A 70255-nucleotide genomic window follows, 5' to 3' on the forward strand; every position below is an offset into this window, starting at 1 on the left:
TATAAGGGCTTTATTTTTACATTAATTTTCTTCATTGTTTTTGTCAAGATACAGAGAGAAAAAGGGAGGTAGTCGAGATGTTGTTGAGACAGTATGGTAACGACATACGTATACGTGTGACTACAAATCATCCACCGTCAGAAGTCACGTGGTTTAAACACGGAAAGACAATTAGATGTTCTGATAATCCAAACAAATACCTCTCTGTAGTAGGAAAAGACGAAGATGATAAACATTTCTTTCTTTACATTTTGGAATCTGATCAGAATGACTCTGGTTCCTACAAAGCCTCCTGGACGGAAGTCGAAGATGGAATCACCTTAAGGTGTGAAAGCTCCGAGGTCAAAATTAGTGAGTAAACGATTTCACGCCAGAGCAAAATTTTCTCAATAAGCATGATCACATCGAGCATATTGGTTAGCCTTAACTTAACGACAATTTATTTTTATATTCTCCGCAAATGCAACATTCTTATCCTTAATGATTATAAAATCATATTGAATTAAATGACAATCGGTATGTTTATTATCTAAGAACTGAACAGAAATGTTCTTTTCTGCCTTTCGTTGTCTAAAGATGTATATATTAAAATTAAGTTCAAAAAGATACATTGTACTTCAGATTTTAGCTTTATATGACCTTTAGCATGAATTTTAATATATAAGGCATGTTAGAATACTCAGTATGCATTACATTGTAAACATTCCTCAGATTTAGGAATTCTGTTTGAAAAACATACACTGGATGTTGGAATGTACAAGGGGTGATCAAAAAATTCGCGAACTAATTGGATAACTTCCATAAAAGAAACAATATTTGATTTCAGTGTTGATTATATTTTAAATTAGTCCTCTCCGATTTTAATGCACATTTGCCACCGTTCTACTCATGCGCGAATCACGTGATATAGGCGGTCACGTGACCCCCTCCGTAGCGTTCTGTCACAAAAGCTGAAATATTTTTCGGAGTTTTATATTTCTCTCCATGTAAGTTAATTTTATTTCAAGAACGGTTCATTTGTCAGAAATAGGCAAATCTCGGCAAACAGATTGGGTGGATAAGAATATCCTTTCCAAAAATAAGCATGGCGACCATCAAAACCCAAATATTCTGTCTCGGGAGAAACGTTTATTCAAGGTGGATAGAGAATGGGTGCCTCCTTTTTATCATATCTAATATGTTTAAAATCTAAAGTAAACAATATCTTAGGTATTCAATAACTATATTATTGTTCAAATATTCAGCTATTGTTCAAAGTGTAAATTGGACGTCTTTGATAGCTAATTGCTTAATTAAAAACACATCTCTTTTCAATTTTGCTTTCACTGGACAACATAACAAGTATCATTTCTAATCATATGTCTTCCTTCACTAAAACGATCAATCCAATTATTGATTGAATTTATAGGAAGTCATTTGCCTAAATGAACTGTGTACAAATTATTATACGCAGCTTCAAATGGATTTTTAAGATATACCATTAATTTTTACAGTCGTTCGTTGAACGAGCACGACTGAGACGATCATTTTTCGTCACAAGTGACCTACATAGTGACGTTATTTTCACATTGTGACTTCACAAACAGGGAGCAAACTTTATTCAGCATATGCTATTTATAGAACTTGTGTATGGCTATGTGTGTACTTATTATTTTTCCAATCTAAATTGTGGTTTTTTAAATATATAGTTTGCGAATTTTTTGATCACCCCTCGTAGTTTTGGTTTGTTGTCCCTTTTTATTAATTCTCCATAGGTTTAGAAGTTCTTAAACTCATTGGACCAAACATCAAAGTTGAAAAAGACAAGACCATATCACAAAGAGTTGACAAAATGAAAAACATAATTTTCCCCATTTTTCCCAAAGACAGAACTTACCACCTTGTGATAACAAAGTGTGAAGCCTCTACAAAAAATTGTACACTGGGTACGTTTTGGACGAGTAATTGTTTAAATTTATTTGGAAAGCAGAAAGTGCATCAAAAAAATCAATTAAACACTGATTTAAGTATTTCAATCTCAAAAGAAATGAAATTGCTATGTTTTTATTTTCATATGATGATTTTTTAGTTGCACAGGCCTGTGAAAGTCTTTTTCTGTCAATTTTAGACACATTCAGCAATTTTGAAGATAACGACATCCGACGTCTTTTGCTCTTCGGTGTCCTTTTAAGTGAAGGCCAGAGGATAAAATGGAAAAACGAGGCTCACCTGAAATTATTAGATGACATAAAGAAGCTAATGAAACATAAACAACCAATATCAATCCCTGATTTTAAGGATGCTGCTGATAAATTTTCTAGCTCAAGTTTACTAGTCGATGAAGAAGGAGTATCTTTTCTAAACGAAGAAATAGAATTGCAAACAATGTGGGCTCTCATGCAAAATCACAATACAAAAGGAACAATTATTTGGTTGTTTGACCATGAGAAAAGAGACATTGTTCTAAAGTATCTGAGAACATCTGATTATGAAATACAAAATGATGAGACCTGCGTTGTTCTACCTAAAATGCTTTGTGACGAGTTCAGAGAATTTCTGATTCAGCAATTTATTGAAGACTCTGGAGTAGGACAGATGTCTGAAAAACACAGATTAGACCTCCTGGAAATGAAAAAAGAAGGATGTGAGTTTTTTATTTAAGGTTTTATATTTGCATTTGAAATCCTGTCAATAGTAAAGCACTTTGGATTTCTACGAATTTTTAACTGTTCTTCATCCGCTCAATGGCTCTGAGTGCCTAGTACAGGACAATATGTGCAGCTCTCCATCGGCAAGTGGTGACGTCTCCATATGAGTGAAAATTCTCGAGAAGGACGTTAAACAATATACAATTAATCAATCAATTCTTTACCTGACATTTTTGCACAAAAATGAATAGATTTATTTAATTACTTCAGATCCAATTTGTCATGAGACTTAATAAAACGTTTTTTTTTCTCACTACAAGATTTCACAATATCAGCTAAAACAGTACCTTTTCCTGTTAATTTAATTTTTTTTCAGATGTATTCAGTCAAAGACAGAGCACCCTAGCAGAGTGTGTCATGTATTATACGTTTATTGCTGGAGACAAGGCTCCTGACTGTTTAGGGAAGTATTTCAGAACATCGGGATATGAACCCCAGGAAAAGGAACTGTGCATTTGCGTCCCACCAGAGTATAATGCAGATCTAATCAAAAGAATGGATATAGATATTCTAACTCATAAAACTATGAGTGATACAAAAAACCATACAGACATTAGTAACATGTGTATGTATAAACATAGAGTTTTTAGGTCACCTGAGTAACTCAGGTGACCTATTGCTATCCGTTTTCGTCCGTCGTCGTGCGTCGTGTGTCGTGCGTCGTGCGTCGTGTGTCGTGTGTTAACATTTGAACATTTTCAGCTTCTTTTCTGAAACCACTGAACCAATTTCAACCAAATTTGGTATACAGCATCTATGGGTAAAGGAGAACAAAAATTGTGAATTTCATGGTCCCCGCCCCCCTGGGGCCTAAGGGGTGGGGCCAAAACCACTAAAATTATTGCAATCTTTAAAAATCTTCTTCTTTACTCATGGACATTGAGCAGGCAAACTGTTAGCATGAATGTAATAAGCATTGAGTCCTCTACCAAAATTGTGAAATTCATGGCCCCAGGGTCAGGGGTTCTAGTGCTAGGGCGGGGCTATATAGATTGTATAGTGAAAATGCATTATTTCTTTGAAAATCTTCTTCTCTGCTCCTGGGTATTAAATAAACTATCTAAGTACATAGTTATGATTAGCAAGAGTGCCTCTTCCAGATTTTTGAATTTTATGGCCCCAGGGTCAGGGGTTCTGGTGTTAGGGCGGGGCTCTATAGATTATATAGTGAAAATGCATTTATTCTTTGAAAATCTTCTTCTCTGCTTCTGGGTATTAAATAAACTAACTAAGTACATAGTTATGATGAGCAAGAGTGCCTCTTCCAGATTTGTGAATTTTATGGCCCCAGGGTCAGGGGTTCTGGTGTTAGGGCGGGGCTCTATAGATTATATAGTGAAAATGCATTTATTCTTTGAAAATCTTCTTCTCTGCTTCTGGGTATTAAATAAACTAACTAAGTACATGGTTATGATGAGCAAGAGTGCCTCTTTCAGATTTGTGAATTTTAGTGCCCCAGGGTCAGGGGTTCTGGTGTTAGGGCGGGGCTCTATAGATAATAGTGAAAATGCATTTATTCTTTGAAAATCTTCTTATCTGCTTCTGGGTATTAAATAAACTAACTAAGTACATAGTTATGATGAGCAAGAGTGCCTCTTCCAGATTTGTGAATTTTATGGCCCCAGGGTCAGGGGTTCTGGTGTTAAGGCGGGGCTCTATAGATTATATAGTGAAATTGCATTTATTCTTTGAAAATCTTCTTCTCTGCTACTGGGTATTAAATTAACTAACTAAGTACATAGTTATGATGAGCAAGAGTGCCTCTTCCAGATTTGTGAATTTTATGGCCCCAGGGTCAGGGGTTCTGGTGTTAAGGCGGGGCTCTATAGATTATATAGTGAAATTGCATTTATTCTTTGAAAATCTTCTTCTCTGCTCCTGGGTATTAAATTAACTAACTAAGTACATAGTTATGATGAGCAAGAGTGCCTCTTTCAGATTTGTGAATTTTATGGCCCCAGGGTCAGGGGTTCTGGTGTTAGGGTGGGGCTCTATAGATTATATAGTGAAAATGCATTTATTCTTTGAAAATTTTCTTCTCTGCTCCTGGGTATTAAATAAACTAACTGAGCACATATTTATGATGAGCAAGAGTGCCTTTTCCAAAATTGCGAAATTTATGCCAATGATCCAAGTATATATATTTATGATGAAGAAAGGTGCATCTAGCAAAATGTTATTTTTATGCCCTGAGGAGAGGGGGGGGGGTACATAGTCTGAAAATAAATTAATGCCTCGAAACCTGCTCTTTGGTATTAATCAACCATTTTATGATAAAATTTGCAAAATTTTGAAATATGTGGCCCCAGGGTCAGTGGTTCTTTTGGGGTGAGGTGCACAACTGGTTATAAAGTGGAAGAACATTTTCTCTTTGTAACTCTGATCTACCACTGGGTATTGAATAAGTAGTCTAGAGTATTTTAATTATGATAAGCAATGGTGCCTCTTTCAAAATTGTGAATTGTGAATTTCATAGCCTCTGGTTTAAAACACGAACCAAATTTAATTGTTTGAAAGTTGTTACACAATACTCAGGTGACCTATAAGGCCCGTGGGCCTCTTGTTGTATTATATAATTAAAATCAAAATACCTACATTAATCTTGGAATGAATAGCAAGAAGAGTAAAATTATAAATTCTGGTAAAATTACATCTTAATAAGAAACAGTCTGCAAAAATGTATGCTATATCTTTTAAATTGGTTCTTGACGAATGACTCTGAACATTCTGATTCCTTGTATTTTTCACACGTTTTGTAGTGCAAATTCCAGAGGAAGTGTTGTCATGGAACCTTGATCAAAGGCAAAGATTCGTTAAACATTTTAAAGACGGTAACATTGAAATGTACCGAGCTCGTGGAATGATCGTAGGATGTGCGGGGGCAGGAAAGACAACTTTGCTCAGACGTTTACAACGCCGGGACAGAAACGACCTTCAGAGAGAAACGAAAACCACCATAGGGCTTGAAGTTCATGACAATATATTCCTGATAGACTCAGATACACTTGAAGGTAAAGATTTGTGTAGAAATTAGGCTGCTTATTTAAATTGGAACGTAATATTTAAAAAGTAGGTCAAGTTAATAATAAAATAATGATAATTAATTGACGTATTGTATTGTGTATTAAGATTACGTTCCCGACGATGCTCAGCATAAAAGCGACAAGGAAAGTCCTCCCGTCAATTTGCACGTGGACAGGAAACTCCTAAGTATGACGGACTTTGCTGGACAAGTCGCCTACTATGCCTGTCATCAGATTTACCTCTCTAGAAGAGCCTTCTACATACTGGTTGTCGACATGTCCAAGGACTTAAGGGATGTTGCTTACCAAAAAGATCGCCATGACCCGATGGGATCTTTATTTGAAAACTGGACATACGAAGGTTTGAGAAATTACTCATATTAAAAGCCATATTAACCCAATTGAATTCTGTATCCCTATTTCCATTTACAAGAAAGAACTTTGGTTATATTCAACTGAATAACCCTCATATCGTTGTTGAGAGGAAAAATTAAATTAAATTCTTATTTTTGTTGCGATGTTTTGATCACTACTAAGGACTCTAAGTGGATGTGTCCATCGAGAGGGGATGTCTAGACACCCCATTCCACCTAGGAGGGCCACGTTTTATGCAATATTCACAGATTTTTGTATTTTCGTTCAGATTGATTTTTGTTCGTTATTTTCAATAGTTCGTTATTTTTTTTGATTACAGTTACTTTCAAGAGGAGAGATTTCAATTCCAGATTCTGTGAAAGGATCTATTTTGAGTTTTTTTTTCTTGGCAAACACATTATCTTTAAGGACATTTATAAGTTGGAAACATGCATAGATAGTGTATATATCTGATAACAATTACAAAAAGGAATATAACAATGTATTTTATCATGTTCCGATATTTACACGCAGCGAGCAATTGAAGCGATTACATGCTTTTCAAACACTCTTACCTATGTAACTCTTGCTCTAGGCCAAATGCATGTATTAAACTATTCAGAGATTTCAGCCCTATTCTTAAAGTATCACGTTCATATCTTCTAACAAAAATAATAACCTGATTAACTTACAGGAAAATGTATATTTTTATAGTTATTTTTTTATAGTTATTTTTCCGAGAACTACAGAAAATGTTTTCTCTATTGACAGATTATTTCGTGTTCTGGCTTCGATCCATTAAGACATACTGTGACGACGAGAGGATGGAAGAGAAATACGGAGACAAAGCTGAGCCAAATCCTGTCATCCTTATAGCCTCTCATCACGACCGATTAAAGGTGAAACTAAACGTTAAAAACAAATAACTCAGTTTATAGCTTATCCCCTGAAAGCAGTATGAGGAAATATGTGGAGATAACGAACAGTATTCAAGCTAAAAAGTCCATTAAACAATACAAAATAGGAACAGAGCAAACACGGACCTCCAAAACATCAGAGGTGTGATCGGGTGCTATCAAGGAGTAGGCATCCTTACCGAACGGTTACACTCACAGCGTGCTCCTTGTCATGTTCGGAAGGACAACGAATGATCTGTGGACAACTCAGAGTGTAAATGATGGCCTAACAATCAGTATGAAAAAAGTCAGTCAATATTTGACTAAATAAAAAATTGTTTGCTGACAAGGTCATTGTTTCGACCATAGAACTTAAGAACTTACGAACCATAAGCGAGACTGCTGAAATTCTTGCTTCATCAACTTGTTAGTCAATAACTTACCTTGTTTTAGAAATTGTTTATACGTAGAACATGCCCTTCCGTATCGAATCAACTGCGATATCCGTTGTGAGTGGGTAGTCATCAATGAGACAAAAAAGGATAAACAAACTAAGCATTTATATTTACCATGAATTACCTTTAAGACTGAGTAAATTTTTTAATGTTGACCAATCATCAGAAAAAAAGAGCCCTTGATATTTAAAAATGTAAAGGTGATAATAAAGATAGTGATTGATCTTCATGAATCTATTATTTTCAGCAGAGAGAGCATAAAAATTCTGATGATGAATCATACAATTCATTCTACGACAAACTCGAAAGTTGCTTGCCAAAGGAACACACGTTAAAAGACCATATCTCTAATGAGCGTTATTTCGAAATTGAGTGTCCAGAGGGGAGTCTGCATGAAGAGCAAGCAAAGGCAATAGAAGACGTAAGAAAATGCATCGTTCAAACTGCAAAAAGTCTACCACATTGGGGTGAAAAAATACCAGTTCAATGGTCAATATTTGAGCATTATGCCCGATCAAATAAAGAAAAGAAAATTGTGGCTATGGAGGAATTAAAATCTATGGATGAATTCAAGTCAATGGGTGAAAACGACATTGATGATATGCTTAGATTTTACCAAGAGATTGGACAGATTATATATTTCTCAGATCATGGTCTGAGAGAAAATGTTATACTGGATGTTCAGTGGTTTGTTGATGCATTCAAAAATATTATTACAGACCCAACACATGCTCGCCCATTCTGCAGAAAGGTAAAGGAATGGAATGTATTCATGAAAACCGGCAGAATTTCCGATTCGACGCTTCACAAAGTTTGGACGAAACATAACAGTGAATCCTATATTATTCAAAGAGACAAAATTATGCCATACATGGAAAAACTTGGCATTCTTGCAAAAATTCGAACACAAACTGTCGAGAAAATAGAACATGGAAAGGTCCCATCTGATCATCAAACAGAATCAGTTTATTATATTCCTAGTATAAACAAAACCGACATTACAGAAATATGCAAAGAGGTAATTAGGAAAGGAAGCAAGACTCCTATTTTAGTTTTTTCTTTCAAAACGTACCTCCCGCATTTCTTCTTTTACAGACTTGTGGTTACGTGTTTTTCCAAATGGGAGTCTTTAAGTGATGACCTTTTCTGTAAAAATCTTGCTTTTTATAAAGAAAAAGGAGGGGATCGGAACATAGCTATTGGTGTGAACAAAACCTCTATTCACCTTCAAGTATTTACGCCTGGTTGCGACATTGAGCTTAGGGCAGACAAAACCAGGGCAATCAGAATGCACATAGAAACCATGATTCAGCGACTTGCCACGACCTTTCATCAGAAAGCTTTGTACGAAGTTGGTTATGTGTGTAAGGATATGAGGATTACTGAAGAGGATGAAGATTGTTTCCTATTAGAGGAAGACGTTAAAGAACTTGAAACTAATGAAAGATTATGCCCACGATATTATGAATTAAATCACGGGGAACACAACATAGTGCGCGATAACCTATTACACTACTGGTATCAGGTATGAGTAAATGAATTTAAATATTCTTTTAGGAAAATACGTATCGAAGGGATATATGAATTCATTGAATTAGGTTTCTCTGGATGGTTCTGTATATTTTACTTTTAAATGCAAAGCACTTCTATACAAACGTTCTTCTCATTATTAAGTCCTCTTTTTTCAGGCTAGTGATGCCACAAACGAGGAGTTACCTTGATGCAATTCACGTAAACAGTACCCTAATATCGGAAGAAGAAATTACACTAACATCTTCTTAAATGTACTGGATGAAATATGTAGATATGAAAATAAAACTTTACAAGAGTGTTTCTTAGGAAGTAAAACTTTTTTTTTTGATTTTTTTTTTTTAATTTCTTCATTATACGTATGACTCAGTATTATGTGTATTCAAAATCTTAAACTTGTCTTAACCTGATAGTCATAATACAAATATTTACATAATTAAATCTTTTTATACAAATGCAATGTAGTTTTAGAATAGGTCCATCTAGTCTCATTGAGTCCTATATATTTTTTTTTGAAAATTATATTCTTTATTTATTTATTTTTTTCATTTAAACAAAATTGAATAAAGCAATAATTGATGAATATAGGAGAACAAATGTTAATAATTAGTTTTATTTAAATCCATGGTAATACTTTTTGTTGATAGGACATCATTTTTAAATTTGAAGAGGTATAAGTGTTTTTTAGACATTTTTAGACAATTTTCATTGCACAAAGTAGATAACTATTTCCGAATTGCTAGCATAGCATAGCACCGCAAAGCATTGCGTGGAATGATTTTCTTTTTCAAATAACACGTATCTGTGAAATAATTGTGCAGTTGATATATGTGTAGTTACATATTTTGAAAATACTCTTTGTCTGTATATATTTAGACAACAAATTTCTAGTAATGCAAGGTTTTGGTTCAATTCTGCAACTGATGACAGTTTTCAACCCTTTTTTGCTGTACTGTGATTAGTGATGTATTTGTAAAGTATAACCCTAGACAAAAAAATTGAGTTTAGTTATGAGATTGAGATAAATATTTTTAACAAACTTTTTATTGCAGCATTTCCGGTGAGATTTGTAAAGGATGAATATTGATCTCATTAAAAGACATTTTGAATCTCAATGTAATAAATGGCAGCCAGTGAGATTAATAAAAGTAAACTGTATTGTTGTTTCTTTCGTTATTACTATTTAAATCTTCATAAGTTCCTAACAAAAAAATTAAAATAGGTTTTATGGAGTTTAAAAGACATGAAAATAGCGATATAATAAAAAGCGATTTGCTGATACTTACTTATATGACATTTGGAGATATCGAACAGTATTCAAACTCTACAGTCCATTGAACAATATAAATCAGAAGCAGAAAAAACACGGACCTCCAAAACAGTAAGCATCTTCCTGTGTGTTTTATGTCAAATGTCGATAAACATTCGACTTAATAATAAATTGCGTCGACAATACAAATTGCAATACGACGACTTTAAACAAGACTACTTCTTAGGTCAACTTGTTTGTTGCTACATCGCCTCGTTTTGGAAGTTTTGAATTTTGCATACAGCAATGAACGTCGCCGGTCATCCTGAATCAATTGAGATGATGCACATTATAATACCAACAAATCAAGCATATTTTTGGAAGCCAGAGGTTAAATATCAAAATCAGTGGGTCTTTTGACTTTGAAGTTTAAAATGTACAAATAGCGATAGATGACCAAGAGAAGGATAATTATTCATTGGTAAGAAAATGATCGACAATTGCTTCCAAATTTTGATTAAAAGGCACTCTACAATACCTAAATATCTGTTTTCTGAAACATAATCCTCGAATGTGTTTATGTACTACTTTACCCTAAAACTACATGTACAAGGGATGTCCATTAAAATCGTAGAGAAGGTTCTTTTCTCGGAAAATAATGGGCGCAGTAAGCTTTAATTTTCAGCAAATAATTATTTATCATATTTAAATGAATCTTTATTTTCTTTTCATAAAATACAGACAAAAATAGAACTTTTATAATGCATGAATGTGCAGAGGGTAAGGTTATACGACGTACGATCAAAATACCAGGTTTTCACTGGGGAAAACACGAGCATTATTTCGAAATAACAGTATTAAAATGGATAAGATTAGGGCAAAAATTGTACCTTTTAATACCATCAATGGGGTCGTCTTTTTTTTTAGATTAAAGGCGTTTGCATAATTTAATGGCAGATTCCCGAGCATTCTAAATTGGATAATGGTAAACACAATATACAAAAATAGTGACGCTTGATGACGTTGAGTCACACTGGAGAGCAATTCAGTTTGATTTATAGTAGTAAAGCAGTAAGAGACCTCAGATACTGTGAAAACATCAGATATTTAGTATACGAGTAAAATTGAAATGGGAGCTTTCTTAGCAAAATCCTTCTGGTCGAGTACCCCGGTAGAACAAAACATACGGGCAAACAGCTATGGTAATAGCGAAAGACGCTCTCATTGTAGACTGTCGATATGAAATGCTGTCCATAACTTGCTAATTAATCTTCAGAAGGTCCCATATGTGTGTGATATTGGTTCCTCGACTGTTTGTGGAGAAATTAAGGGAAACTCAGTTATGTGCACCAATGAAGCTCCTAACTTTAAGTGGGACTTATCCAGCCTTTTCGCAATGAAGAAACATGACGGTGTTTCAGAAACTTTGACGTTAACATCCGCATGCCGTGAGAAGATACAACACCATACAATTAATAACATCTCATAATTTGTTTATTTATGCATATATTTATGCATATATCTTTTGAAATTTGTTATATATATTGACGAAAAAGCATTAAAGAGTAGTAAATATTTTAGAACGGAGTGATGATTATTTTTTCAATTTTGACAAATTGACCACGATTTTACTGGAATTTACTTGATAGCTCTATAAATATTATTAATTATCAGGAAATTTACGCCAAGGCGATGGGTCATTAAAGAAAAAAAGTGTAATATTTAATCAGAATTGATTGAAGGTATCAGATGGATGATGAAATCTCACATCACGTCATTGAGGGATATCTATCTATCTTCCTTTTTAAACTTCAGAATATGAAAACAGAATTAGATATCTATTAGATGAACAAAATTTGAGATGATTCCAAAGCAGATAACTACTTTGTCTTTTTATATTTTAAAAGTGTATTCAGATGAATTTGGACTTACCCCCTGCTCGTGGCAATTCAGCGTATATTTCCCTAAGGAGGACTTACTTCGATGACTTAAGTTGAAAATAAAAGAATTTTTTTTTTAAATCGTTTTAAGCCTGCAAATTTTTGATTTCATGACCTGATCCTTGTTAGTATATTTAACCTTTCATTAGGTAGTATTATAAACAATCTTTTATTCGCAAGTGAGAAGTATCCGCAAATTTCGCCAACTTCTTTTATTCTCGAATATTCTCGTCAGCAACTAATTATTCACCCATGTATATTTGTGTAGAACGTGGCGTCAGTCGCGAATGTAAGTATTCACAGATGAATTCTATAGTGAAGTACCGCGGAAAATACTTGGTTTACAGTTTGATTTTAAGGCATTTATACAGAATTTGACTACGGAATGTCCCTTCTACCTGATCTATATATAGGACTCACAGCGGGAGTGACCTGTCAACAAGGGATTCTTTCTCCTCAAATGACCCTGATCCCATCTGTAGATTTCCAATGGTCCTTGTTTTATGCTTTCTTCACATATTTGTATTGCTTCTAGATTTTTGAGGTCCATCATTGTCCCCCGCTTTCGCGAAAGCGAGGGGACATTAAATCTCATTCGTCTGTCCGTCAGTCTGTCCGTCACAAAAACTTTAACCTTGCCCATAACTTTTGATTTAGTGGAGCTATGACTTTCATATTTCACATGTGTATTCCTTGTGACAAGACCTTTCTTTGGGTACCACCAAATTTGACCTTTGACTTTCATATTTCACATATATATTGTTTGTGGCAAGACCTTTCATTGGATACCAACAATCTTGACCTTTTGACCTTGACCTTGGAGATTTACGTACTTATGAAAAAACTTTAACCTTGACCATTACTTTTGAACGGTGAGGACTTAGGCTTTCGTACTTCACATATGTAATCCTTGTAAGAAGACCTTTCATTGGATACCAATAACTTTTACCCTTTGACCTTGACCCTGGAGTTTTAACTACTTTTAAAAACTTTAACTCTGGTCACAACCTTTTAACAGTAGATACTAGGACTTTTATATTTCACAAATTTATTTCTTGTGGCAAGATATATCATTGGATACCAACAACCTCGACGTTTTGACCTTGACCTTGGAGATTTACGTACTTATAAAAAACTTTAACCTTGACCATAACTTTCGAACAGTGAGGGCTAGGGCTTTCGTACTTCCAATATGTAATCCTTTTGAGAAGACCTTTCATTGGATACCAACAACTTTTACCCTTTGACCTTGACATTGGAGTTTTAACTACTTTTTAAAAAAACTTTAACTTTTGTCACAACTTTTCTTTTGAACGGTAGATACTAGGACTTTTACATTTCATATATGTATTCTTTGTGGCAAGTCCTTTCATTGGATATCAACAACTTTGACCTTCTGACCTTGACCTTAAAGATTTACGTACTTATGAAAAAACTTTAACCTTGACCATAACTTTTGAATAGTAAGAGCTAGGGCTTTCATACTTCAAATATGTAATCCTTGTGAGAAAACCTTTCATTGGATATCAACGACTTTGACCCTTTGATCTTGACCTTGGAGTTGACCTACTTTTAAAAAACTTTTTACTTAGACCAAAACTTTTTAACGTTCAGGATAAGGGTTTTCATCCTTAAAAAAGTCAACTTCGATGTTACTTTCTGAATAAATGACATATGATAGGATGTTCATATTACACACAATATGTCTTAAAAAAAATAACATCTCACCCACAAAGACACCGAAAGCGGGGGACCACAATTCTTTGAATTTGATTGTTGTATGTTATCTTCACCTCTTTCAATCCAAATTATTTTTCTATTTTAAATGTTTTGAATGTTCCTAACAATAAAACTGAATTTGAATTACCATAGATATACATGTACTAGATTCCTGAAATACATTAAAATCTTTGCAAACAGATTCATAGTGGGTTCGAGTGACGCAGTGGTTCCAGCGCCTGCTCTGGAGTCATGAAGTTTATGAGTTGAACCTTATGTCGCGGGTTCGATGCCACTGTGGGATATGGAGAACAGTCTTTCGGATGAGACTGTATAAATCGATCGAGGTCCCGTCTCGCAGTAGGTCATTGACCGAAAAAGATCCCACACTGCTCTATGGCCATAAGTGTCAAATATAGGACAAAATTTTCTGCCAATAATTTGTCTGCTTGACATCGAAGAGGTTTTTTTTTCCAAGATTGCAATAATTTTGAGGTTTTTACCCAACCCCTCAAGCCCCAGACTGATATAAACCATGAAATTCAAAACTTTTATTCCCTTTTATTTTTAGTACTTATACTAAATTGTTTAAATGTTGAAAATGGATTAGTGCTTCCAGAAAAGACGTTTAAAATGTTCAAATGGTTAAGCAAACATTTTGCACACAGCACAGACGAAAATGACTGGTATTGATTTTTTATAATCATCAAAACGTTATTTACGAGCTTTTTTCCCACATTAAACTTTAATGGTAAACTCCTCTTTTTTCAGAATATAAAACTACTAATAAGGTAGAACAGAATTTCCGTTCGTTAATCGACATAAAGCTTAATTGTCGTTGACTACCTCGTTATTGAAAGCTGTAGACCGGTTTATTTCTGAGGCTTTTAGGTGTCGACACTTAATTAATTTACTTGTTTTCAATGACTTCTTACAAGTAAAGAGCATTGTATCTGAAGTTTTTGATTTTCTTATTGGTATTCGAAAAATACCGATTTGAAAATATGAAACATCCAAATCAATACATAGGTTTTGGCCTGCAAAGAACAAGATAATTTTTATTCCAAATACATTTTTTACAATTTGAATTTGTCTGATCCGGTTAAAAGATAAGAAAACTAGAGACACAGGGGCTACACCGCTCACCTGAGCACATCGGCTAGGAAAAAGCACAAATCAGATCGAATTGAAATGTTTTCGGGGGGGGTGTTGAGGTGGGGCTTGGATTTTAATACTAATTAAGAATGCCTCTATATCAATACAGCATATATATAACTTTGCAATTTGATTCCCCGTTGTTTCCCTCCCTATACCAAAGAATCATGATTTTAACAAATATAAATCTTCAATACACGAAGATGCTTACCTGTCAATATGACTTAACATAGCTTTTATGTTCTTTGGATTTTTCCGATTATTTTCCTATTGTAAAACATTAATCCACCATTAAGACTCCACCCTACCCTTGTGGATTATGACTTGAACAAATTTAACTCTACACTAGTGTAGGATGCTTCTATAAAAACATCACTAATCATGGTTTTGCTATTCTTGAGAAGAACATTTTTTAAATATATTTTAATGTAAAACTTGGATCTCCCATTGTGGCCCCACCCTACCCCTTGGGATTATGATTTGAACAAACTAAAATGTACACTACCTGAGGATGCTTTCATATAGATATCACTAATCATGGTTTTGCAGTACTTGAGAAAAAGATTTTAAAAGATTTCCCTACGCAAGTGAGTTAAGGCTACATATGGAGGTTTCTATGCAAAATATCCCATTAAATTCCATAACTGCTCTACGTACGCACAGAAAATGTTAAGACTTGTTTTCTTATACATTCTTGGTACCCACGACATGCGATAGCCAGTACACTTTATGACGTCATATTATGACGTCATCGACCTCTACTACACAAGTTTATAAGAAACATCAACAAAATCGCTTCGGCGCAAGGGCATACCTTACTTTGTTTTACAGAAACAAGGTAATCTCAGCGAGATGTGAACTAAAAAACGACAAGGTGCCATACCTGCCGCTTGTTTTCAATTTCATCTGCTCGCTTCAATGAACATCCCTTTAAGTTCTATCACAATAAAACTTTCCTTACCTAAAATGTTTAAATCCAACAAAATATAAAGTTGGTAATGTCCTATTCTTGAAGAAGAAGATTTTTGAATAATTCGTACTATATTTATTCCTATAGGAAATAGTAGTAGAACGAATAATTCTGAGCAGACTATTATGGAATCTTCAAAATCGGAGGTTTAAATGAATAGGACATTACAAAGGAAAAATAAACAACTTTATATTTTGTTGGATTTAAACATTTTAAAGGTAAGAGTTTTATTGTGATAGAGACTTAAAGGGATGTTCAAAGGAAAAAGTTGAAGCGAGCAGATAATTCATTTCAGACCATATTGATTGAAACAAGCGGCCGAAATCTTAGCAAAAAATCCCTAATCACTTTGTATGGCACCTGTCTGAGATGTCGTAGTGGACCGGCCATCCCTACGTCGCTGAGATTAAGAAACAAGGTGGATATTCCAAGGATTTAAGATATTGCTGCACTCAAGACTGCCTATTCGTGCAGTTTTAAGTTTAAACAGGGTAAAAATTCACAGTCCAGTGAAAGTTTCCTAAAATTTTTATCGATTAAGAAAGTTAATAGGATTTGTGCAGCAATTTTATTACTTTTAACAATATTCTCCTTAATATTATACATTGTTTATTTTAAATTAGATAGGATATGCCCTTGCGCCGACGTGATTTTGTTGATGTGATTCATTACCTTGAATGGGAGAAATTAATGACGTCATAATATGACGTCATAATGTGCACTTGCTTTAATAAACTGTGGGTACTTAGAATGTATTAGGAAATCAAATTGACCTTTCTCTGTACATGAACTATACAACTTATGAATTTTTATTAGCTCATTTGCATAGAAATATCCATATTTAGCCTTAACTCACTTGCGTACATATTCCTATCTTTAACTTTGATCGGTCATTGTGGCATCACCCTACCCCGGGGGTCATGATTTGAACAAATTTGAATCTACACTACCTGCAGATGATTTCACATGAGTTTCATCTTTCCTGTCTAAATGGTTCTTGAGAAGAAGATTTTGAAAGATTGTTCCTATATATTCCTATGTAAGATTTTGATCGGCCATTGTGCACGTGGCCCCATCCTATCCCCTGCGGTCATGATATGAACAAATGTTAATCTACACTACCTGAGGATAAGTTTTATCTTTCCTGTCTCAATGGTTTTTGAGAGGAAGATTTTTAAAGATTTTTCCAATATATTCCTATGTAAAACTTTGATCGGCCAATGTGGACCGAGCCTACCCCTGGTGGTCCTGATTTGAACAAACTTGAATCTATATACACAACCTTAGGATGATTCCACATGAATTTCCTGGACAAGTGGTTCTTGAGAAGATTTTTTTTTTATAAATGCCATTAATTTTACACAAATTTATAATTATCTCGCCTTGGAAGAGGGCTTGGCCCTTCATTTGAACAAATTTGAATCCCCTTTACCTAGGGCTACTTTGTGGCAAGTTTGGTTGAAATTGGCCTGGGGTTTCTTGAGAAGAAGATGAAAATGTGAAAAGTTTACGACAACAACGACAACGACGACAACGATGATTACGAAGAAAACGACTACATACAACAGACAAATTTTGATCAGAAAAGCTCACTTGAACATTCGGCTCAGGTGAGCTAAAAGCCGCTGAGGAAGTGTGTATGTGTAGTCATATCAGTTAACGTTAAACTTTAAACTATTATTTTACATTTTTAAACTTATGGTATTTTCTCTCAGACAAAAAAGGGTACCTTCCTTATTCGTTATGAAATATCTTGAAATAATACCTACCGGGGGTAACTTTATTTTAATTTTATTTTTTACAAAATCTTGTACAAACAAATTTTGTTATGGCATCACTGGCGTTTTATGAAGTGACTTACTTTTACAATTTACGACTGACTTCTACAACTGAAACAGAGACTTACTCCATATACTAAAATGTCAAAGTCAGCCGTCGAATCTAAAAGTAAGTCTCTTCATAAAACTCCACTATTCACATTGCATGAATATGAAATTACTTATGATTTTATATTAAACACTGATATGGCATTGCAAAAAATTTAATTACAGTGGATGACCCGAATACTTTCAGTTTCTGTTCGCAGTTCGAACTCGCCATTATGAACTGAATGTATGCTCGTTGCATCGGGTGTTCTTATAGACAACCTGGAACTAGAGGGTGGTATTGAAGAAGTTATTGTAAAACATTCCTGTTCTCTCTGCCATTTTAGTTGACTATTTATTGCTTCAATGTTCAACCCACTGCGAGTTTGCACATTGATGGTATTATTTGGTATAAGTTCATGGTCAGTAGATCTTTTCCTTTGTGGTGGGCAACTTTCTGACGAGATGTTAATGTTCGAGACCTTTGTAAGAAGAGACTCTGAAAATGCTGGGGGTGAATTCAAAGGTCCAGTCATGGATATTCCGGAGTCTACATCACATTGAAACTGAAGTAGTTTCATATCAGCGTATTTGAATGCGTTAAGAATCGATCGGATATCAGTAACCACACAGGCAAAATTAATCTTTCCGATTGCTAGACCCACAGCACCTATCTCCTCTCCATTTTTTTGAAAAACAATTGCGCCAGAGTCCCCATGAGTGAAAAAATCTGGGCCACACTGATGTCTTGGAAAAATATGCAGTTGTCCGTTTAAAACCACAGGATCTTTATCCATTAACGAAAACCCAAGATTACTCGTGCGACAAACTGCTGCATCAAAACTTATGTCTCCTAATGTTAAACCTGAAGAAGCACCAAATTTGAAAACTGACGTTGTTGTATAGTTACCAGAATCATCTTTAAGTACTTCCTGCGCATTGCAGAAACATGGAGGAGATATCTCTGAAAATCCTTAAAAAAAAATATTATTAAAACACAGATATCTAATCTGGTAAATAATAACATTTAGGAAAGAAATTAGATACACTAAGAATTGTTCTTTAGGAATTATTTTTAAGAATTTAAAAAAGATTGATTTCGGTAAATGCATGGCATTAACAAATTCTGAAAGAAAAGAAAATAAAGAGTTATCTAAAATACCTATTTCCTTCAAGAAATTGTCTTTGTCCTTAACGACCTGGCCATACTGGGGTAGAAATACTTCATCGATTTTAACCAGTGCTGCATCTATACCAACTTTCTGTGAAGGTTGAAATTTGGCTTCACAAACTTCTCCTATGCTTGTAAGCTTATGTTTGTCGATGACTTGCAAGTTGCGGCATGGCAGATCCACATTTTGAAGCAATTCTTCCTTAGAAAACGCAACATGTGCACATGTAAGAATTCCTTTTACTGTCTCTCCATTATGTGTAAATGTTACAAACGTACCAGCAGTACAAGAGAGTCTAGTTTTTTCAACTGTTATTTCTTTACCAATGGCCATCATCAGATGTTGGTAGACGATCATTGGATTTATGGAAACTGCTAAAAGAAAACACACCTTCCCTAACATCCACTGGAATCCCTTGACGTGATGAGGGAAATTCTTTCTCTCCGAGAGGAATGTATCCTTTACAACAACAGTAGAGGACTATGCACCACTTTTGGATTAGGTTACCTCCTTCTATTTTAAATGGACATGCACTAATTGCAGACAGATTAACATGACATTTAAACAGAGTCTGTGAATGTTCCTTGATCATGGTTTTAATGGAGCAAATTTTTTCACTTTTAAACTTTATAGTTTGGTATGTTCTGTTAATAGTTTCAGATATATTATACTCTTCATTCTTCAGTGAAGTATCACAAATTATTTTATAGCCATCTATAGAGTTTTCTGTGATCGTGACATTATTTTCATTATATATAATTATGACATGTTCCTTTTCTGCAGAATACAAATTCACAGCATTCCAAAGCTGTTCAACTTTTGGATATTTTTCTTTGAATTTCAAGGTTGCTATATGAATAGCGAAAAGACGATCTTCCTCAGTGCATTCTACAATCAAAGAATATAACTCTAATACCTCTTTGAACAGAAAAACATCGAAACGTGAAACAGAAAAGGATAAAAATACTCCTTAGCACATTTGTTTTAAGCATGGGTACTTAATGGATTACTTGATTTTAGATGAGTTGTTATTGCTTGAGAGTTTTTAAGTACTAGGAAGTAAGGCTTTTGTTTTTATACTAAATGTAACTACGTCTACCTATCACTACATAGGGTTCACAGCAGGTATGATTGGCCATTATGGGATGCTTACTCCTCTTAGGCACCTAATTCAATCTCTAGAATTATCAGATGTCCATATTTTCGGAGATTTTTATAGTTTGTCGATTCCTTTTTATGCGCCCGGATCGATAGATCCGGGGCGTATATTGTTTTATTCCTGTCTGTCTGTCTGTTTATCTGTTTGTCTGCTAAATTTTTCATTCACTATAACTTTTGAACCATGAAAGTTAGAGACGTCATATTTGGTATGAATATTCCCCTTAATTCAACTCTTTCAAATGATACCAAGGTCAATGACCTTGTGACCTGACTGTGACCTATATGCTAAAATATCTTTTTTGTCTGCAAACTTTAACCTGAAAGATAGAAACTTCATATTTGGTATTCATTCTCCAAAAATTACGCTCTTTCAAACAACACCGCGGTTAATGACCTTGTGAACTTAACTGTGACCTGTCTTCAATTTTTAACCTTCGCCATAACTTTTGAATCAGAAAAGATAGAGACTTCATATTAGGTAGGCGTACTCCACTAATTAAGCTCTTTCAAATAACAACAAAGTCAATGACATTGTTATTTTGACTGTGACCTATATGCAAAAAAGTTGCTTTTTCGTACCTTTTTTCCGTAACTTTTGAACCATATGAGATAGTGTCTTCATATTTGGTATACATACTCCATTAATAAAGTTCTTTCAAATGGCACCAATGTCAATGACCTTGTGAGCTTGACTATGATTTATGCTAAAAATAGCTTTTTTCCAACTTTGTTGCCGCCGGGCGCATAGTGTTTCACAAACACATCTTGTCTAGATCTACCACTGTACGATATTCGTACCTTTTCATTGTTCTGTTTTAGGAACTATCTTCAAGATATATTTCTGCACATTTAAAATAATTTTTAAACCAAAGCAGACAATAAAAATGAAATGAAATACGATGGAATGAATAATCCTGTGTATAGTCAATATTTTGAAACTGAAGGACTGTTTCAATGGCCATGTTCGCACATGAAATGTAGTAATGTCGAATGTTGACCCAAAAAGCGGTTACATTAGGGAATATACAAGCAAAAGACGACTGTACCTCCTTGGAAACTTTCACGGGAAGACCTTTCTTCTAAAGAATCTAAAAATATATCCAGGGAAATATATTTTACGATCAAAGTGTACGAATGTATATTGTATGTCAAAAGAGTGAGATTCTCTTTTACAGACTTTATAATCAAATACCTACATCCGTGAACATGAAGATACCCAGAGTGTGCGGATTTCGGATAGGTTTCACAACTTCCTTCAATTAAAAAATGAGTCCGAATTTGTTCTAATTCAGAAATCCCCTTGATAAATACACAGAAATACTTACATCCATTTAAAAATTATTCAATAATAGTACTATATATGTGAATCGGTATTTATATTTACTTTCACGCAAAACACATTGTGAAGTCACAGCAGTTGAATATGCTTGCTTGTTTGTTGTTTAACGTCCCTCTTAAGACTTTTCACTTATATGGAGACGTTAACACTTGCCAGTGGAGAACTGCAAAGTTTGACTTATTCTCGTTTTGTATTAAATAAAATTTAGAAAAATTCCATCTTAGTGAACAAGGGAAAAGTTGAAGTCATCACGTTATATTAATAATACAGTTTTATTGCTACACTACCATTTATCTCTAATCATAAAAGTTTTGTTGCTAAGTTACCATTATATGGGAATTTAAAATGTATTTTTTGTAAAACAGATTTTTCTGGGTTTTACTCACACCTTCTAGTATCTTTCAATATATTACTGAGCTTTAAGTCGTAAAATTTCATATTTGTGTCAGAATGGTAAAATTCATAGAGAAATATCAAAAAGTTTAGGAAACAATAAAAATATTTTTAGAAGAGAAAATGTAGCAACTAGTTAATATCGCAGAAACTTCAAAGAAATAAGATTTTCAACAAAGATTTTACATACCAGGAGGCAGTGGTAAATAACCTGGACAGATACATTCTGTAAAATATGAAATAAAAATATGAGAAAGGCATTATCTTAAATACCGTAATTTTAATAAGATCCTTATCTAGATATTAATTTTTTTTATTATAAAATTTTATTCATAAACATTCTTTGTTTAAGTGCACGAGGGTTGTCCAAAAAGTTCGTGAACAATGACGTTTTTGTTAAAATAAATGGTTTTATATATATCATTTGTATATCAAAATATTATATCGTATTTTAGTATTTATTGTGTCAAAGACTTTGTTGTTCATCGTAAGCCCCCTTTAATGGACTTAAATGCCACAATATTCCTTCTTCAGATGTTCAGTTTTTACTTCAGGTGTTTGGATTTTTTTTTTGAATATTTCTATTTGATTTGATTCAATTCTTGTCAAAATAATTTTATAATTTTATTTAGCAATGTTTTTTTTAAATATATTTTCCCTTTTTAATTTCTAAGTAACGTCCTAAGGATCTACTCCTTATTCCGCAGCTCTAGGATCAGGTGCCATGGAGGTGTGAGCATCCCATGCTGACCGGTCACACCCGCTGTGTGCTCCTTGTCATGATCGGGAAATAACGGGACAATCCGTCGTCATTTTAGTGTATAAATAATGGAATAACAATAAGTATAATAAAATCAGCCAGCATTTGACTCAATGATAAATTGTATTTGCTGACGGGTCATTGTATCGACCATAGAACTTACGAAATGATGACTTTAAACGAGACTGCTGATATTTGTGTTTCATCAACTTGTTTTTCAATAATTTACCTCGTTTCAGAAATTGTTCATACTTAGAGAATATTTTTGCGTATCGAATCAACTGGGATTTATACACCTGGGTGATGAAGGTATATTGCTGCATAAGTAAGGGAGGTTGATGATTGAAAAGTTAAACTCATCACGTTTATCATAGAGATTGGTTGTTAGATTACCATTAACGTCTTTTTCAATTAAAATATCCAGTTATGAAACAGATGTGGCAGACTCTGTGGTATCCTTATCTAAAGCACACCAGGATATATCGTATCGACATAAGAATGGAAATTACCATTGTTAATTGTTTTCTTCTTTTCACGCATAAGATTTTGAGGATGTATCATAGAAATTTGACTAATTTATCCTTTGCTGTTCCTAAGAACAAGAATTTTAAAAGTATTTTAATATGCATACTTTCGTAAAACTTTACAAATTACTCATCGTGACCCCCACCGTACCCCCTGGGGTATGATTTGTACAAAACTTGAATCTATATTACCTAAGTAAAATTACGGACAATCCTGGAACATGCTTTACGTAAATGAATTACCGTCTATTCATTGAATAGTTTACTTATTATAAACTTCAGACCATAGCAACATGTACATTTTCTATTACTGTCTTTTTAAAGAACGGTTTGTGTAGTAGATATTTAAGATAAAAATATTATTTAGTACAACCTGTGAAATTTAATGTTCAATTTTACTTCTAAAGGAGTCATAATTTGAACAAAATTGAATCTACACTACAATGGAATGCTTCAACATAACTATGACCAGTCTTGGCTTTGCTGTTCTTTAGAAGAAAATCTTTACCCCATTGTGGCCCCACCCAATCCCTTAGGGTCATGATTTGAACAAACTTGAACACTACCAGAGGATGCTTTCATATAACTATGACCAATCATGGATTTGGTGTTTTTGAGATTTTTTTAAAGATTTTTCCTGTGTATTCCTATGTAAAACTTTGATCCCCATTGTGGCATCATCCTACCCTCGGGATCATGATTTGAGCAATTTTGAATCTACACTACCTGAGGATGCTTCCATATAACTATGACCAAGCATGGCTTTGCTGTTCTTGATAAAAAGATTTTTAAGGTTTTCCCTATGTATTCATGGAAAGATATGGAGATAACGAACAGTATTCAGTCTCAAAGTCAATAAAACAATACAAAATAAGAGCAGAGCAAACAGGAACCCCCGAAACATCAGAGGTGGGATCAGGTGCCATGGAGGAGTGAGCATCCCCTGCCGACCGGTCACACCCGCCGTGTGCTCCTTGTCATGATCAGGAAAAAACGGGGGGAAAAATCCGTCGTCAATTCAGTGTATAAATAATGGACTAACAATTGGTATGAAAAACGTCAGTTAGCATTTGACTCAGTGATAAATTGTATTTGCTGACAAGGTCATTGTATCGACCATAGAACTTACGAAATGATGACTTTAAACGCGACTGCTGATATTCTTGTTTCATCAACTTGCTTGTCAATAATTTACCTCGTTTTAGAAATTGTTCATACGTAGAGCATGCTCTTGCGTATCGAATCAAATGAGATATATATACTCCGTATACAGGTGATGAAGGTATATTGCTGCATAAGTAAGGGAAATCGACGATAGAAAAGTTAAAGTCATCACGTTTATCATATAGCATGGTTGTTAGATTACCATTAGTGTCTTTTTCAAGTAAAATATCCAAGTATGAAACAGAAGTTTCGGACTCTGCAGTATCTTTTATCTCAAGCTCACCAGGATACATCGTATCGACAAAGGAATGGAAACTACCATTATTAATTGACAATACGTCGTCGACATATCTAAATGTCGAGTTGAAGGCCACAGCAAGTGTTTTCTTCTTTTCACGCATAAGATTTTGCATAACTTCTGCTTCATATGAATATAAAAATAAGTCTGCTAATGACGGAGCGCAATTTGTACCCATGGGAATTCCAATAGATTGTTGGAATACCTGGTCTCCAAAACCCACATAGATATTGTCAATCAGAAACTCAAGTCTCTTCTTGATGTCAACTTCAGAGTACTTATGTGTGCAATCAGAATCTGTTTTAACAAAATAATTTTGCAAATGACCAATGACGAGGTAAGTAAATTTACGAGTTCCATTTTTATTGAAGAAGCAGCTGTCAATGATATCAAAAAGCCTGGATTTTAATTTGTCGTGAGGAATTGTTGTGAATAAAGTTGAAAAGTCGTAAGTTTTTAAGCTGTTGATTTTTGTAATGTCTTGTGATTTCAAATTGTCAAAAAGTTCTTTAGAATTTTTTAGTATCCACATCTGATTCACACCACTTCTTGAATATATAGTTGCACAGTACTCTTGAAGTTTTCCTTTCACTACTGTCAATATCTTAGTGAGGAGTAACAAAAGAATCTTGGTTGAACATTTACTGGAACCTGCAAGTATCTTTGTTTGTAAGGATTCTTATGAAGTTTCGGAATCCAATATATATAAGGTAGTTCAAATTCATTTTGGCTCTGTGGAATATTAAAAGTATTCAAAACTGACAGGTGATTTTGAAGAATTTCTTCCTTGGAAAGGGAAGTATAAGTAGGATTACCACTTGTAGAATTAAATCCTCGTTCTTCTAGAATGCAATTTACATAATGAGCCTTACAAACGAAGACAATGTTGTTACCTGCTTTGTCGGCAGGAATCAGTACGTACTGATCGCGTAATCTATCTAATTCTTTTTTAACTTCTGGTTTATTGAACACAGAAGGAAAGATGGTTTTAATATTGCCCCTCAATCTTTTAATTCGTGACTTTAACATGGATCTGATACATTTAATCCATTCTGACAAGGTGTCAACGTCTTCTTTTTCATATCTGGCCCATCGTCTGGCGTAATTTTCAACAGAATCCATAATATTTATGATGATATTTATGTTTCAGATAGTCGGTATCCAGGCCATGTAAAGTGTTTTTGTAATTGAAAAGTTTGGAAGCAATGGTCGATATATATTTGTAGGAAATACCAGGTGTAGTCTTTAACTTGAAATATGGTGGTATACAAGACTGGACCCTGTGATTAAGAATATTACTTATATGAACCGCGTCAATTCCTTTATTGGCATATTGAAGTTTAAGGAAAAGACTGATTGTTTTAGCTGCATTTTCTTCCGTGAAACGTGCGGGTTTAAAAAGCCTATGATATGCAATATCCATAATCACAGATCCGAGCCTATATTCAGGTGACGAGGAATCTAAAATTGGATGTTCCTTGACCTTTTCAACAGGACTATTTAAAAGTTTCAAAGGGACAGAGTAAAGTTTTGTTCGAATATGATGTAGACCTAACTGTTGATTTACATAAGGTAGTAATGAATCAAAAGAGACGTCGTGTATTGCAGGTTTATTGTACGAACGATGCCCATGACTATGCTTACGTCTCTGAGTATGGTTAAAAAGTCCCATCACATTTACATTATTACACTGTGGACTGGAAAGATTTCCAACACTATCGACATTGTCATTACATCCATAGGGAATGGCTGTCTCTAGTTTTCTAATCCAAAATTCTTCTCGTTGTCTACGGTAATGTGTTAAACATTGACATCCCATTATGCCCAACCTTTCCCCCGGGTTTCATGATTTGTTTAAATTAACACAGTCAGAGCATATTTGCCCCGTGGGGATCCGGGTTAGAATAGGTCCTCAGTACCCCCTTGCTTGTCGTTAAAGGCGACTAAATGGGGCGGTCCTTCGGATGAGACCGTATAAACCGAGGCCCCGTGTCACAGCAGGTGTGGCACGATAAAGATCCCTCCCTGCTCAAAGGCCGTAAGTGCCGAGCATAGGCCTAAATGTGCAGCCCTTCACCGGCAATGGTGACGTCTCCATATCAGTGAAGTATTCTGGAGAGAGAAGTTAAACAGTATACAAACAATCATTCAGAGCATATTTCCACATGAGTTTCATCTTTCCTGGCCGATTGGTTCTTGAGAAGATTCTTTTTTTTTTTAAATTTGATCACCTATATTGTGCCTCCATCCTACACCCGGGGGTCATGATTTATGCAAATTTGAATCTACACTACTTGAGGATGCTTCCACATGAGTTTCATCTTTCCTGGCCTAATGGTTCTTGAGAAGAAAACTTTTTAAGTATGAACCCGTGTAACAAACTGAAATTCTTTATTACATTGTAAATATATTACCCTTCCGGGTGTAATAATCCTGTGGGGAGCCCCTAAATTCCTTTAGTTCCCATAGTAACATAGCAGCCCTGTGGGGAGCCCCTCGTTTTACTTTAAATAGTAAGGTTAAAGCGTGCTCTGGGTAGTACCAGGGAAAAATATCCAGCCGATAGACGTGTTTGTCTAGTGCTTCCAGGGGCCTGTCCATAGAAAACCACATGGGTCTTGTGCATTGTTTTCATGCCTTAAGGTCTCTTTACAGAATGTTACAGAGTATGTGAACTATCGGGTACTGAAATTCTTTATTAGAGAGTAGCCATTTCCATGTTATGGTGTGTAACAGAGACCATAGCGTGTGAGTGAACTATGGCGGCCCATACGACACATCTCTAAAACCAGTTCTGTGACTTAATTATGGTCAATTATTAATGTTTCCATGTCTGGGCAAATTTCACTTGATTTTTTATGAGGGGTGTGGGTATAGCTGATATTTTATGTAGGGAAGGGGGACGGTTGCTGTAGAAAATTTTTGTTTCCTTGTCTCCTTGTATCACTGGGCCATGGATCTGCTTTTTATCTCGAGTCCCTATTATTGCGAGTGGCATTATTTGTTGAGTCTTAAGGTGCGGTCACACGATGAGATTTTTCATCCGATTTTCCATCCGACTTGCGCAGGTAAGTCGGATGGAGTCGATTGGTGGGGTGGTCACACGATCCGATTTTACATCCGATTTTCCATCCGAGAGATGCAGGTGCTTGTTTTGTGTTTATTTAAACAATAAAATGCTTTCTTTGTTTGTTATTACTGGAATGAACGGAAGCAGCTGTTGCAGAAAAAATACATAACCCGCGTAAGCGGGTTATGTAAATTTTTTCTGCAATAGCTGCGACCGTACATTCCAGTAATAACAAACAAACAAAGACATTTTATTGTTTATATCTATATCTGTTTAAATTATCATTTTAAGTAGGATTAAAAATATTAATTATTGTGTTAATGATGCGAACGTCTTTGTACGTTTCATTGATGGAACGGCCACTGATCAAGAAATCTGTACAGGTGACATGCCTGATGTAGTTCATGCAGTGATGAACGTTTTCTTAAGAAATAAAGAAGAAAATATTCAGTGGATGTAAATATTTCATTTTAAACGGATTTTGGTAAATAAAATAAATATTTATAAGTAAAGAGTATTAGCTATCATTTATTAATTTAACATGACGTCATTCTAATTATGACGTTTGAAGCTGACGTAATTTTAGCACGGACTGCGAAAAAAGATGACCGCAAGAAAAAAGAAAATACTAAGGTGCATTGTTGCTGCATTAGCAGCGAAAAAGAGTTTTAAAAAAGAAAGAAAATGGACAAGACTTTGGCTAACCAGGAGGAATGAACTGGGTATGAGAAAAAAATATATTGAATACTTTAGCAATTGTTCGTTGAAGGCCTATTTGATACATTATTTTCGCTCGAATAAGGGAATTCAAAACTGAGATATATTTTCTTTCAATTCAAAAACTCAGCACACAATTAAGTGTAGTCTTACAGGCGCGTAGCCAGGCGTATGTTTGTGCACACAAACGTCCACATCATTTTTTAAGAGAGAGAGAGAGAGAAACGTAATTTCCAATGTTATCCAACGTACGCTAGCTGAATTTAGAGCATAAATATATCATTTAGCAAGAAATAAAAAATGCTTTTAAATTAAGAATATAACCGTTACGATAAAAAAAATGTACAAAATGACAACGTACAGAATCAGTTTTATAGAAAAAAAAAAAAACGATAGTTTGCACCTCTCTAAAATCATTAGATTTTCCCGGAATTTGGTAAACTATTTAATATTGTTGAGATTTTTCTAGGTGCATTTCATTCTTATATTGACTTTTCGATCAGTTGTTGGACAGATCCTATCTCGTTCTTAGTGTTTGTCCGCATTTTGTACAAAAATAGAACAGACCTCGAATATGGCTGCCTAACAAACATATAGAGAGTCGTCACATAGAAATAATCGAAAATTCATTTATTTTCAGGGCATTTACGCTGGACCCACTGGCGTCATTAAGACTGCCTCCATGCCCGTGCCTATACTCGGGCTTCTACATCAAACGTTCCCTGGCTACGCCCCTGTGCACTTGTCTAAATATATATATACTAGATATATGCTAGTGCAGATCAATATTTGAAAATGATCTGTGGACTTAACCTATGAGAGTTGAGTCCTGGTCCTTTTTGAAAAATAAAGAAGATGGGCGCATTTGGCAAGTGATCTGCTGGAATCATTTGTACGAAACATTTATGGTTTAAATGTCCATGATTTGGTTGGCTGACCATAACTGGTCAGATTTTACAAACACGGCCATATGATATTTCTTTCATTTAGTTTGAAATACCTTGCCAGATTGTAACATTTATGTCCATTTTTCTTAGGTAATACAAAAACAAAGTAATGCTTCACAAAAAAAAAAATTAATACCTATAAGTAAAAGGCATATGATAAGTGTACATACACATCAAAGTTTAAGTAGAACACAAGATTGGAATTTGATTTCGCTCTCGGTGTAACTGAACCAAAATTAATCTAAATTTTGAATCAGTACATAAAATGAGACTGACAAAAGAATTGATATTTTAAAAAAAAAACAAAAAACTCCTCATTCATGGGGCACTGGACAGACAATCAATACTGCTGAGCTATCGCCACTACACATACACAGCGTATGATAAAAGGACAAGGAAGAACCATATTTAAACAATTGAATTTTTTGGAAAAAGTTCATTTTTTATAGTCTCTGGGTCTTCTCTCCATTTTCTACAAATGCATGTTCGTTTCTTTGAATTAAAATGCACACAAATAGCGTTTCAAAATTATGGAGAAGACCCAGAGATAGAATTTTTTTTAGAAAAACGTATTTGAAAATGTACCATTTTGTACAAAATGTCTGATCTAGCCAATTTTGAAGTAATTTTCAAGCAAATCAAAACTCACTTTCGGGAAGTTATTTTCCTTTCCCAATTCACAAGAACCCGATAAATACACAGGTACTTGTGGACAGGACCCCCCCCCCCCCCCCCCCCCCAATATACACCCCTGGTCAAAATATTTTTTTTTCTTTTTTTCTCAAGAATTATGTTTCTAGTACTTATTTACAATGTATTCCATATGAAAAACCCAAAAAATAACATAGATTTAACGATTTACGAAAAAAGTCATACCAGGGTATTATAAAATAGAGAAGGTAAGTCACTTCGGGTTGTTAATTCGGACCCCTCTTGAATATCGGGCCTAAAATATCATATACCTATTACATGTCACCAAAATGTCTAGTCATGCCTTAATTCGGTAGAGGTTTTTGTCGTAAATCGTGCCATTTTATCAACCAAACATTATTCTGTTATCCCTTTATTAACCGTCAAACGCCAAAAATCCAGAAATGTCAAAGCAGAAATTACGGAAGTGACGAAAAAACGACACCTCGTAGTAATTTACTACAGGAACGATAACTCCACTTCTGTACTCGGAGAGTTCCGAATGTAATAGAACCAACGGAAAGAGCCGAAATTTGCGAAAAAAAAGTACGGGAAATAAAAATGGACGACGATCAACGAAGAGCATTTGAATTGGCAACTTCTGGACATAACTTGATAATTACTGGACAAGCCGGGACAGGAAAAACTTTTCTTGTCAAACAAATTGTAAGGTATTTAAGACAACTGAAGAAAAATGTTGCTATTGTATGTTCTACCGGTATCGCCGCGACTCATTATGGTGAATTAAGGGCACAGACATTGCATAAATGGGCCGGGATAGAGGATGGCAGACACTTGAACGAAGAAATAATACACTTAGTAAAGACTGATGAAAGGTTCAATGTTGCTAAGAAAAATATTGAAAATGCCGAAATACTAATTATTGATGAAATTTCCATGATTAGCGCAAAAATCCTACATCAAGTTCAGTTACTTTGTAAAAATGTCAGAAATTCAAAACTCATCTTTGGCAATATCCAGGTGATACTTGTGGGAGACTTTTATCAACTCCCACCTATTTCAAACGAACTTTTTGGAGATCTTGGAAATCATTGCTATAGATTACCTTGGTTTGAAAATTATTTCCCACACAAAATTAACTTAAATATTATCCACAGACAGGAAGATCAGCTCTTGATTCAATGTATTAATGAACTTGAAATTGGAAATCTCTCAGAAGATTGTGTTGCATTTCTTCTTTCTCTTGATAGACCAATACAAAATAAATCATGTGTACACTTATTTGCTAGAAATTTAGATGTAGACTTGTATAATTACAACAAATTGCAAGCACTTCAAGGGGAGTTAAAGGTGTACAAAGCTGAGGATGAGGGCTCTCAACACTATCTCAACAAATTTCTGGCCCCTAAGAATCTAGGATTAAAACTTGGTTGTCCTGTTATGCTGATTAAAAATTTAAGTGACACATTAGTGAATGGACTTTGTGGAACTGTGACAAATTTATGTAATGATTCTGTAGATGTGAAATTTATGGAAAATCATAGTACACCAATTACAGTGTCCATTTCAAGAGAAATTTTCACAATATTTGACCCTGTGGATAAAATTGTTTTGGCGAAAAGAGTACAAATGCCCCTAAAAGTAGGATTTGCTATGACAATACACAAATCCCAGGGAATGACCTTGAAAAATTTAGTTATTGATTGCACGAATTGTATCCAGCCTGGGCAACTTGGAGTTGCCATAGGCAGAGCAGTATCTGTTCAGGGTTTGAAAGTAATAAACTTCCATAAAAATCTATGCAAAAAACATCCAGGTCATGTATACAATTTTTATGACAGTTTTTCAATTGGCATTGTGAAATGTGATCTAAGTTGTTGCAGGGATAATGTTGACATTAGTACTCTGACAGCAGATACTGGTCATAAATCTGAAGACACTGATGATGCTATCGAGTCAAAAGTTTTGAATGAGGATTCAGAATTTTCTGATTCAGAGATTGAAGAATTAGAATTCATAGACAATATTCTTAGTGATCCTGGTCAAAATGCACTTCCTGATCAGTTTTCACAATCAGAACTCATTTTGGACTCTGCAGTGCAGAAATATTCTGACACACCAGTAGAAACAATTATTTTCAGTTTCAGGGATGCAATCTGCAAAAGTTATAAATATTTTGATGACTGGTTTCATGAGCAATTTTCAATAATGGAAGACATAGGACTGAATACTTTTCCTGAAGGGGAAATGTCTTTTTCTCAGAAGCATAGAAATGATTATTTTATTAGATTCAACAAGTATCTTAACTCAAATGATTATGAAAAAAGTGCAAAAACCTTGCTTAATTATTATGAGCAAAATTCTGAAGGGCCAGCATTTCAGCTTTTAACTGCAGTTATGTTTCAGATAGAGAAAGAATTTTTTCTTCAGCTTTCTTCCTATCTTCAGTTATCTGCCCCTGAGCCTGTAAAAAAGCTAACTGTTCAGTCTGACCTGGAAATGGACTCTGCAGGAAAAGGGAAATTAAGGTACATAAGTGGATACATATTAGCCAAATTGAAACATACTTTGTCAAAAAAAATCAGAAATATATTATTCACCAAAGGTAAAGAAACAGAGTTGTCAAGATTTCAATCACAAATGGAAATTCTCAATTCATTGTGTACTTCATTTGATCATTTAAATGCTACAGCAGTAGAGCCGGAGACCCTACTTGAAGTTAAACACAGACAAAATGACAGAGAGAGTCTCACTAATGTGTCTGATTTGACCTTTAGTTTTTTCCAAAAACTTGAATTATTATGCCGTGAAAAACTTACTCATGATAAGCTAGTCGATGATAGAAAATATTTATTCAGTTCTATTAAGGGAGAAATACTCGATAGTTCTTATATTTTTCACACATGGATTCAGTGTGTTGCGAAGTCGAGAAATCAATTGAATGAAAATCAAACTGAAGATATTTCTGATCTTTTGTCTTCAATGGTCATGACCTGTGATAGTTACACAGAGATTTTCCAAGCAGTTGTCTCTTTATTCCTCAAAGTAAATTTAAGTCAGTTTCGAAGAGATTTCTTAACATTTTTGAAAAAAGAGAAGAGTGTCGCACTGCGTAAAAAGGTCATGAAAAGGTCAAAAACAGTTGTGAAAACTTTCAACATGAAATTTTTCTCAGAAGATGACTCTAGCAATAAAGAAGTTTCATTATTAAGGTTAAAATCTGAACTTTTACAAAATGAAAAATTCTTTACTGAACATTCATTTACCAAAAAGGATTTGATCTCAATATGTCAGCATTTTAATTTGAAAGCTACTATGAAGCAAAAGAAGGATGATATCATAAAAGTGCTTGTCGATGGAATTCTAGAAAATGTTCATGCATCCAATCAATCTGTACTTGACACTGAACAGGCAGGACCTAGTAACTCTCAACCTTCATATGCTGATCTGACTCCCGCTGGCTCTGTATCATCTGGACCTGGCCTTTCACCACAACCTAGAGAAAGAGGTAAGAGAACATCAAGCAAAGGAAAAGGTAAAGGGAAGGGCAAAGGAAAGAAAAGAAAAACATCTGCTGACAGAGATTTGAACATGACAGAGGAAGATCTTACTAGGTATGTCATCTGGTCTGAAAGTTATTAACTCCAAATTTAGGTGCAGAAAATATTTAAATGTTTCTAATGTTAATTTTAATGTTAATTCAGTGGATTTTCCATATGAAAATTCTGTTTTTTGTAATGTCATAATTTTACAGAGAAAAACCATTGGAAAAAATATTTAACATTTTCTCAAGAATAGTAAATGCATGATTAGTATTTGTTGTGGAAGCATCTCTCTGGTAGTTTATATTCAAGTTTTCTCAAAATAGGGTGGGACCAACAGAAGTGTCAGATCAAAGTTGCACATAGGAGCTGGAGAGAAATCCTGATTAAGAATTAATAGCAAGACCAGTGAGTCAGGTGAGGATTGTAGCCCATGGACCTCATGTTATAATTCATGTGAGAAATACTAGTACTGTATACACAAAAGAGGCCAAGTCTTCTGTGACAGTATTACATTGATAGGTTGGCCATTATCTATATCAAAAATTAAAAAATATCTGCAAATTCATTACTTAGATAAGTTTCTATTTACACTGTATATGTTTCTATGATGTACCTAAAATTTGTCTATAAATACTTTTTATGATTGATTGTGAAATACATGTATAATAATGTACTTTATATTATTTCAGAAACCTTTTAGTATGCCATATCTTTCCTTCTGAGCTTCTTTTTGGATGTTGTTCTGGCAATTCAGCACCTCCCGAGGCTCCCCCAGTGTTTGATTTCCTCGATACAGAGGCGTGTCCTAGAATAACAGAATTCATTGTGTTGCAGTATCCTAGGTAGGTAGGATTGGTATTAGCCCCATTATGTAGTGTCCTCTGTTGACAAAAAACATTTTCTATAACATCACTGTTTGTTCTTGATGGAATAATGGAGGCATTTGATTTTTTCAGTTTGTAAAGACAGAGCTCCTCAAAACCAAGCACAGATGATATAATGTCTTGTCTAGTCTGGTGTGAAATTAAATGCTTTTCTTTATTTTTTATTGTTTTGTTGTTTTTTATGCTATTCTCCCACTGTACGAACCAATCCATTGCATCATGATTTTCTTTCAAACGATCATCACTTACATCAGTGACAGGTCTAGTATCTCTGAAGTTTTTAATGAGGACACTAGTACATTTTAGGAGTTTAACTGTCACATCCAGTTGTGACCCTTCTGAACCAAGACTATCTTGATAAAGTTCCATGAGATGTAGCATATTCCCATCTAGTACATCCTCAGCTAAGTGATTCCTCATTTTGGCCTCAGGTGTCATAAACAAGTGTTCTTGGGATAATTTATGGTGTACTGGAAATGCATGAGATGATATGTCCCATATATAAGCTTTCCTAAAATGATTCCACTCAATGTACTTATCACCGAGCATTAAATGTCTCTTGCAGCTAGCATCAGTACCACTTTTCAATATGTTATTGCGAATTTTTTTTATCACATGGGAGATGTCCATTATGAAAAAAATTTGGGGGTTATCTAGACAATATATGTTTTTGAATGAGCAGGTTACTGGGTTCATTGTGCTAAATTCTGGTAGTAAAAGCTTGAATAAGTCTCTGTTGGACTGAGCCCCATCGGTACTTATATACTGTATTTTAAAATCAAAACTTGATAACATATTCACGGATTCCCAAAGCAACAAGTAAAGTTCATGTCCTGAGGCTGTAGTTGAGGGAAAATGGGCAAATGGGAATCTGAACCCTGTAAACCCCAAAAACAGGAGTTGGAGGGCATGTGTTGCTAAAGGTAACTGTCTTTTACTTGACGAGATCTGGTTAAAAACAATGGACTCAGGAGTGCATTCTGAGAATCCAATTAATTGAATTTCACCATCTTTTTTCTTGAATTGTAGGTCTGATTGAACAGACATTTCGTCAAATATTAGGCCGCCCTCTAACCCCTCTGGTGGAATTTTCTTCAGCTGGGCTTCATTCCTCATCCAATGAAGCACTTCTTTAGAGAATCCTGCCTCTTGATGAACTTCATTTTTAACTCTTTGTAGGAGTTTTTGAGAGGGAAGAACCAAAAACTTGCTATTTCTTAAATCTGTGTAACCACGAGGGCTTCTACACCACAAATTTAAACAGAACCGAACTACATCCCTATTCCACCTTCTCCCATTGGGATGTCTATCAAGTGCTATTTTTTGTGACTTTAAAAATGTTTTCATTTTGTTAGTACAATCAGGAAAAATTTTGCTCAACAGTTCAGACATGTCTTTATTGTCTGCTTCACACAATGTAACTGTATTATGCAAATCATCACTTTCCACACAGAGTTCACTTGGATTGCATCTGCAATTATTTGTATTTTTGAAGAATGATTTTTTTTCAACATTTGATTCAGACTGTTCTTCATTTTTATCAGATTGATATTTAGTTGATCTCTGGAGTTTTTTACAAAAGGTACAGATAAATGACATATTTGTCGCAGCTTGAATTGGTAAAACATTTATACAGTTTTTTGAGCGGAAGCAAATACTGCTGAAATTTTCATCACCAACTTTGGACAAGTGCTCTTCAAAAAAGGTAGTTTTCCTTTTATTTTCCCCAATTTTCTCAGCCCCTTTGCAAAAAGAAAGGTGTCTTATAATTTGGAATATTGTGCTGAAACTGTAATGTTCATTTTGTTCATTGATGCCAAGACTTGCTGGTTTAATAGTTCTTCCACGAATATTCATATGCCAAATTTTATCACTTTTCAGAGAAATTTCAATCATTACTTTGTTATTGTTTATTATGTCACCAGTAAAATGACCTAATTTAATACAGTCTGCAGTCTTTGAAAGCAAAAAAAAATCTTCTGGGATAATTGAACTTATTTCACTGAAAGGAACATCAGACAGTGGGGATTTTCTCCACGAGATTCCCAAATATCTCTTTGTCAATTTTGACCAGTCATCTTTTGAGCGAACTTGTATTATTGTGACATTTTCAAATAACCTCTTTATTATATTTCCTACTGCAAGACCAGTCACTGTACCCTTGAATTTTGTTATAATGTCCTGTAAATCAACGTATTCAGTGCCTGTGGAAGCTTCAAAATTTTCTAGTAACCAGATGTATAAAGAAGAAATATTTTTTTCACTCATTTTGAATACCTTTGCTTAATTTCATCTCTTTCCTTATTTTTTGCGCTTTAAAACAACCGCCGAAATATTTCCCGTACTTTTTTTTCGCAAATTTCGGCTCTTTCCGTTGGTTCTATTACATTCGGAACTCTCCGAGTACAGAAGTGGAGTTATCGTTCCTGTAGTAAATTACTACGAGGTGTCGTTTTTTCGTCACTTCCGTAATTTCTGCTTTGACATTTCTGGATTTTTGGCGTTTGACGGTTAATAAAGGGATAACAGAATAATGTTTGGTTGATAAAATGGCACGATTTACGACAAAAACCTCTACCGAATTAAGGCATGACTAGACATTTTGGTGACATGTAATAGGTATATGATATTTTAGGCCCGATATTCAAGAGGGGTCCGAATTAACAACCCGAAGTGACTTACCTTCTCTATTTTATAATACCCTGGTATGACTTTTTTCGTAAATCGTTAAATCTATGTTATTTTTTGGGTTTTTCATATGGAATACATTGTAAATAAGTACTAGAAACATAATTCTTGAGAAAAAAAGAAAAAAAAATATTTTGACCAGGGGTGTATATTGGGGGGGGGGGGGGGGTCCTGTCCACAAGTACCTGTGGATAAATAAAAACAATGTTAAAATTTCATGTGACATGTCGATAAAATTTTCACTTGTCAAGTATGCCCAGATTCCTGCCGAATGCCAATCAAAAGCGCCCTCGTTCTTTCGGAAGATTTTTTTTAAAAGTTTGTATCAAAGCTATTACATATTATCTTAATAGCAGGGTTTTATATTATATCACATGAAATAATCCTCCAGAAACAGAAACAGGACGGAAATTTTACTGTATGTGTAAATGTGTATCTGCACGAATTGATCTCATAATTCTGATTTCATGTGCGAAAAATGTTTCAAGTACCACAATTAGACTGTAAGCATATATACGATAGCCTATATATACTTCTTTTAGGAATATGGCAGAATTTGCTCAGGGAAATGTCGGTTGAAGACAGCCAATCCTTCAAAAATTTTCTAAGGGTTGACCAGAGACAGTTTTTCTGTCTACTGGAGATCACAAAAAACGATATTTCAAAAACAGATAACCCTATGAGGTCAACCAGAGGAGAGACTAGCTGTCACCCTCACAGGTACTTGTGGACAGGACCCCCCCCCCCCCAATATACACCCCTGGTCAAAATATTTTTTTTTCTTTTTTTCTCAAGAATTATGTTTCTAGTACTTATTTACAATGTATTCCATATGAAAAACCCAAAAAATAACATAGATTTAACGATTTACGAAAAAAGTCATACCAGGGTATTATAAAATAGAGAAGGTAAGTCACTTCGGGTTGTTAATTCGGACCCCTCTTGAATATCGGGCCTAAAATATCATATACCTATTACATGTCACCAAAATGTCTAGTCATGCCTTAATTCGGTAGAGGTTTTTGTCGTAAATCGTGCCATTTTATCAACCAAACATTATTCTGTTATCCCTTTATTAACCGTCAAACGCCAAAAATCCAGAAATGTCAAAGCAGAAATTACGGAAGTGACGAAAAAACGACACCTCGTAGTAATTTACTACAGGAACGATAACTCCACTTCTGTACTCGGAGAGTTCCGAATGTAATAGAACCAACGGAAAGAGCCGAAATTTGCGAAAAAAAAGTACGGGAAATATTTCGGCGGTTGTTTTAAAGCGCAAAAAATAAGGAAAGAGATGAAATTAAGCAAAGGTATTCAAAATGAGTGAAAAAAATATTTCTTCTTTATACATCTGGTTACTAGAAAATTTTGAAGCTTCCACAGGCACTGAATACGTTGATTTACAGGACATTATAACAAAATTCAAGGGTACAGTGACTGGTCTTGCAGTAGGAAATATAATAAAGAGGTTATTTGAAAATGTCACAATAATACAAGTTCGCTCAAAAGATGACTGGTCAAAATTGACAAAGAGATATTTGGGAATCTCGTGGAGAAAATCCCCACTGTCTGATGTTCCTTTCAGTGAAATAAGTTCAATTATCCCAGAAGATTTTTTTTTGCTTTCAAAGACTGCAGACTGTATTAAATTAGGTCATTTTACTGGTGACATAATAAACAATAACAAAGTAATGATTGAAATTTCTCTGAAAAGTGATAAAATTTGGCATATGAATATTCGTGGAAGAACTATTAAACCAGCAAGTCTTGGCATCAATGAACAAAATGAACATTACAGTTTCAGCACAATATTCCAAATTATAAGACACCTTTCTTTTTGCAAAGGGGCTGAGAAAATTGGGGAAAATAAAAGGAAAACTACCTTTTTTGAAGAGCACTTGTCCAAAGTTGGTGATGAAAATTTCAGCAGTATTTGCTTCCGCTCAAAAAACTGTATAAATGTTTTACCAATTCAAGCTGCGACAAATATGTCATTTATCTGTACCTTTTGTAAAAAACTCCAGAGATCAACTAAATATCAATCTGATAAAAATGAAGAACAGTCTGAATCAAATGTTGAAAAAAAATCATTCTTCAAAAATACAAATAATTGCAGATGCAATCCAAGTGAACTCTGTGTGGAAAGTGATGATTTGCATAATACAGTTACATTGTGTGAAGCAGACAATAAAGACATGTCTGAACTGTTGAGCAAAATTTTTCCTGATTGTACTAACAAAATGAAAACATTTTTAAAGTCACAAAAAATAGCACTTGATAGACATCCCAATGGGAGAAGGTGGAATAGGGATGTAGTTCGGTTCTGTTTAAATTTGTGGTGTAGAAGCCCTCGTGGTTACACAGATTTAAGAAATAGCAAGTTTTTGGTTCTTCCCTCTCAAAAACTCCTACAAAGAGTTAAAAATGAAGTTCATCAAGAGGCAGGATTCTCTAAAGAAGTGCTTCATTGGATGAGGAATGAAGCCCAGCTGAAGAAAATTCCACCAGAGGGGTTAGAGGGCGGCCTAATATTTGACGAAATGTCTGTTCAATCAGACCTACAATTCAAGAAAAAAGATGGTGAAATTCAATTAATTGGATTCTCAGAATGCACTCCTGAGTCCATTGTTTTTAACCAGATCTCGTCAAGTAAAAGACAGTTACCTTTAGCAACACATGCCCTCCAACTCCTGTTTTTGGGGTTTACAGGGTTCAGATTCCCATTTGCCCATTTTCTCTCAACTACAGCCTCAGGACATGAACTTTACTTGTTGCTTTGGGAATCCGTGAATATGTTATCAAGTTTTGATTTTAAAATACAGTATATAAGTACCGATGGGGCTCAGTCCAACAGAGACTTATTCAAGCTTTTACTACCAGAATTTAGCACAATGAACCCAGTAACCTGCTCATTCAAAAACATATATTGTCTAGATAACCCCCAAATTTTTTTCATAATGGACATCTCCCATGTGATAAAAAAAATTCGCAATAACATATTGAAAAGTGGTACTGATGCTAGCTGCAAGAGACATTTAATGCTCGGTGATAAGTACATTGAGTGGAATCATTTTAGGAAAGCTTATATATGGGACATATCATCTCATACATTTCCAGTACACCATAAATTATCCCAAGAACACTTGTTTATGACACCTGAGGCCAAAATGAGGAATCACTTAGCTGAGGATGTACTAGATGGGAATATGCTACATCTCATGGAACTTTATCAAGATAGTCTTGGTTCAGAAGGGTCACAACTGGATGTGACAGTTAAACTCCTAAAATGTACTAGTGTCCTCATTAAAAACTTCAGAGATACTAGACCTGTCACTGATGTAAGTGATGATCGTTTGAAAGAAAATCATGATGCAATGGATTGGTTCGTACAGTGGGAGAATAGCATAAAAAACAACAAAACAATAAAAAATAAAGAAAAGCATTTAATTTCACACCAGACTAGACAAGACATTATATCATCTGTGCTTGGTTTTGAGGAGCTCTGTCTTTACAAACTGAAAAAATCAAATGCCTCCATTATTCCATCAAGAACAAACAGTGATGTTATAGAAAATGTTTTTTGTCAACAGAGGACACTACATAATGGGGCTAATACCAATCCTACCTACCTAGGATACTGCAACACAATGAATTCTGTTATTCTAGGACACGCCTCTGTATCGAGGAAATCAAACACTGGGGGAGCCTCGGGAGGTGCTGAATTGCCAGAACAACATCCAAAAAGAAGCTCAGAAGGAAAGATATGGCATACTAAAAGGTTTCTGAAATAATATAAAGTACATTATTATACATGTATTTCACAATCAATCATAAAAAGTATTTATAGACAAATTTTAGGTACATCATAGAAACATATACAGTGTAAATAGAAACTTATCTAAGTAATGAATTTGCAGATATTTTTTAATTTTTGATATAGATAATGGCCAACCTATCAATGTAATACTGTCACAGAAGACTTGGCCTCTTTTGTGTATACAGTACTAGTATTTCTCACATGAATTATAACATGAGGTCCATGGGCTACAATCCTCACCTGACTCACTGGTCTTGCTATTAATTCTTAATCAGGATTTCTCTCCAGCTCCTATGTGCAACTTTGATCTGACACTTCTGTTGGTCCCACCCTATTTTGAGAAAACTTGAATATAAACTACCAGAGAGATGCTTCCACAACAAATACTAATCATGCATTTACTATTCTTGAGAAAATGTTAAATATTTTTTCCAATGGTTTTTCTCTGTAAAATTATGACATTACAAAAAACAGAATTTTCATATGGAAAATCCACTGAATTAACATTAAAATTAACATTAGAAACATTTAAATATTTTCTGCACCTAAATTTGGAGTTAATAACTTTCAGACCAGATGACATACCTAGTAAGATCTTCCTCTGTCATGTTCAAATCTCTGTCAGCAGATGTTTTTCTTTTCTTTCCTTTGCCCTTCCCTTTACCTTTTCCTTTGCTTGATGTTCTCTTACCTCTTTCTCTAGGTTGTGGTGAAAGGCCAGGTCCAGATGATACAGAGCCAGCGGGAGTCAGATCAGCATATGAAGGTTGAGAGTTACTAGGTCCTGCCTGTTCAGTGTCAAGTACAGATTGATTGGATGCATGAACATTTTCTAGAATTCCATCGACAAGCACTTTTATGATATCATCCTTCTTTTGCTTCATAGTAGCTTTCAAATTAAAATGCTGACATATTGAGATCAAATCCTTTTTGGTAAATGAATGTTCAGTAAAGAATTTTTCATTTTGTAAAAGTTCAGATTTTAACCTTAATAATGAAACTTCTTTATTGCTAGAGTCATCTTCTGAGAAAAATTTCATGTTGAAAGTTTTCACAACTGTTTTTGACCTTTTCATGACCTTTTTACGCAGTGCGACACTCTTCTCTTTTTTCAAAAATGTTAAGAAATCTCTTCGAAACTGACTTAAATTTACTTTGAGGAATAAAGAGACAACTGCTTGGAAAATCTCTGTGTAACTATCACAGGTCATGACCATTGAAGACAAAAGATCAGAAATATCTTCAGTTTGATTTTCATTCAATTGATTTCTCGACTTCGCAACACACTGAATCCATGTGTGAAAAATATAAGAACTATCGAGTATTTCTCCCTTAATAGAACTGAATAAATATTTTCTATCATCGACTAGCTTATCATGAGTAAGTTTTTCACGGCATAATAATTCAAGTTTTTGGAAAAAACTAAAGGTCAAATCAGACACATTAGTGAGACTCTCTCTGTCATTTTGTCTGTGTTTAACTTCAAGTAGGGTCTCCGGCTCTACTGCTGTAGCATTTAAATGATCAAATGAAGTACACAATGAATTGAGAATTTCCATTTGTGATTGAAATCTTGACAACTCTGTTTCTTTACCTTTGGTGAATAATATATTTCTGATTTTTTTTGACAAAGTATGTTTCAATTTGGCTAATATGTATCCACTTATGTACCTTAATTTCCCTTTTCCTGCAGAGTCCATTTCCAGGTCAGACTGAACAGTTAGCTTTTTTACAGGCTCAGGGGCAGATAACTGAAGATAGGAAGAAAGCTGAAGAAAAAATTCTTTCTCTATCTGAAACATAACTGCAGTTAAAAGCTGAAATGCTGGCCCTTCAGAATTTTGCTCATAATAATTAAGCAAGGTTTTTGCACTTTTTTCATAATCATTTGAGTTAAGATACTTGTTGAATCTAATAAAATAATCATTTCTATGCTTCTGAGAAAAAGACATTTCCCCTTCAGGAAAAGTATTCAGTCCTATGTCTTCCATTATTGAAAATTGCTCATGAAACCAGTCATCAAAATATTTATAACTTTTGCAGATTGCATCCCTGAAACTGAAAATAATTGTTTCTACTGGTGTGTCAGAATATTTCTGCACTGCAGAGTCCAAAATGAGTTCTGATTGTGAAAACTGATCAGGAAGTGCATTTTGACCAGGATCACTAAGAATATTGTCTATGAATTCTAATTCTTCAATCTCTGAATCAGAAAATTCTGAATCCTCATTCAAAACTTTTGACTCGATAGCATCATCAGTGTCTTCAGATTTATGACCAGTATCTGCTGTCAGAGTACTAATGTCAACATTATCCCTGCAACAACTTAGATCACATTTCACAATGCCAATTGAAAAACTGTCATAAAAATTGTATACATGACCTGGATGTTTTTTGCATAGATTTTTATGGAAGTTTATTACTTTCAAACCCTGAACAGATACTGCTCTGCCTATGGCAACTCCAAGTTGCCCAGGCTGGATACAATTCGTGCAATCAATAACTAAATTTTTCAAGGTCATTCCCTGGGATTTGTGTATTGTCATAGCAAATCCTACTTTTAGGGGCATTTGTACTCTTTTCGCCAAAACAATTTTATCCACAGGGTCAAATATTGTGAAAATTTCTCTTGAAATGGACACTGTAATTGGTGTACTATGATTTTCCATAAATTTCACATCTACAGAATCATTACATAAATTTGTCACAGTTCCACAAAGTCCATTCACTAATGTGTCACTTAAATTTTTAATCAGCATAACAGGACAACCAAGTTTTAATCCTAGATTCTTAGGGGCCAGAAATTTGTTGAGATAGTGTTGAGAGCCCTCATCCTCAGCTTTGTACACCTTTAACTCCCCTTGAAGTGCTTGCAATTTGTTGTAATTATACAAGTCTACATCTAAATTTCTAGCAAATAAGTGTACACATGATTTATTTTGTATTGGTCTATCAAGAGAAAGAAGAAATGCAACACAATCTTCTGAGAGATTTCCAATTTCAAGTTCATTAATACATTGAATCAAGAGCTGATCTTCCTGTCTGTGGATAATATTTAAGTTAATTTTGTGTGGGAAATAATTTTCAAACCAAGGTAATCTATAGCAATGATTTCCAAGATCTCCAAAAAGTTCGTTTGAAATAGGTGGGAGTTGATAAAAGTCTCCCACAAGTATCACCTGGATATTGCCAAAGATGAGTTTTGAATTTCTGACATTTTTACAAAGTAACTGAACTTGATGTAGGATTTTTGCGCTAATCATGGAAATTTCATCAATAATTAGTATTTCGGCATTTTCAATATTTTTCTTAGCAACATTGAACCTTTCATCAGTCTTTACTAAGTGTATTATTTCTTCGTTCAAGTGTCTGCCATCCTCTATCCCGGCCCATTTATGCAATGTCTGTGCCCTTAATTCACCATAATGAGTCGCGGCGATACCGGTAGAACATACAATAGCAACATTTTTCTTCAGTTGTCTTAAATACCTTACAATTTGTTTGACAAGAAAAGTTTTTCCTGTCCCGGCTTGTCCAGTAATTATCAAGTTATGTCCAGAAGTTGCCAATTCAAATGCTCTTCGTTGATCGTCGTCCATTTTTATTTCCCGTACTTTTTTTTCGCAAATTTCGGCTCTTTCCGTTGGTTCTATTACATTCGGAACTCTCCGAGTACAGAAGTGGAGTTATCGTTCCTGTAGTAAATTACTACGAGGTGTCGTTTTTTCGTCACTTCCGTAATTTCTGCTTTGACATTTCTGGATTTTTGGCGTTTGACGGTTAATAAAGGGATAACAGAATAATGGTTGGTTGATAAAATGGCACGATTTACGACAAAAACCTCTACCGAATTAAGGCATGACTAGACATTTTGGTGACATGTAATAGGTATATGATATTTTAGGCCCGATATTCAAGAGGGGTCCGAATTAACAACCCGAAGTGACTTACCTTCTCTATTTTATAATACCCTGGTATGACTTTTTTCGTAAATCGTTAAATCTATGTTATTTTTTGGGTTTTTCATATGGAATACATTGTAAATAAGTACTAGAAACATAATTCTTGAGAAAAAAAGAAAAAAAAATATTTTGACCAGGGGTGTATATTGGGGGGGGGGGGGTCCTGTCCACAAGTACCTGTGGTCACCCTAAGATATTTGGCTACAGGTAGGAACTCCTTTAATTAAGAGACAGTCCGCGAGAAAACCATGCAAAATTCAAAAAATCGTCCAAATGGAAGGTTGCAACTTGGGAGTTTTTAGTGGCTTAAAATTTTCTACATAAAGGTAGAAGTCAGAATATTCACAAAAAAATGTTGAACCCTGCACCTATTTTTAGTAACAGCTCATTTGCATATTTGTCGAAAATCACACAAAATTCAATGGAAAATGTATACAAATTGATCAAGTCAAAAAGTTACTTTTTGTAATCAGTTTATTTTCAAATTTTGTTTTATTTTCAAAGTCATGGTCCAATTAACACAATTAATGAGGAAAAACTGAATTCAAAGGAATATTTTATTTTTTACACATCTATTTATAGATCCTAAATAAATGAGTATGATTTTTTAGCCATTTTTAGATGCTCGTTTCTCTCAAGACCAAGGTTGAAATTAAATTAAATTAATTGTTACTTTAAGAATGATCTAAGGTCTACTTTGTATTAAAATATTGAGCTTGGGAAATAATATCTACATGTTTTAAATTAACTTTGAAATACCATATTTTGCTACAATTTTACATATTTTAAATAACAGTCTTTTACCATATTTTTGGATTATTTCTATGATATTTAAATGAAAAATAGAAGATTCTTAATCTAATATATTTTTTAAAAGAGGAATAACTAATTTGGATACTTCATATAACTTTCTTTTGCTTATTTTAGCCCCTTTTTACCAATTTGCTGAAGTTAAATTGTTATCTCCCCTTGCTGGAACTCTTTAGTATTATTGGGTAAAAAGTGACAGGTATGTCAATATGGAAAGAAGAAAGTCATGTATGATTATTTTTTCTTTACCTAGGGAGTTTTTGTGGAGCATTATTGCACTATGAAAGAGGGAAAACTTATTTTAAGATATTTGAATGTAAGAAAGAAACAACAACTTAGCTTGAATAAACAAAACAGGCCCATAGGAAGCAAATTCAGTGTGGGGGGGGGGGGGGGACAACCTACAATGCTACATTATCAACTACCAAGAATTCCATAGAAAGTAAAAAAAAAATTGAAAGGTCATCAGATGTTTGTTTTTTTTTTATTTGGGGCATATACTTGTAGTAGCTATGCTTTCTATAGGGTTCTGTCCTCGGGGAATCTACATGTATTTCATGGTAATTAACAGTTACAAAATTTTTCCTAACAAGTACATTTGAATAGGAAATTTAATCAAATAATAACAGAATATTTTAATCAAAATATACATTTGATATTTTGTTTAAGGCACCTGGCCCCCGTTCAAGTTCAAGATCATTTTATTCACTCAAACCATTTCAGGTACATGAGGACAATGAAGAATATTTACAACATATATTTATTATAGCGAGCGCAGCGAGCGTCGCGAAGCGACGCTCGCGAAGCGAGCTCAATAGACTAACGTGTATGAACAGAGGAAATTCGGATTGAAATCTGTACATACGTCAGCCAAATTTCTCTGTGCAACATTCCCAGAATTCCTGCACTACCCAATGTCCTTTGCGCGAATAAATCAAAAATAGTAAAAAAATTAAAGGAACATTGTTTCTTACCGAAATCTTAACGAAATGATTTAGCCTTACCTTATTCAAAAAATACCCCCATGCCACAACACCGGCCTTCACCTTGCCCTTCGGAAATGATACAAATGACGTCACCGGAAACTTACGAATATTGACGAAGTTATGTCGGTTGCTTCCGTGAAACTCGGAAAACATGTTGCGGTGCATAGCAACAACTTACTTGAAAAGAACGATTAAATGCAATCTCTTTTCAATAAAACTAGCGTTTGCGTCCTAAGTCAACAGAACTTTTCATCTGACGTCATACTTTCGTCACTTCAACGGTTCGGGTATTTCCGATTTTGTCGGAAACTTCCGAGAAGTTTGGAATCTCGATCCCGATGCTTGGGAAATGATTTCTTTTTATAGTTTTGTTTTATTCTTTTTGCTTTCTTTTTCTTGAATGATAGACAGTACATGTGTAGGTTTTTGATAGTAAATAAACTGCGCTCGCCCCAACGGTCACACCGTAAAACATATTAAATTTAGGTCAGAGGTACAAATATATGATATACATAATTAGAATATGAAAAGGAAACGAAAAAAGAAAAACACATATGAAACATGTAATAATGAAATAAGCGAGGGGAAAAATCATGGAGGACTGACGAACTAAAATCATATATTTTCAATATAAACGTACGTAGTTTTCTTAGTGTCTTAGCAACTTGTTTTGTCATCAGTTGAGAAAATATAATAAAGAATAGTAGAATACAAACACGTATTTGATTGCATACTCTCAACAAATTAAAAAATAATTGGTAATTTCAATCTACATGTAAATTGTTTACGTTTCATAAATTTAGTGTGTTTTTGAGTTAACCAAACATCGTCATTTCTAGGAATATTTTTAATTTTACATTACATACATGTACTTTAAACTACTGTGTTACGTAACATTCATATATTGATAAAGTCAGATCTCCAGTGGCGTATATTCCACATAGGCAAAAAGGCTGTAGCCTACACATCATTTCCTCAAGAGTAAAACTTTGGTTGAATAAAGGGGCGGGGAGTTGATAATAAATCGTACCTATTAATTTATTTTGTTGGAAATGAAAAAAAGTATTCTTTGCAATCCGCACTTTTATGCCTAACCGATTATGTTTACAGTTTTGCTTTATATTTAAGGACAAAAGTATTCCTTAGCTTGAAATTTTTTAAGCCAAAGTTCAAATGTTATTAATATCAAGTCTGTATCAGAAAATTTAATCAAAAGCAACAGGATCCCATAATATGTACAGGAAACGAAATTGATAACTTGCATTATATTTGTTAGTCAACATTTTGATCGAATTTTGATTATTTAGTAAGGAAGTTTCCATATTTTCTAAGCGGGTATCAAGTTAAAGGATAAGTTCCCAGTTTTGTTAAGTGGTCTTCACATCACGATATAAATTGTTGATTATTTAGTAAGGAAGTTTCCATATTTTCTAAGCGGATATCAAATAAAAGGATAAGTTCTCAGTTTTGTTAAGTGGTCTTCACATCACGATATAAACTGTAATATATGTACAATATTATTTTCACTGGTCAAATTAAAGTTGCAGATGTCTGAGTTTGCAAAAGTGGTTCCTTTGACCCCCCCCCCCCCAATACCTATCGAGAGGAAGCCCCTTGTCTACCAAAGCTTTGCAGCTCAGGTTCAATATGTGGCTTCACACAAGCCTACACATTAGCAGAAAGGAATATACGCCACTGATCTCTTATTAAAAATCATCAGCTCAAAAGGAGATGCCACCGATTTAGGTACCCCACCGATATAGGACCCTCCACGTTAAATATTGGCAAAATTATTCGGGGGAGGGCACTACACCCCCCCCCCCCAAGAAAATATGAGTCGTTACTGCAGCCAAAACTTTGCCAGTTTGCAGTACAAAGTGGTAAAAATTTAAAACAGGCTATAAACAGATAAACATGATAAAAGACTGAATTCATATACATTCAAATTGGGGGGGGGGGGGGGGGACTTATCAAATTTTGTCGAAATTATTTTCAAAATAATTATTAATAAAATTGTATAAGGCTTTGTAAATTAATATTTGATACTTTTCTCTGAATAACCATAAAGGTATTATTAATACCATTGCAGAAAGAGATAAATTGGGTTTTTTTTTAAATGTTATATCACTTATATGTATCCACTGAAAACAGTTGGGGGAGGGGGCGTGTCAGTCGATCAAGGTCAGGATCCAATCGTTTCACCCCATCCACCTCCCTACAGCTTACATACTAATATTGAAATGGATAAAATAATGAAAAATTATAAGGGCTCTGGAGGGGTGTTGCTAAAACGAGGAACGGAAAACGGAACGGAAAACGTATTATATTTTTTATTTTAGACTAAATCACTTCAAATACACAAATTTATAAACAATATATATTTTATAAATTCAATCCCCCATTATTTAATTCAAGTTGATTTATTCGTGTTCATAAAATCTCTTATTCACGAAAATCGCAGTCATAGCAGTGACGTAGAAACGATTTTGAAGGGGGGGGGGGGGAGGGGGGTAAAATTAAACTTACCTGAAAAGAATATTTGCCAAGCGAAAAAAGAAGACGATTGTTTGATTCGGGAAGTGGGATAAGAGTAAACTCCAGCATCTTTCATTTTCTTAAACTCCTTTATGGAGTATTTTGTGTAATATCTCCTGTTAGTATTTTTAAAAGATTGTACCAATTTAAAATTGGCAGAAAGCAAACAACTTAGTGAAGGCTCAAATTTTATATGTTCAAGTCTCAAAATTTATATGAATGATACTGAGAGTCCGTTTGAATTTAAATACTTGTAATTTCCCTTTTATTAATTAAAAAGATACTAACTTACTGAATACAAAATGTAAGGAACATGAATATTCATATGATTGTTTAAAAATTGCAAGTAAGCTTTTTTTCATTTCTAAACAATTGGCAAAATGCTAATCCTCATATTAGGGGTAATTTCTGACAATTTAGTTTAATTTAATATTTTCAATTTTAATATTTTTCAATCTTAATTATTATTTCAAAGAAAATTGTTACATGTTTCAATATCTAACATAAATTGTTTATAATTTAAAGTACTATATTTGACTTTGTAACCCATTTGAGTTTGAGCAATTTTTTCAAAAATTGGCAATTTGTAAATCCCCATATCTCAATTATTTATTATATCCCAAGCTCAATATTTTGCAAAGATAATGTTTAGAGTTATATTTGTACAATAAAATCAAAAAAATTAATTTCAAAGATTGGTCTTGAAAGATTTGGGGCATTAAATTTGTAATGCTTTTGGCAATTCTTGAAAATTGGCATCATGCCAATTTTCAAGAGTTGTCTGCCCTTTGATATATTGCATATTTGATTATGATAAATGTCAATTTTGAAAGAACATAGTCTTATGTTACTTAAAAATACCTTAATGGAAATGCAAGTTTAATTTTGAGTAAAATAAATCAAATGTGAATTTTACCATTTTTCTTGAATTTTTTAAGTACTTGTACTTAAATGTGCAAAAAGGAGTTGGCGCTGCCTACGGCTGCCATGTTGAATGATGGGAATTTTTTTTGGCCATTTTTGAATAACATATTATAAAGTCAAACTACCCACAAAATTTCATTAAGATATGACAACCTTCGATTTGGACAATTCTGCATGGTTTTCTCGCGGACTGACTCTTAAGTAGAGTGTACATGTACATGTATACTACAGGCAGATACGCGGAAAATGTAATTTTAGAATTTTGACCTATATATATTCCCATTTCCTCACACAGGGGAGAGTTTCAGAAGTTTGGGTTATTCATTCCGAATAGCTCATAACACCCTAAGCAGTATCATTCCAGATGTTTGTACCGCCCTGTTCAATGCCCTTAAAAATGTGCATCTCAAGGTAAACATAGACATGCTGATTAGTCAATAAACCTTTGAAAATAAAAAAAAATTGTGGAAAAGTATACACTGTGTCAAGTTAAATATGCTAATTACTGATCATAGGTGTAGCACAAACAGACTCAAGATTTTTTTCTTCTGACACCATTTAGCACAAACAGACTCAAGATTGAAAATGGATCGGTTACCGCCGCCACCCGGACTTAACCTTACTGGAAACTTAGCGGAGAACTGGAGAAGATTCCAACAGCAGTACGATGTTTACGCTGTAGCGAGCGGTGTCGCAAGCAAAGGAGACAAAGTCCAGGGGATGACCCTACTCCACGTGTTAGGACCGGACGCCATTGATGTCTACAACACATTCACGTGGACGGGAGACGACGATAAGACTAAGGTAGCAGATATCAAAAAGAAATTTAAGGAATATTGCAATCCTAAGAAAAATGTAACCTATGAGAGACACAGTTTTAATACACGAAATCAGAAGGAGGGAGACCCGGTCGACGCATTTGTGACTGAACTCAAACAAAAGGCAAGTGTATGTGAATTTGGTGAACTGAGAGATTCTTTAATAAGAGATCGAATCGTTTGTGGAATTCGAAGTGATACTGTGCGTGCCAGATTGTTAAGAGAACGAGAACTCACACTGCAGAGTGCCATAGACATTTGTAGGGCAGCGGAAGTGTCGGAATCGCAACTCCGAGAAATGGGAGAAGAGAAAAACGTTCACGCAGTCAGAGACAAGAAACAGAGGTACAAACAGAAGGATGCTCAACCCCAGCATAAAGGTCAGTGTAAATACTGTGGATTAGATCATCCTAAGGGGCCAGATCATTGTCCAGCTTACGGAAAAACATGTTATAAGTGTAAACAGATGAACCATTTCGCAGTCATGTGCAAGTCTAAGATGCGGACACATCCCGTGAAACAGAGAAACCCGAGGAAAGCAAAAGTTCATCATATTGAAGAGAGCCGAGAAGACTCAGATGATGACTTTTTCATGTATTCAGTTGACACACACAAGGATGATGATTGGACAGTAAAGCTACTAGTCAATGATGCAATACCTATTAACTTTAAAATTGATACTGGAGCCAAGTGCAATGTCATGAGTTTAAAAGCGTGCAAGTATGCCAACATTGACACTAAACAACTAATGCGTAGCAACAGTAAACGTTTCCTACTCTGGACATGCTATGAGAGCCTGTGGAAAAGTACGTACATCAGTGAGACACAAGGACCAGTATTTTCTTCTAGAAATACAGATTGTTGATGATGACGTCCAACCTGTTCTTGGACTCAAGTCCAATATTGACTTGAATTTGGTGAATCGTGTGTATACAGTGAAGAAGAATCAAAGTACCAAAAGTGCAGAAGGACTGTTGAAAGAATATGATCATTTATTTCATGGAATTGGATGTCTTCCAGGAAAATATGACATCAAGGTTGATTTCAGCATACCACCGGTAGTTGCGCCACCTCGGAGAATACCACATACTTTGAAGGACAAAGTTTTAGAAGAACTACAGAGGATGGAATCTATGAAGATAATCTCGAAAGTGGAAATCCCAACTCAGTGGGTCAGCCCTATTGTAGTCGTCAAGAAACCAAATGGGAAAGTCAGGATTTGTTTGGATCCGCGAGAACTGAATAAGGCTATTTTAAGGGAACACTATCCACTTAAGACCGTCGAAGAAGTGGTTGCTAACCTTAAGCATGCAAAGCATTTCAAAACTCTGGATGCCGCTTCAGGATTCTGTCAAATACAGCTGACCGAGGAGAGTTCGTGGTTCACCACATTTAATACACCCTTCGGAAGATTTAAGTTCGAGAGACTTCCGTTTGGAATATCGTCAGCGCCAGGAGTGTTTCAGAGGGCCATGTCTCATGTATTTGAAAATCAGCCTTGTGAAGTGATTGCAGATGACATTTTGATGTGGGCAGATAGTGAACAGGAACACTTAGAAAAACTCAGTCAAATACTGAAGAGAGCTGAGGATGTCGGATTACGTTTCAACAAGGACAAGTGCAAAGTAAACAAATCAGAAGTTGAGTATGTAGGACATGTTTTCAGTTCAGAAGGTGTGAAGCCCAGTGGTGAAAAAATCAAAGCAATTTTAGCAATTCCAGCACCAGAAAACAAGAAGGAATTACAGCGATTCATGGGGATGATAAATTACTTAGGAAAGTTTATTCCAAACTTGTCTACCAGGAACCAATCACTCAGACAGTTGCTAGAAACCGATGTTGCATGGCACTGGAATGACGAACAGGAAAAAGCCTTTAATGATCTTAAGGGAGCAATAACATCAACGCCGACATTGAAATATTTCGACGTTAATGAGGATGTCAAACTTTCCGTTGATATGGACTTGGTGCGTGCATCATGCAGAAGGAGCAACCTGTGGCTTATGCATCAAGAGCCTTGAATACAGCTGAGAGAAACTATGCACAAATCGAAAAAGAGATGCTTGGAATCGTGTATGGACTACAGAAATTCAACGAGTATGTGTATGGTAAAACAGTGTTAGTGGAAACAGACCACAAACCACTAGAGAGCCTGTTTAAAAAACCATTGTCTAGTGCACCTCCACGACTTCAACGTATGATGTTGAAAGTTCAGCAACATGACTTAGTGGTGAAATACAAAGCTGGCAAGGAACTCTACATTGCGGACACATTGTCAAGATCAACAGGATCAGATCCAGCTGAAGAGCAGGAGGAACAGTATGAAGTTCATGTTATAGAGACTATTCCTGTGAGTCAGGAAAAGGTGATGTTATTTCAGAGTGAAACCAAAAAAGACCCTGTTCTCATGAAACTGAAGGACACAGTTCTACAGGGATGGCCAACAAACCGGAAGGATTTAGACAGTGAACTTACTCCATACTGGAACTTTAGAGATGAGATAAGCATTGTTGATGGCTTATTGTTAAAAGGAGATCGTATCATTACACCAGAGCAACTTAGACCCCAGATGTTGAAAATTCTGCACAGCAGTCACCTGGGACAAGAGAAATGTATACAGCGAGCTAAATCAACATTGTTTGGGCCAGGAATAATCATGCAGTTGAAGGACATGATAGAACAGTGCAATATTTGCAACCGCTACAGGAATGCGCAGCAAAAGGAGCCAATGATACCACACGAGATCCCAAATCGTCCTTGGCAGAAAGTTGCAGCAGACATTATGTTTTTTGGGAATGCAAGATACTTGATAACCGTTGACTACTTCTCGAAGTTCATAGAGATCAACCGCTTACAAGATGGGAAAGCCGCCACCGTTATCGACATTCTGAAGCAACACTTTGCTCGACTAGGAATCCCTGAAGAGTTCATTAGTGACAATGGACCTGAATTCGCAAACCATGAATTCAAAAACTTTTCGAAGGAATATGACTTCCGTCATATTACATCTTCGCCGAGATATCCACAGAGCAACGGTATGGCTGAAAGAGCTGTGCAGACCATCAAAAATCTGTTTAGGAAGGCACAGGATGACCACAAGGATCCGTATATTGCGCTCATGGAGTTGAGGAATTCAGAAATACCAGGAGTGAAACTTTCACCAGCACAGCTTCTATTTGGACGAACCACAAGGACGCTCGTACCAACCGTCAAATCCAAATTGCGACCAATGGGATTTAACTCAGAACTTGTTCGCGAGGAACTCCAGAACATTAAAGATGCACAAAAGTCTCTTTACGATCGCAACTCAAAACCTCTTAAACCACTTGACAATGGAGATGTAATACGTGTTAGGATTCCAGGACAGTCTATCAAAACACCAGGAAGAATCGTTAGACCTGCAGAAACACCGAGATCGTATTTCGTACAACAAGGGAATACCACCGTGAGGAGGAACCGCAGAGACCTTATCAAAACGAAAGAACTGAGCACAGAACAACCAGTAGATTAGATACCGAAGAGTCTGTTAACGGTCACTGTGATTCGTTTTGTGATAACTCTAACCGTGTCAATGGTCCGTCTATCAATTCTGGAGACGAAACAACTAGTGTTACCACATCGAGTGGTCGGGTGATCAAAGCACCTCGCAGGCTGGTGACGGAGTGTTAATTCAAACAGTTAAAGTGAATTTCTGAATCTGATGTGTACATTCATTGTTCAGTTTTGTAGTTCAGTTTTGTTAGTTGTAGTAAAACAAAAAAGTAAGAATATTGAGAGCTGTTTTATTATAATGATAAAATGCAAATTTATTTCAAAATTAATGTAATTTTAACAAACATTTTGCAGTTAACTTAAAAGGGGAGATGTGACATTATCTGTATCTAAGAACAGTAACTCTTATACATGGTGTCAGAAGAAAAAAAATCTTGAGTCTGTTTGTGCTACAATAGGTACCATCTTCTGAAGCCGAGTGGGAGAATGTTGCTAGGGAGTTTATGGAAAGATGGAATTTCCCCAATTGCCTCGGAGCTATGGAAAACACGTTGTCTTTCAGGCTCCATTCAAAAGTGGCTCATTCTACTTTAATTACAAAAATACACATAGTGTTGTTTTAATGGCTTTGGTTAATGCCAACTATAAATTCATATACGTAGATGTTGGCAGCAATGGGAGGGTGAGTGACGGTGGAATATTTAGGGATTGCACCCTGCGCAGTGCCATGGAAGACAATTCTTTGAACATGCCGGGCCCAAAACCTCTTCCTGGGAGAGAGAGGGACGTCCCTTATGTTATTGTTGGGGATGAGGCGTTTCCACTTAAAGAGTACCTAATGAAGCCCTACCCTCAAAGATCAGGTCTTGATGATAAGCAGAGAGTATTTAATTATAGGTTGTCAAGAGCCCGCAGAATCGTAGAAAATGCATTTGGGATTTTGAGCAATAGGTTTAGAGTACTGAGATCCCCAATTCTGCTTTCACCAGAAAAAGTGGAAATCATGGTACTGTGCTGCTGCGCTCTTCATAATTTTTTGCGGCCCGATTTTCAAAATGCGGCTGCCGAGTGTGAGACGCCCCGGGAGATTGGCACAGGAATGGTCAGTTTGTCTAGTCAAGGATACCCCAGCAGTCAGAATGCCCGAGACATCCGTGATGAATTCAAGGAGTATTTCTGCACTAATGGACAAGTACCGTGGCAAACAGCTACTTAAGTACGTCTTTTACAGTATGTTCCTGTAAAACATTCTATAAAGTTATTAATAAGTAAAAGAATAACGAAATAAATACACCAGTAATTCTAGACAAATATTTACTGTTTTTTAGAAGAGATAATACTACATCAAAACATGCAGATATAATAAAAACAAATTTTCTTTTTTAAAATCTATCGGGGTTAATGTTTGCAATCGTCATAGAAGTGTATCGTTAGTTCGTTACAGCCCTTGAGTAAAATCAAAGGTTTGTAAAGTGTCTAATTCCGTCTTCGGATGCTGTGGTTTGATTGTAATTAAACTGATAATTTTGAGGCATAAATTGCTGTTGATTTTGCTGTAAAAAAGAAACCTGCGTTTCGCATATCAAATTTAGAATTTTGTTTTTTAGAACACATTTTTGGATGGTATTTGGCATGGACATTAGGGATCAGCGAACGTATTTACCTAAAACTACATCATCAGATTCTTGATCTTCGTCAGGTTGATTCAAGCAGTCTATGGCTTTTTGGAGTAAAAGATCCGACTGACTCTTTTTACAAATGTCCTTTTTTTTCAGAGGTGTAGAATAATTTTCTGATGCTGTAACTTCCAGAAAGCTGTCATCTTGATCCATATCAGTTGAAGGCTTGAAAAGGAATTATGATTTTTATGTCAAATTAATCGATATAAATTATGACATATCAAAAGCAATTAAGCAACAAATGTAAATGTCAACAGATCTCATGCATTAGCTAAATAATATATGGGAAAAAAATAAATGTATAGTCCTACAATGTTAGATTTTGACTTCCTTTTCTTCACATGGGGTTTTAAAAATCTATCCAAGTGCTGAAACATCGGCCATTTACTCTCGTAAATTTCCTCTGTCCCTGAACCACTTCTTTTTGAATCCTCAACTTTGTTTAATTCCTTCCTGTAGTAAGTCCTAAGATTGTTGATTTTCTGTTGAATTTTGTCTACTGCAATAAATGTTATTGAAATATAGATAAGAGGACGACTACTATATAAATAGTATTTATAAACAATTATGTATAACCTCACACAAACAGCTCAGGATAATTGAAAATAATTTAATTTTATTTGTATTCTCGCCTCTCATTGGTTGATTTCCAAAAAGGAACGCATAACATTTTGTATAATCTGGTTTGGTATGGGGACACACCCCCTTGACGACCAGCTTAATCATCATATCCATGCAATCCCCTCATTTCCAGTCCTCGGAATCCATGGAAAATTCCAGATTTAATAAATGTACCTTCAACTTTAAACAATTACTCGTTCTTACCTCATGTAAACAAACATCATGGCTGCAAGATCTATGTATCAGTTATTACCTCCCCTCGCTTCAAATCACTTCCGTTACTACGGTTGTATTATTGCGCGGTAAATTTGAACTTATAAAAAGCAACACAATTTTACATCAAAAGTTGTTTAATTAAAAGAGATATAAAAAAGCCTAAATTTCTCATTTTTGGAATGACCTTGACCTTTTACCTTTACATGAATTTTAAGGTCAAAGGTCAATTAATCTTATACAGTTGGTCCCATGTCTCTACGTCTTCTCGTTTTGAAAATTTATAATCATTCCTAAAATTCATAAAGTTTCAGGGGCAATAACTCATTGAAGGGTCAACGAATACGTTCGCAATGAATCATTGAAGTGTCTACTAAATTAGTCAAAAACAATAGTGAAGGTTTCATTTCTCTACGGTTTATGGTTTTGGAGGAGTAGTGATAACAAACTTTTTTGCGAAAGGGGTAATAACTCTGAAAAGGGTTAAAGTTTATTTACGCAGGGTCAACTGCAAAAATCTTTTACGGAGTACATTCCAATCAACTAAAAATCTTTTCAATAAATCTTGAAACTCAAAATCACACGGCGGAAAAATAATAAAAACTAGGAGACTTATTGTTCACAGAACAATAAGAGGTCTTTCCACCTTTTTAAATTTCTTATAGTTTTATATTTTACTCTCTAAATTTAATTTTAAGGGAAATGGCTTGAAAAAAAATGAAAATGTAAAAAAAAAAAAAATTTTTTTGAAATAACCTTGTCCTTTGACCTTGAAAAAAATTTCAAGGTCAAAGGTCAAGGGTCATATTGCAATTAACCCATGCTTCTACTATTTATAGTTTTCAAGATATAAGGTTTAATAGTAAGTATAAAGAAGTTAAAGGGCAATAACTCATATAAGGGGTCATCTGATTCTTTTGCACTTATACAGTGAAGTTAGGCCTAAAGATCCTTAAGGCATTAGTGAAGGTTTGGTGTCTCTAGGGTCTACAGTTTCGGAGGAGTAGCAATAACAAGGTTTTTCTCACAAGGGGCAATAACTTTTAAAAGGTTTATTCTTAGGGGACAAGAATAAAATCTTGGAAACAGTTTTAAGAGTACGTATTAATGATGCATAGACATTAAATATATGTTGAAAGACAAAAGAGATACAAAGAGCTAATTTTCTCATTTTTGGAATGACCTTGACCTTTGATCTTTACATAAATTTTAAGGTCAAAGGTCACTGAATCTTATGCAGTTGGTCCCATGTCTCTACGACTTCTTGTTTTGAAAATTTTTATTTATTTGTAAAATTCAAAAAGTTCCAGGGGCAATAACTCATTGAAGGAGTCTCCGAATGCTTTTGCAATGAATAGATTGAAGAGTCCCCTTAATTAGTCGAAAACACTAGTGAGAGTTTCATACCTCTACGGTTTACGGTTTCAGAGGAGTAGCGATAACAAGCATTTCTTGCAAAAGGGGCAATAACTTCGAAAGGGGTCAAGGTTCAATTACGCAGGGTGAACTGCAATAATCTTTTACGGAGTACATTCTTATGGACTATAAATCTTTTCGATAAATCTTCAAACAAAAAAACATGCGGCGGAAAAATAATAAATGAGAAGAACTAGGAGACTTATTGTTTACAGAACAATAAGAGGTCTTTCCACCTTTTTAAATTTCCTATAGTTTTATATTTTACTCTCTAAATTTAATTTTAAGGGAAATGGTTTGAAAAAAAAATGAAAATGTAAAAAAAAAAAAATTTTGAAATGACCTTGTCCTTTGACCTTGAAAAAATTTTCAAGGTCAAAGGTCAAGGGTCATATTGCAATTAACCCCATGCTTCTACCATTTATAGTTTTCAAGATATAAGGTTTAATAGTAAGTATAAAGAAGTTAAAGGGCAATAACTCATATAAGGGGTCATCTGATTCTTTTGCACTTATACAGTGAAGTTAGGCCTAAAGACCCTTAAGACATTAGTGAAGGTTTGGTGTCTCTAGGGTCTACAGTTTCGGAGGAGTAGCGATAACAAGGTTTTTCTCACAAGGGGCAATAACTTTTAAAAAGTTTAATCTTAGGGGACAAGAATAAAATCTTGGAAACAGTTTTAAGAGTACATATCAATGATGCATAGACATTAAATATATGTTGAAAGACAAAAGAGATACAAAAAGAGCTAATTTTCTCATTTTTGGAATGACCTTGACCTTTGACCTTTGCATGAGTTTTAAGGTCAAAGGTCAATGAATCTTATGCAGTTGGTCCCATGTCTCTACGACTTCTTGTTTTGAAAATTTTTATTTATTTGTATAATTCAAAAAGTTTCAGGGGCAATAACTCATTGAAGGGGTCACCGAATGCTTTCGCAATTAGTAGATTGAAGAGTGCCCTTAATTAGTCGAAGACTCTAGTGAAGGTTTCATACCTCTATGGTTTACGGTTTCAGAGGAGTAGCGATAACAAGCATTTCTTGCGAAAGGGGCAATAACTTCTAAAGGGGTCAAGGTTCATTTACGCAGGGTGAACTGCAATAATCTTTTACGAAGTACATTCTTATGGACTATGAATCTTTTCGATAAATCTTCAAACAAAAAAACATGCGGCGGAAAAATAATAAATGAGAAGAATAATAACTAGGAGACTTATTGTTCACAGAACAATAAGAGGTCTTTCCACCTTCTTTGAATTTCAAATTTTTATATCTGACTCCTTAAAATTAATTTCCATGAAAATGAAACCAGAATTGTCTTAAAGCATAGAAAAAATGAAAATAAAAAAAAAATGGAATGACCTTGACCTGTGACCTTGAGAAATATTCAAGGTCAAAGGTCAAGGGTCATAATGCAATTGACCCCATGCTTCTATGACTTACAGTTTTCAAGTTATAAGGTTTAATAGTAATTACAAAAAAGTTAAAGGGCAATAACTCACATAAGGGTCATCAGATCATTTTGCACTTATACAGTGAAAATACGCCTTAAGGCCCTTAAGACATTAGTGAAGGTTTGGTGTCTCTACGGTCTACAGTTTTGGAGCAGTAGCAATAACAATGTTTTTCGCAGAAGGGGCAATAACTTTTAAAAGGGTTAATCTTTGGGGACAAGAATGTAATCTTTGAAACAGTTTAAAGAGTATATATTAATGATGCATAGACATTAAGTACATGTTAAAAGACAAAAGAGATACAAAAAGAGCTTATTTTCTCATTTTTGGAATGACCTTGACCTTTGACCTTTACATGAATTTTAAGGTCAAAGGTCAATGAATCTTATGCAGTTGGTCCAATGTCTGTACAACTTCTTGTTTTGAAAATTTTTAATTATCTGTAAAATTCAAAAAGTTTCAGGGGCAATGACTCATTGAAGGGGTCACTGAATACTTTGGCAATGAATAGATTGAAGAATACCATTAATTAGTCGAAGACATTGGTGAAGGTTTCATACCTCTACGGTTTACGGTTTCGGAGGGGTAGCAATAACAAGTATTTCTTGCGATAGGGGCGATAACTCCAAAATGGGTCAAAGTTCATTTACGCAGGGTTTAACTAAAAAATCACTTAAGAAGTACATTCATATAAACTATAAATCTTTTCGATAACTTAAGAAACAAAAAACCATTCGGCGGAAAAATAATAATAATAACTAGGAGACTTATTGTTCAAAGAACAATAAGAGGTCTTTCCACCTTTTGAATTTCAATTTCATTTTATATTTATCTATCTAAAATTAAATTTCATAAAAAAGAAACCAGGAATGGCTTAAAAGAAGAAAAAAAATGAAAATGATTTTTTTTTTAGGGGACCTTGACCTTTGACCTTCAAGTCATATTCAAGGTCAAGGGTCACATTGTAATTAACCCCATGTCTCTATGTCTTATAGTTTAAAAGTTATAAGGTTTAATATTAAGCACAAAAGCATTTAAGGGCAGTAACTCATTCAAGGAGTCACCAGATCCTTTTGCACTTGAACATAAAAGTTTTGCCTAAAGTCCCATAAGACATTAGAGAAGGTTTCGTGTCTTTGCGGTTTACGGTTTTGGAGCAATAGCAATAAAAATGTTTTTCGTACAAGGGGCAATAATTTTTAATAGGGTCAATCTTAAGGGACGAGAATGAAATCTAAGACACAGTTTTAAAAGTACATATTAATGATGCATAGACATTAAGCATATGTTGAAAAACAGAAGAGATATAAAAAGAGCTAAATTTCTCAGTTTTGGAATGACCTTGACCTTTGACCTTTACATGAATTTTAAGCTCAAAGGTCAATGAATCTTATGCAGTTGAGCTCATGTCTCTATACCTTCTCGTTTTGAAAATTTTTAATTATTTCTAAAAATTAGAGATTTTCAAGGGCAATAACCCATTGAAGGAGGCACCAAATACTTTCACAATGATAAATTCCAGAATCCTCTCAATAAGTCGAAGACTTTAGTGAAGGTCTCATAATTGTACGGTTTACGGTTTCGAAGTAGTAGCGATAACAAGGTTTTCCACACAAAGGGCGATAACTTTTAATAGGGTCAATCTTACGGAATACGAATTGAATCTTTCAAATAGTTTTAAGAGTACATATTAGTTATGCTAAGACAGTTTGTATATGTTAAGAGACAAAAAAGATATAAAAAGAGCTTAATTTCTCAATTTTGGAATGACCTTGACCTTTGACCTTTACGTGAATTTTAAGCTTAATGGTCAATGAATCTGATGCAGTTGGTCTCATGTCTCTATCACTTCTCGTTTTGAAAATTTTTAATTATTTGTAAAATTCACAAAGTTTCAGGGGCAATAACTCATTGAAGAAGTCACCGAAGACTTTCGCAGTGAATAGATTCCAGAATCCTCTCAATTAGTCAAAGACTTTAGTGAAGGTTTCATATTTCTACGGTGTACGGTTTCGAAGTAGTAGCGATAACAAGGTTTTTCGCACAAAGGGCGATAACTTTTAATAGGGACAATCTTACGGAATACGAATTGAATCTTTACAATAGTTTTAAGAGTACACATTAATGATGCTAAGACAGTTTGTATAAGTTAAGAGACAAAAAAGATATAAAAAGAGCCTAATTTCTCAATTTTGGAATGACCTTGACCTTTGACCTTTACATGAATTTTAAGCTCAAAGCTCAATGAATCTTATGCAGTTGGTCCCATGTCTCTATCACTTCTTGTTTTGAAAATTTTAAATTATTTCTAAAATTCAAAAAGTTTCAGGGGCAATAACTCATTGAAGGGGTCTTCGAATACTTTCGCAATGAATAGATTCCAGAGTCCTCTCAATTAGTCGAAGACTTTAGTGAAGGTTTGGTGTCTATACGGTCTACGGTTTCAGAGGAGTAGCGATAACAAGCATTTCTTGCGTAAAGGGAAATAACTTCGAAAGGGGTCAAAGTTCAAACAAGGGCTGTTGTTTTTCAGAATAACTTTTGATTTCCAGTTTCATGAACTATAAAGTTTTTCAATAAGTCTTGCGGTTTCAAAAGTCCGGGAAGAAGAAGAAGAATAATAATAAACATAAGCATTTCAAGAGGTCTTTCCACAGGAAGGTGGAAAGACCTAACTAGGAGACTTATTGTTCACAGAACAATAAGAGGTCTTTCCACCTTCTTTGAATTTCAAATTTGTTTTATATCTGACTCCAAAAATTAAATTCCATGAAAAAGAAACCAAAACTGTCTTAAAACATAGAAAAAATAAAAATAAAAAAAAAAAAGAATGACCTTGACCTTTGACCTTGAAAAAATATTCAAGGTCAAAGGTCAAGGGTCACAATGCAATTGACCTCATGCTTCTATGACTTATAGTTTTTAAGTTATAAGGTTTAATAATATGTACAAAGAAGTTAAAGGGCAATAACTCAAATAAGGGGTCATCAGATCCTTTCTCACTTACACAGTGAAGTTAGGCCTAAAGACCCTAAAGACATTAGTAAAGATTTGGTGGCTCTACTGTCTACGGTTTCGGAGGAGTAGCGATAACAAGGTTTTTCGCACAAGGGGCAATAACTTTTAAATGTGTTCATGTTAGGGGACAAGAATGAAATCTGTGAAACAGTTTTAAAAGTACATATTAATGGTGCATAGACATTAAGTATATGTTAAAAGACAAAAGAGATACAAAAAATGCTTAATTTCTTATTTTTGGAATGTCCTTGACCTTTGACCTTTATATGAATTTTAAGGTCAAAGGTCAATGAATCTTATGCAGTTGGTCCTATGTCTCTACGACTTGTCGTTTTAAAAAATTTAAATTATTTGTTAAATTCAAAAAGTTTCAGGGGCAATTACTCATTGAAGGGGTCACAGAATGCTTTTGCAATGAATAGATTGAAGAGTTCCATTAATTAGTCGAAGACTTTGGTGAAGGTTTCATACCTCTACGGTTGATGGTTTCTGAGGAGTAGCGATAACAAGCATTTTTTGCAAAAGGGGCAATAACTTCAGAAAAGCTGAAGGTTCATTTACGCAGGGTCAACTGCAAAAATATTTTATGGAGTACATTTTTATGGACTATAAATCTCTTTGATATATCTTGAAACTCAAAATCACCCGGCGGAAAAATAAGAAGAATAAGAAACAGAAGAATACCAATAGGTCTTTCCACGGAAAGGTGGAAAGACCTAATAAAAAACAGAACAATTTCAATAGGTCTTTCCACGGAAAGGTGGAAAGACCTAATAAACAGAACAATTTCAATAGGTCTTTCCACAGAAAGGTGGAAAGACCTAATAATAACTAGGAGACTTATTGTTCACAGAACAATAAGAGGTCTTTCCACCTTGTTTGAATTTCAAATTTGTTTTATTCCTGACTCTTTAAAATTAAATTCCATGAAAAAGAAACCAAAATTGTCTTAAATCATAGAAAAAATGAAAATTAAAAAAAAAATGGAATGACCTTGACCTTTGACATTGAAAAAATATTCAAGGTCAAAGGTCAAGGTCACAAAGCAATTGACCCCATGCTTCTACGACTTATAGTTTTCAAGTTATAAGATTAAATAGTAAGTACATAGAATTTAAAGGGCAATAACTCATCTAAGGGGTCATCAGATCCTTTTGCACTTATACAGTGAAGTTAGGCCTAGAGACCCTTAAGACATTAGTGAAAGTTTGGTGTCTTTACGGTGTACAGTTTTGGAGGAGTAGCGATAACAATGTTTTTCGCACAAGGGGCAATAACTTTTAATATCAATTCTCTGTAATTATCAAAATTGGTTGGCCACGCATAGAAAAACATTTTGATTTTTTTATTATAATTTTAAAGAGCTATGTCATTAACTGAAAATCTAAAGTGGGTTTATGAAATAGACCCTTGGTTGCCATAGAAACGGGGTGCAATATTCTCAATTTCGTTAATTTTGAAAAACGTGTACTTATCAAGAAAAACTGTGTCCAGAAATGAAAAGGGATAACTTTATATGTTTTCATTATTTAAATTTAATCCTACAGATTAAAGTAATTATATCTGTAGTTTTAATTTAATCTCTCAATAGTAAATGGCCATTTTACATATTATAACATATCAGATATGTGATTGGTTTAGTGGAGTATTTGGAGGCTTAAAACAAAAAAGGCACACTGATTACAAATTTAGTAATAATTAATTATGAAAGGCTGATATTTGATTATATCAAAATATGTAAAATATTAGTGGGAGACTCAAAGATATGAAAGGAATTCAAAGGTAAAGATTACTTTTTTCTACATTTTGAAGCATTTTTTGCTTCCTAATTACTTCCCTTGAACTACTCTCTAACGTTTGGAGGTACAATGTGTATTTAGTAAACAACAATGAACATTTTCTGGCGAAAGATCTCATCAAAGTTTTACAGTCTGGAAGAAGAAAAGAAGGCTAGACATCTTAAACAATGAGGACAGAAGGTAAATTTATGTATATACTGAGCATTACAAAAATATCAAGATTAACAAATGCATATTTTCTTAAATTTATTTGCCTTACAATACACAGTTGTTTTACCGGTAGTGGTCAGTGGTCCTTATCAAATCAAGCGAACTATACCTTTTGACAGTTTGACTTTCTGACCAATGAATTAATTATTTTAATTAATAAAAATGAATTTGAAGCATATAAACATCACTTGCTGATACAGCTGAACCCCCCCCCCCCCCCCCCCCCCGAAATATAAATGTCTATATAGAGATTGTATAAAATCTGTGACATTCATTAGGTTTACTTTTTAGCTCACCTCAACGAAGTTGGGGGGAGCTTATGTGATACCCTCGGCGTCGGCGTAAGGTTAAGTTTTTTGGAGCAGTTTTCTTTTTAAGTACTTCTATGTCCTATATTGATTAGACATGCATGGAAGATGTTTCTAATGTGTTTCACTGTACCAGTCAAAGTTTCAGATGCTGCAATTTCAGCAAAGGAATGACCAGGTTAATGTTTTTGGTGCAGGTTAACATTTCTGGTGCAGTTTTTGGTGTAGGTCTCATTTCCGAGTAACTATAAGTCCTATGTTGACCAAACTTACATGGATGGTACATCTTAGGATGCATACTACCAGACTTGCTTCGGATGCTGAATCTGACCTACATTTTCGGGTTGAGTGAACAGGTTAAAGTTTTTGGCGCAGGTTTCATTTCCAAGTTTCTATGAGACATATAATGACCAAACTTGCCTGTATGGTACATCTTAGGATGCATACTACCAGTCTTGCTTTGGATGCTGAATCTGACCTACATTTTCCGGTTGAGTGAACAGGTTAAAATTTTTGGTGCAGGTTTCATTTCCAAGGTACTATGAACCCTATAATGACTAAAATTGCCTGGATGGTACATCTTAAGATGCATACTACCAGACTTGCTTCGGATGCTGAATCTGACCTATATTTTCTGGACGAGTAAACAGGTTAAAGTTTATGGTGCAGGATTCATTTCCAAGTATTTTTGAGCCCTATAATGACCAAACTTGCATGGATGGTACATCTAAGGGTGCATGCTACTAGGCTGGCTTCAGAAGCTGAATCTGACCTACATTTTCCTGATTAGTGAAAAGGTTAGTTTTTTATACAGGTTTCATTTCCAAGTAACTTTGAGCTCTATGTTGAACAAACTTGCATGGATGATACATCTTAGGATGCACACTAATGGACTTGCTTCAGATGCTGAATTCGACATACATTTTCCAGATAATAGACCTCGTAAAAGTTATGGGTGCAGGTCTATCACCAAGAAACTATAAGGCTTATATAAAAAACCAAAGTTGCACAAATGATGCATCAAGGGATGAAAACTCTCAATCTTGCTTCAGATGCTGGATTTTAATTACATTTTCATGATGAAGAACTAGTTTTAAGTTTTTATATAGGTCTATTCCAAAGTATCAAAATTGCATAAATTTTGCATTTTTGGATGTACACTTTTTTTTGGTTAATTGTGTGACTTAATTTGCCTTACTTAAAGACAACATTCGTTGAGGTGAGCTCTGTAATCTCTGATTACCTATGTTTATGATGTGCTGAGAGAGACTTTTAAGTGAACATTATTTATCTTTATAATATAAATTTCCACTTCTGTCAGTTTTCATTCATTGTTTATCCTATTATTTCAATTCTTTATTGGCATTAGGCACATATTTTACAGAATTGTGTTGTTACATGTAAAATATTTAACTACAGCAAGTTTGTTTCTATAAAAAAAAAAGTGCATCAAACGTTTATAATGTGTGAGCACAAGCATAAAGTAGCTAAGATTTTTAAATAATATTCTATATATCAGCAAAATATGGTCATGGTTCATAAGCAGAAAATAGGAAAACAGCATGTTTGTTTTGATGTCATTGTTTTATTTAATAGCTTCTATCTTTTAAACTTTAAATTTATTATATATATCCAAAACTGTACTATATGTATTGACAAAATAGATCTAGGTTAAGAATGCACTGGAAATATTGAGTTACTTTTGTTTATATAGACTCTTTCATTCGTCTGTGAAGTACCGGTACTGTATAATCTATAGTTCAATTTTGTGTGAATAATAATAATAATCTTTTCAAATAGCAAACAGTAAAAAATATATATGTACACTTGTACATATGTATTAGTGTTAAAATAAAATTTAACTAGAGGTACTGTGAGCAATGAGCTCACTAAATGATACCCCCTGCCTCCCATATGGTTATAAATGATGACAAATCCATGTTTTACTGTGGCCGGGAAACCTAAAATATGTGTCGAATCAAAAAATAAAATAGGAGTTGCACAATGGCAATATGTAATAAAGATTCTGTGAAAGGTTCATTAAATTTCACTCATTGCAGTGGTATAAGAGGAGTTGCGGATAATAAGAGATGGGTACCCTAAAGCGTAACAGACAGACGGACGTACAGACAGATGGACGTACAGGTAGACGGACATACCGATTACAGTATACCCTACCACTTTTCAAGCGGAGGGTATAATAAAACTATATACATGTACATGTAGAATATTCACCTCTGATTTATAATGATATTTGTTTTATACACACTGACCATGTTTTATAATATTCTAAACAAATTATTTGATACTCAGGCAAATATTCACTACTGGAAAGATTATCACACACATGAACATGCCTGTGTATGAATGAAATGAATTTTCCTTTTGATCAAGTTCCTAAGAAAATAATTATTTTCATCATTTTTTCATCAAAGGATTTACCATATAAGATGAATAAAGAAAAAGTAAGACCAGTAAACCAAAACAGGACCAAATAGGCCATGACTGAAGTTCAAGTGCATTCTGCAAGAAAGTGGACAGCCTAGATTTTGTTCTTTTCAAGGTATAAACCATTCTTAAAATATGAAAGTAAATTAAGGACAGATGATACAAACAAAAAATGGATGCCTGGATTGGTATATATTTTTTGGCATAATTTAATTGCAAATTAATGATGCTATTAATAAATTTGTAGAATATTAAGAAATTGTAAACCTGTGATGTTCAAAAGTCTGCCCTCTTGAAACTATCCTTATTAATCTATACAAATATTTTTCACCTCAAATTCCATTTTTATGCAAATATGAATTAAAAATTAAAAAGTACTTGAAGAAAGTTATTAATTTTACTGATTTAAACATGACCCCAGTTGTTATTTTCAAATTCTTTGACAAAAGTTTGTTTGTATCATCTGTCCTTAAATTGTTAAAAAATATTTCGGTTTTATATCTAAATTTAAACCTTGCTTATTTTTTTTTTAACAAAATTTAATACCTGTCCAGTAACAGAAGAATTATTATACTAGAATAAAGAAAACAACTTTCTAAAGGATTACATACACATTTAATTAGCTTGAAATCAGTGTATATTGGAAAGTGCAGGAATTATTTACCATTGCAGGTTGAGAAGGGATGCCATATTTTAGGTTTGAAACCAGGCAAGTGAAATCTGAATTCCAACCTACTTCAACGTACTTGTACCCACTGTCTTCAAGATATCAGTATTTGAGATGTCAAAATTCAAATATAATAGGAACATGTTTATCATATTATGTGATGGCAATCATGGCATCCTCAAATCTTATGCTGTATAACAATATGTTTTAGAACTTATCAAGCTTTATCCTGTACCTTGCCAAAAAAACTCAACTCAGCATTATTCTCATTAACTAATTATCAGTGTTACTTGCGTATGTCAATGTAGGTCATTACTGGTACATGCCTGACCAACAAAAACTCTAAAATTGAAAAATCAGAGACAAGATTTTCAGAGCAGCAGAAACAGTAGAATTTGTCACGTAAATCTAATGATATGCACCGTAGTTGAAAATACATGTACTCTAAATGTTGCATATATAAAAAATAAAAAAAAGCGAAAAGTTCTCTTGTTTTCAGAATTTATATTTACATGTGAAAAAAAAGAAAAGGAGATCGATATAGTTGGTGCGATGAGATGTTGGCAGGAACCTAGTAAAATGAAAGGAAGAACTTCCTTAAAATGATACTTGTGGGGGACAGTGTCTCATGGGGGGGGGGGGGGCATTCTTTCAACTGACTTTACAGAATACAAAAGATCCATTGCAAACCTAATTATCAATTATATGCCAAACACTATGTTTAAAGTTTTCCGTTGTTGGATATTTGTGTTTAAATGCAAGATAACTTACCCAAGAAGATGTGATTTTTTTTTAAACCAATGTGATTTTTCTCAAGTTTAAAGCCGTGTTTCAAAAGTTTTAAAAGAAAAAATCAGAAAGGGGGGGGGGGGTAAATTTTTGACTTCATTCAAAGTATCTGTGGTTTGCAGTTGCCCATGAATTTAATAAATAATTAAACAAAGTAACAAGTTGAAATGAGTAAAATATTATGAATGTCCTGCTTGTTTTAGTTTCACTTCAGAATTTTTCAAGTTTGACCAAATCTTGAAAAAGTAAAAGTCACAGGGTTTTGTAATTATTTGACATAGCATTACAAAATGCATTATATTTTTGCAACATCATAAAGATGCAAATTTAAGATGCCAAAAAATTTAGTTCACATTCACATTTAACTCATTACACAGGTTTTATAAAAGAGTAAATAAGTGTAGTTTTGGGAATATTGTTACGTTAAATGCAGCCATTTGGTTAAAAATCTGGTATTCCTGTCTCCATGGTAACAAATCTTGCATTCCTGTTTCCATAGTAATAGAGAATGGATAGGGAAAATTTCATTTCATGGTTTCAATCTAAGGGGATAGTTTCAGGAAACTTGAAACATGCCCTGGTTAGTCTACATGTACTTCAAAATTGTCATCAAAACAGGTAGAAAGGAACATTTCTTTTCTATATGAACTTAAAGGCATATTATCTAATCAAAATCATATATTTTTCAACACTAAAAATCACTTGCAGTGATTTAAAAAAGTGTAAAATAAAGCTTCAGTGTTAAATTAAATAATAACATCCTATATTATCGTTGTTTTTGTGAAGTTCGTCTGCCAAAATAACCCGACTAATTATGCATGTACTCATATTCTGATGACGTTTCCGATCACTGCCGAAAACAGCCGAAGACAACGTCATGGATGCTGAGGTAGGTACTGCAAGTTTACCCAGTAAAAATATCCCACTTTATATTTATTAGATATGTTCAATGAACTGCAGAATTATCTTTTTTCTACTTACTAGTGTATATTTACTTAAATATTTCGATTTTGACTGTGCTATTCATCGTTTTGGGACACATAATACCGATGAGGCCTCTTGCGGGGTCAAACCCAGAAAACACGCGGACACGTACTTGTCCACACGTAGTACATTTTCAGTGCTGTTT

General features: G+C 34.5%; 4 protein-coding genes and 4 long non-coding RNA genes across 10 annotated transcripts in view; 6 read left to right on the forward strand and 2 right to left on the reverse strand.

Annotated features, from left to right (window-relative positions):
* The window catches only part of LOC134245663 (uncharacterized), an 11828-nt gene extending 1725 nt beyond the window's left edge, over positions 1-10103 (forward strand). The window contains exons 4-12 of one of the 2 annotated variants that reach the window (XM_062727938.1): positions 49-351; positions 1755-1925; positions 2108-2623; positions 3004-3252; positions 5447-5698; positions 5817-6071; positions 6836-6963; positions 7663-8940; positions 9104-10103. In XM_062727938.1, coding sequence (XP_062583922.1) covers positions 78-351; positions 1755-1925; positions 2108-2623; positions 3004-3252; positions 5447-5698; positions 5817-6071; positions 6836-6963; positions 7663-8940; positions 9104-9136 — 3156 coding nt within the window. In that variant the 5' untranslated portion in view covers positions 49-77 and the 3' untranslated portion in view covers positions 9137-10103. The remainder of the gene's footprint in view (positions 1-48; positions 352-1754; positions 1926-2107; positions 2624-3003; positions 3253-5446; positions 5699-5816; positions 6072-6835; positions 6964-7662; positions 8941-9103) is intronic. The other variant, XM_062727939.1, reaches the window with a different exon arrangement.
* Positions 3271-4349, forward strand: LOC134245664 (uncharacterized). The gene is made up of 2 exons (XR_009987486.1): positions 3271-4094; positions 4255-4349. It is a non-coding gene; the product is annotated as an uncharacterized LOC134245664 (long non-coding RNA).
* Positions 10104-17939: 7836 nt separating the features above from the next.
* On the reverse strand, positions 17940-20004 carry LOC134245657 (uncharacterized). The gene is made up of 2 exons (XM_062727935.1): positions 19006-20004; positions 17940-18816 (listed from the first exon to the last, which is right to left on the reverse strand). Exons 1-2 carry the CDS (start codon positions 19415-19417, stop codon positions 18020-18022), a joined length of 1209 nt encoding a protein of 402 aa, XP_062583919.1. The 5' UTR covers positions 19418-20004; the 3' UTR covers positions 17940-18019.
* A 12419-nt stretch (positions 20005-32423) lies between these two features.
* LOC134245658 (uncharacterized) lies at positions 32424-34509 on the forward strand. The gene is made up of 4 exons (XR_009987482.1): positions 32424-32567; positions 33451-33653; positions 33908-33998; positions 34274-34509. It is a non-coding gene; the product is annotated as an uncharacterized LOC134245658 (long non-coding RNA).
* Positions 34510-40593: 6084 nt separating this feature from the next.
* Positions 40594-42791, reverse strand: LOC134245660 (uncharacterized). 2 transcript variants are annotated; one of them, XR_009987483.1, is made up of 5 exons: positions 42648-42791; positions 41562-41764; positions 41217-41307; positions 40789-40941; positions 40594-40674 (listed from the first exon to the last, which is right to left on the reverse strand). It is a non-coding gene; the product is annotated as an uncharacterized LOC134245660 (long non-coding RNA). The 2 variants fall into 2 exon arrangements; XR_009987484.1 differs by having other exon boundaries at positions 41562-41865.
* A 7987-nt stretch (positions 42792-50778) lies between these two features.
* On the forward strand, positions 50779-53032 carry LOC134245662 (uncharacterized protein K02A2.6-like). Its single transcript, XM_062727936.1, has 2 exons — positions 50779-51772; positions 51861-53032. The coding sequence occupies exons 1-2, from the start codon at positions 50779-50781 to the stop codon at positions 53030-53032; spliced, it is 2166 nt and encodes a 721-aa protein (XP_062583920.1).
* A 38-nt stretch (positions 53033-53070) lies between these two features.
* LOC134245665 (uncharacterized protein K02A2.6-like) lies at positions 53071-54522 on the forward strand. Its single transcript, XM_062727940.1, has one exon. It carries the CDS (start codon positions 53071-53073, stop codon positions 54520-54522), a length of 1452 nt encoding a protein of 483 aa, XP_062583924.1.
* A 10313-nt stretch (positions 54523-64835) lies between these two features.
* On the forward strand, positions 64836-68806 carry LOC134245661 (uncharacterized). Its single transcript, XR_009987485.1, has 3 exons — positions 64836-64884; positions 67658-67785; positions 68343-68806. It is a non-coding gene; the product is annotated as an uncharacterized LOC134245661 (long non-coding RNA).
* The last annotated feature ends 1449 nt before the right edge of the window (positions 68807-70255 follow it).

Source organism: Saccostrea cucullata, unplaced genomic scaffold, assembly GCF_032062105.1.
Source record: "Saccostrea cucullata isolate Sc308-1 unplaced genomic scaffold, CSIRO_AGI_Scuc_v1 ctg2883, whole genome shotgun sequence".
Taxonomy (NCBI): Eukaryota; Metazoa; Mollusca; class Bivalvia; order Ostreida; family Ostreidae; genus Saccostrea; species Saccostrea cuccullata.

Coding starts and splice junctions, on each gene's coding strand:
- LOC134245657 (XM_062727935.1), bottom strand. CDS start 19,417: ATGTTAGGGAAGGTGTGTTTTCTTTTAGCAGTTTCCATAAATCCAATG. Junction 18,817..19,005: donor CAATTTCTTGAAGGAAATAG/GTATTTTAGATA, acceptor TTTTTTTTTAAG/GATTTTCAGAGATATCTCCT.
- LOC134245662 (XM_062727936.1), top strand. CDS start 50,779: ATGGATCGGTTACCGCCGCCACCCGGACTTAACCTTACTGGAAACTTA. Junction 51,773..51,860: donor ACAACTAATGCGTAGCAACA/GTAAACGTTTCC, acceptor ATTTTCTTCTAG/AAATACAGATTGTTGATGAT.
- LOC134245665 (XM_062727940.1), top strand. CDS start 53,071: ATGCTTGGAATCGTGTATGGACTACAGAAATTCAACGAGTATGTGTAT.